Source organism: Zonotrichia leucophrys, chromosome Z, assembly GCF_028769735.1.
Source record: "Zonotrichia leucophrys gambelii isolate GWCS_2022_RI chromosome Z, RI_Zleu_2.0, whole genome shotgun sequence".
In the NCBI taxonomy this organism is placed as follows: domain Eukaryota; kingdom Metazoa; phylum Chordata; class Aves; order Passeriformes; family Passerellidae; genus Zonotrichia; species Zonotrichia leucophrys.
In genome coordinates, this window is record NC_088200.1 from 73,161,046 (window position 1) to 73,233,134 (window position 72,089).

Genomic DNA, 72,089 nt, shown 5'->3' on the forward strand with positions numbered 1-72,089 from the left:
CTGTTTACAGCACAAATCCAAGCTACATCCTCCCACTGTCATCTCTGTCCCAGACAAAACCAGCACACTCACCATAAAGCAAAAAAACAGGGAGAAGAAATGGGACAGAATTCCAGTCTCTTGCAAAATAACACTAATTGCTCCATGCAAGCTATGATGATGATGATGATGATGTGACAGCCACACAGAGCGAGGTTTTTTTTTTTTTTTCCGCTGGAACAAGTAATTTGATGACAGGCTTGCAGCTTCTCCACCTACAGACCACAATCATGCAAATAACATCTTACCATTGAGGCACCTATTTGTGTAAGCACAGGCCTAATCACTCACATCCAAGGCATTCAGAAGGTATTATTAGGGCATGATAAGGCTTATTAGGGAATAACACGGCGTTCTAAAGGCACCACAACCTTCAGCTGTGCAGCAAGGAAACAGAACTGCAGTATCAGTGGCTTCACTTTCAAAATCCAAATATAAAACCAGCAGAATTCTGCACTAGAAGCAGCCACAGCGGGCAAACCTATTTTTCTTGCCACCCTACCTTCCAACAGGGTGTTTGTCTCCTCTAAAAAGACCAGTTTGTATCTGACACCTGACAGCATGAACACCACCATGGCTTCAACTGCCAGCCTCATTTTGCATCAGAATGGTTAAATAACAGGTGCTGATTTTGCTCTTAAATTCATTATCCAGCACCCCATGTTCTATCTGGTGTTGGGTGAATTTTGTGATAAGTGTGCTTAGATAAAGTGCAGTCCAATATTTAAACATTTACAAATAAGATTACTAGATTAGCAACCAGTTTTAACCAGTTTTTTTTAGTATGGGAAGATTATCAACCCTATTTTTTCTTTATGCTATGGAATTTTGTATCAGTGTTGTTAGTAAAGACACTTTACATGTTCCTGTCCTCTTGGGAAGAAAGATACATGCTCAGAAGTAAAGCAATATGTAGTCTATGAATTTTTGTTCTATATGGACACCATTTTCTTAGTTTTACTTCTTGGATGGAAATAAATGCCTTAACCATAAGTTTCATTTATTTTTATTGCACCCAGTGCAATGTGACTTTTGATATAATAAAGACATTTGGTAAATATCTAAATCATGCCAGGGCTTCAGAAAATACTTGACCCAACAGAAGGAAGAATCAAGACACAATGGTGTCCTGAAAGTATGATTGCCAGAATTATTTTTAGTTTTTGTGACTCTTCCCAAGAAATGCTTTGCCCCTTCATTAGGGATCCTGCACTCCCAGCTCCCCTCCCCTTTGAGCAGGGACTCTCAAGTGACAAAGGCCACACTTTGATAAATCTGGAAAGCAACAGCTCGTTTCCAAACAACCCTGGAGCAAAGGGAATTCTGACTGGGATCGCAAAGCTCCCCCCTCTTGCCAAGAGCAGTAGGTGAATTTACAAACCTCTCCCACAGCAAAGAGTTAATTTCAGCAGTGACAGCTCTCCATCCTGCTGCCACTGCCTGGGAGCAAAATCACCCTTGTTCATGGCAAAATGAGTGCTTCAGGAATGACCCTTTGCCACAGGTTTTGAGGGAAACACAGGCACCCTTCAACTAGATTTAGAAAATGGCTTTTTGTGTATTTTGCCTCCTTTGTTTGTGTACCAGAGAGCCACTTACAGCAAATTCTGTGAAATGTGAAAAATACAGCTATGCACACATTTAGAAACAATTTCTTACTGCAGCTGAAAAAGAAATTGCAGCTTTCTTGACTTACAGTCATGTTTAATATATTCCAGTAGCTTCTCATTTTAACCCTGCTGCTCTTCCAAGAATGAGTGTTCCAAGGTTTTTTTCAGCTTTCCACAGGTCACAGCTCAGATTTTAGGACACTCATGGATCACAAATTACATTCATGCTCAAAAGGCTCAATCCCATCAGGAACAGTTGTCCAAATGGACTCTGCAGCTTTGCTCCAACAGGGTCCTGCACAGTCCTGCCCTTTGCAAAAGGGAAATTTGATATTTTAACATGGAGACGGGAAGCAAGCAGCATGTTTGTTAATATGAAAAGCATGCTTTTAGGCAGATAATTTCTATCACTTCAAGCAACACAGAGACTCATGGAAACAAAATTTATTTAAATTACTTTTTTTCCCCTCTCCACCTTTAAGCAGGAGACCTCAGTGCAGTCAGTACTGTATCACATCTGTGAGGTAAATGCCAAGGCACACACTGGTTTCTTTCTTTTTACTGCCTTCTTCATCACCCTCAGAACTGGTTTTAGAACCAAAGCACTACACAAAAAGCTACTGGATAAGCTACAAGAAACAAGTAATTTCTTTGTCTTGGAAGTGTCCCTATAGATAAACATCAGTTCTGCTCCATCCATCTCTTATTTATACATCCAGAGTCCCACCAAAGGTTTGCTCATTCTGACTCCCCATTTGCCCCTGTCACACCACTCTGTTCTTGTATCACTTGTAACTCTCCCTGGCATTTCCTTTCACACACACTGCCAATTCCAGGTCCAGAATCCTCACCTCAACCTCCCTATGGAGATCTCTATCCCAGATGTTCAGCACTTTTATTGTCCTGGTTCATATCCCACCCTGAAGACTATTTCCTGCCCCTTTTCCTATTCTGAAATACTATTCTTCCATCCTCCAACAGAAGCTGGTAGTGCTCCCTTTGGAGCTGGCATGCTTTCTCCAATAATGAAAAGTGAAAAAGAAAAAAGAAAAAGGAAATGTAGAGTAAAAACAAGGCAGTGGGGGTGGGAAGAAACAAGCTTAACTGAAATATATAATTAAAACTACGTGTCTGACTTTGACAAGACTTTGAACAATTCTACAGATACAGCCACACAGACATGTGGGAGACGTTGCCTTTTTTTTTTTTTTTTTTTAATCTTTGGCTGCTGCACATTTAAAGTCAAATGCTTCACATTACAAGGACAGCAACCAGCCCTTCCCCTGGGATGGCAAACAGCTGCCTGCTGGTGTATCTGGTTACTCCTCTGTCTATCACATCTAAAATCTCTTATCTCAGACAACAAGAATTCCAAGGATGCTGCTCCTTGCCCTCAGCCCCACAGAGTACTCACATTTATGTGTGGAGCTGTATAAAAATAGAGAGGACACCTATTTTGAAAGACACTTTGCAGTCCAGGTCTCTGAGGCATAACTGTGGAGCACACACAACACAAAACCTTAAGGACTGTTTTTAGTGCCAGACCTTCAGCAAGTGGAGGCACACAGCAGATAATGCTTTGTAACAGCTCACCAATTTCCATTTGGAAAATGCCAAAGCAAAGGGATGACGTGGAAGGAAGACCTTCAGACTCTACAATCATTAAGTTATTCCAGACTACTACCATTATTGAAGAGCAGGTATTTGTATTTATTAGTTTCACTGCAGTTTGGACAGGAAATGCCAGAGATGCTGGTGTCTTCATGAAAATGTGCTTTGATTACAACTGGAGTTAAATTGTGTGTGTTTAACATTTATTTCTCTTGCACAGAAGGAAAGAAATTGAGTCCTGATAAAAACCCAGGAAGTTTCATGACTTTTTTTTCCTCCCCCTCACAGGTGCTATATTCCATGAAGAAATATATCAATACAAAACTGGCACTTGACAATTACAATCAGCAACATCAGCTGCAGTCTGCAGATACAGGCATCAGCAGCAGTCATGCATTCAGTGGTAACGCAATACTTAAATTTTTCCTATACATCACTTAATCACCACTTAAAGCAGGTGGAATAAGCCTGCTTTTCTGGATGGTTTAGTGAAGATACAAAATTTTGTAAATTGTGGCTTCATAACTACATAGTGGTGGTTGTAGCTGTGTTAAAATAATGTTTTCAAAGGATGGTGTGCTGAACACTGCTAGCATCCCAAATCAGGCAGGGAAAAACTAAAAAGGTTAGTGACAAAGCTGTTCTCCCCACTCCCACCTTATTTTTTCCATTGAACTGGAGAGTATTTTCAAATTCTAGGTTAGTTTTGTGTACAGAGCTGGATTTAAGAGAAATCAGAAAAAAAAAAAGAAAGATGTGGCTACCTCCAGAACTCTATAAAACCAAATGAAATATCCAATGACACCACGGGTGACAAATCTGCATGCAGTATTTGAGGACTTGGCTTTGTGTCTCTGCTTGATTCATTCATGCACGTTCTTGAAGTGAAGCTCAACCCAGCACTCCAAAATCAGTCACAATCTGGCTTCAGGAGTGATTATCTCACATTCCTAAAAAGTTCTGTTAGTGTCGGGTAATAACAGGGCATTTAATCAATAAGATTGCTTGGGTTTTAGCTGGATTCATCAGGCAGCTCTGGACGAGGTAAATGAACCACAGCATCAAAATGCAGCTGTAGAGAGGACTTAAGAACAGACAACTACAGAATTAATATGACTTCAGAGTAACTTTTTAATCCCAATTAAAAGTGCATCATAAATAGCTTTCGTCTAAGCAGATATTCAGAAGTTTTACAACAAAGGTAAGGACTACAGTACCAAAACTTAGGAAGAAATACTTTTATTTTCTCAGCTACTGTTCAGAAAGCCCTGAGGAAACTGATCCCCAAATCCCTAAGAGATCTGCAGCAGAGAAGCTGAGCAGCACTCTGTGCAGACAACTCCCGGTAGTACTTGGTAGAAAACGAGGCACAACATACCTAGGCAGCTTGCTCAGGTCACACCTCCTCAACACCACATGAATTCCATGTATTCTTCCCTTTTGGCAGCTACTACAAAGAGAGACATGATTCTCCCCTGGCAAGTATCCCGCTATTGGACAGGTAACAGTTTTTGCTAGCATGTAAGGTCAGACACCTGTTGTTCATCAGAAGTCACAAAAACACTGTTTCACTGCTGGAGAAAAACGGGAACAGCATGACTAGTAAGGCTTCAAACACAGCAGCCATAAATCCCTCAGTCACTCAGCATACAAAGTTACAAATGAACAAAGCTACTAGCTCTTTTTTTTTTTTTTTTGCCTTTTTTTTTTTTACAAAGAACAAGCTCAACAGACTTTAATTCAAATACATTTATAATAAGTAAACATTTCAAAATCAAAATTGGAGGGAGTGGACTGAAACACCCAGACATTCTTGCTTTACTCTCCACCCTCCTAGAGAAGGAATGGTTATTTCTCAGAGCAGTTTGATCAGTACAGAAGACTCCCACAAACTAAAAGCTTTTGTCTTAGTTAGCTATCAGCTATGTAGTAAAAGTACATTCAAGAAGTCCTTGTATCAATTTGGTGTTTTTCAAGTACCTGGCAGCTGGTCCTTTTACAGATAACAAACAGCCCCTTTTGGCATGCAGTGTTAAACCAAAATCCATCTCTCTCAGTTCACAGACAAACTGAGAATCCTATTTAGATGGTGTTTACTAGCTGACTCAGGTAATTAATGTTAACTTCTCTAAAATGAAAACATTATGAAAGACTTATTTTCTATTTAGCAGAATCACATCTCCTATTGATAGATTTGGGTTGTGCTACTGATCACTTAGACGACATTCACCTAAGAAATTTTAAAAGAATAAAATCTGAATAATTAAAATACACACTATCTGGAAAAATATCACAGATGTATAAGAATAGAAAAAAAAAGTAAAAGGCTTTAATACATTTCATTGTTTTGTGCAGATATTTTTACAGACTATGGCCAATCAATGAAGAAATGAAATACAAATGTTTCAGTCTTTTTAGCTCATTTTTCAAGACACTTGACTTGTACTTTGAGCTTAAGTAGTAGCTAAGTAGTTAATCCACTGATAAACAAACTCAGCAGAAAATAATTTTTTAGTTGTACCACTAAATCATTAAAATCATTAATATCACTAGTAGTACAGGAATTCAGTGCTGTACCACTAATAATATTTTTTCCTGGTTACTGTAGAGGTAAATTTGTAATCCAGGTAATTGGACTACAACAGTAGAAAAAAATCAAACTATCCCCATGTTGTGTTCAGGTAATGTTGCACAGAACAGCTTTAGATTAAATTTACATTTGTTTTTATTCATAGTATTGCAATGATGGGCAAAATTACCTCTAAAAGTAAACATGTATAAAAAAAAAAGATTGTGAACATTTTATGATGACTAAACAACATAAATGATAAGTAGGTACGAAGAAGTAAGATTCAAAACTCTGTAACCAGAGTTTATTTTCAATATAAAGTTTCGAGTGTCAATTCTTTTTACATTGGAATAAATTCATAGTTTGCTTGATATCTCAAGTTTTGAACTTCTCATCCTTAAAAAGTGAATAAATCCCCAAAAGTCCTTACTTAACAGAAATAGCTTGAACACTACATCTAGTCAAGAGCAACAGAACACTTACAGCTGTACTATAAAAGCTGGTTCAACAAAGTTGGGAAGGTAAAATTTGATTTGATAAATTCTCATTGCAGCAGACAAAAATGAAGCTTGCATTTTGTTTGCTGGCAGAAAAAGAATATTCAACTCACTAGAGTGCATATAACAAAACCAAACATGCAATCTATTGCTTTTAAAACTTTTACTGCAAGATAACATTAAAAGAACAGTAATTAGGTATCTATATTTTTTTTCCCAAAGATAAAATATGTAAACAGGATAATAATTTTTTTCTGTATGTATATAGTTTCTCAGATCATTTCAGGGGGACAAAGGAGGGGGTGGTGTTTCTCAATAATCAGGACACTTTTAACTGTAATGGGTTTTCATTGCAAAAAAAAGTAAAAAGCCAACACTGCTCTAATTCAGCATTAGACAAAAATACTGTGTCTCTTGCACTACTTTAACACAGCTGAAGAATAAAAACCCGAATACCTCTATTTTGGCATTCGGGATTACATTTGCTCAGATCTTTTAGATTTCACAAAGCTGCTATCCAGTGTTGCCATGAAATACAGACTGTAAAATCTACGTAGCACAGGCTACTTCCAAAGTCAATACTAAGTGGAAAGGAACATGAAGCAGTGCATTACACTACATTTCTGGAACTAGTACAGTAAGAGTGAAAACCTAGAAAAAGTTAACCTACAGTTTACAGAAGGAACTAATTATCTGCAGAAGCTGATTTTTTGGTTGAATATATATTTTTTGTTTTTTACACTGTGCGATTTTCTGCATCTGCTAATTTAAAACAGACATTGAAAACTTGTTGCTTTCTTTGCTTTGTTTGCTATGTTCTCCCTTCCACCCACCCCCTATATTCCATACATCAAGCATTATGAATGTAAGCCCGAATATCCTAGACAATCCAGTGAACAGAGTTAGTGTAATGCACTGGTGTGAGGTGTGAAATTAAAAAAAAAAAAGAATTCTCTCAGTCTTCATCGAAGTTCTGCTGTAGAAGAAAGTTGGCAGCCAGGTTTTCATTCTTCTCGCATGCGAAATACGCCTGTATCACAAGTCCTTCAGGAAATCCTAATGCCTTTAACTGAAGAAAAGAAACATATTTAGGAAGTGCATTTTGCATGTCAGGCTTCTTTGTATGTCTTTGTGTCTTGAGATGTCGCTTAAGCAATTACTGCCTTCTTGAAAATAACACTGCTGCCTAGCTCAATGCAGATTTTAGCGAGTGAAAAATAAGGTGCTGCTTCTGCCTTTAGTAAAGAGGATCCTCACTTGAAAAAGTGACTGGATTAAGTCTAATGAACCACCATAAAAACTTGTCACTTCTTTAGTGACACAGTAAGCCTAAAACAGACCTGGATCACAGTATTGTCATGAAGTAATGGCACATTGCACTGCTGCAGAAAAAAAAACCAAACAACTTCAAACAATGCTCATTTTAAGCAATTATACAAAGCTCCAAAGGACTTTTAACAAAAAATTGCCTGGAACAAAAGCTCCCAGTCTGTGATCTTTAGTAGGCTGTCCAGCACATCACATTCGGCCATATTTTCAATTGTTTATCTTAAAAAAAATTAACTACACACTGCAGCCAAGACAAGTAAGCTGAGAGCAATCTGGTTTTCAGAAGTCAAGGAATTAATTAACGTCTGGAACACTGCAACAACAGGGCATGAGAACATCAGAGAAGAACTTATTACTGTGCCAAGGGTTTAGCCAGCACTTAGGGGCACTCAGCAAATGAATTCTTGTTTTAGCCGAAGGCAAGCACACTCCACTGTTTGGAGATTTTCTTAAAATCCTCACAGCACCTGCAAGGCATTTCATGTGTGGGGCAGATCAAATGACTATGAGAAAAGCTGTGTCCTATTATCCCTCACAAGCCATTCTTAGATTTTATTTCTAGCCCACAGACAGCATGAAGGCATCAGCTGCAATACTAAGAAATTATATCTTGAGGTTTGTCTTTCATGGAAAGACAAAGAAGGATCTTTGCTGGGTTTCAAAACAGGCAGTAGAGGTAATAAAGTTCTGCTGCATAAAGTTACTTTAAAAGAAAATGCAACAGACTAAAGATGATCTGTGAATAAGTATGTGGACAAATAGTTTTATTAGACTAATTTTATAATTTGCCAATTTCCTCAAGATCTAGAGAACTAACACCTAGATTCAAATAGGTATCTTCTAATGGTCCTTACTTAAACTTTGGTTTTGCCAGATGAAAAAACATTGTCTTTGGGGTACCAAACCACTACCACAGTATGACAAAACTCCTGTAATCTGTCCTGAGAAAAATCTCAGAGGCATTGCCATCTATGCAAAACCACATTTGGTCAGTAACACAGTATTTATGAATGCAATGTACCACCTCAGAGTATATTGTCATGCTTAGCCGTACTTTTAGAAAATGATAATTAACTAATTGTCATGGACAGACAACTGGGCAAAGTTTTGACTTCAACTGATCTACTTAACTATGATTGTTCTTACTTTTCAAGTACTTTGCAAACAGTGCTCAAGCAGCCAGGCCTTTGTACCTGGAGACCTGTCATGGCATGATCTCAAACAGCACTGGCTGAGGCTTTTGCAAGAGAGATTACTTCCTGAATAATTCCTGAATAAAATGGGAAACCCATTTCCATCATCAATTATCACAGGATGGTCTCTGATCACTTAAAATGCTCTGCTTCTTCTCAGTAAGACAAATTTAAGATATTTTAGACTTAACTGCTATAAAGCAAGAGAAGATATGATTTGAAACAAGTATGAAAATACCAAACAAGATGCAAGAACTACTGAGCCAAACAAAGTTTAAGTTAGGTAGGTCTTAAGCATGCACTGGAGTCAATACCCAACAGCCACAAGAATTTCAAAGAAGAAAGGCTCACCCTTTCTATAGCTTCTTTTTCCTGAGGTGTTACTTGAATGTAGTTCATATGAGCATTCCCAGCATCTCCTATTCCTCCAGTGCTGGCACCATCATCACTGCCACTTAAACCCTGGCGCGACTCTAGAACTGGCTCATTCAGCATGTGAATAAAATGTTCCTGGTGCTGGCTTATTTGCTGTGATGCACAGAACAGTAAAAGAAATGTGTATATTTAAGTAATTGGAGTTTAAGTGTGCCAAGAGACAAGTAAAAATGTTTCTTTTCAGAGAATTAAGAAGTCAAAGGGATGTGCAAGAAGTGCACAGAAAAATATTGTTATATTGAACAATAAAAAATGCAATTTTAATGTTTCAATTCAACTGCAGTGATCCCTCCCCCTTCCTCACCCCCCTCTGCACCTCTTATGAAGTCTCAAATTTGTATCCAATGTCACAGAAAATACATTCTGTACAGCAACAACTGCTGAAAAGCCAGCAATAGAATGTTGTAACTGCTAGTAACATATTGTCCCAGACAACATCAACATATGACACTCTTGCAAAAGCTAAATCAGAATTAGTAAGCATTATTTTCTAGTTTTAAGATCCACCTGCAGTAGCTGGGGGTTTTCCCTTCCAATTTGCTGTAGCAATGCTGGCAACAGAGAAGGATTTTGCTGGATAATTTGTCTCATCTGCTGGAACTGAGGCTGATTTCGTAAAAACTCAAGTGGATGTCCTGAAAAAAAGATCAGTGAAATAACATTTTTTTTTTAAAAAGCTATGAGAATCTTAATAAAATGCATACCTACACTGCAATTTTAGACAGAAACAGGACATGAAAGTGGACAACACACCACTCACTGAAGAATAAAAGAATTTGCTTCCTCACTTTAGCTTTAAGGAAAACATCTTTATTCTAAGATTAAACAATGCATTTCCTTTTCACCCAGTCTTCTCTTAAGATCCAACAGCATTGTTCTTATCTCCAACACTTTCCTCTGGATGTCTCAACTCTGGTTCATCTCAAAAAATCAGACACATCTACCCAATCCACTGTCTTGTCGCTTGTATCTTGAGCACCATTTCCAGACAGACCTTTCCTACCCCTTCATTAGCACCTTTCATGTATTTATCTACCTCCCTTTAAGAGGGAGATAAATTCTTGATAAATACCCTTCTCTTCAGCAGGCACCAGCCACTGCCAAAGTGCCGCACTGCTGAGTGAGGAGTCCTCGGTAATTTATAGGTCTCTCCAGTGCTACACTTCATGGCTAAATTTCAGGTTTTTCTCTTGATATCCCAGCTTCTGTGTGGGAAATATATTATATAGTCACAGTGGACAGTCCCCAGCCAGTCACAGAGTAGAAAGTCAGAGTTTAAATGAGAGAAAACACAATCTGTGTTTTCTCATCTGTGGTCTTGCACTTCAGAATCCTCAACACTGAATTAAAGAAATTGTGCAAGTTCACTGCATTTTTTGAAAACTTTGCACACAACATACAACAAGCCACTTGTCTCAAGAAAATACCACACCTGGAATTACCACGTTAACAGCTCTTACCCAATTCCCTCTGAAGAGCTCACAAGCACTTGGAACTTAAAATTGATTTAAAAACAGATTGGTTAAGAGCACATTGTTTATCACATCTTCTCCAATACAGCCTTTCTTACCTCCTAGTGAACTAGTAGTCGTGGGTATGGTTGCTACTGCTGCTGCCACTGCTGAAGACTGAGATGCACCAGTGCTTGGCGGTTGAGGGGGGTCAGCCACAGCCTGATTATCTCCAGGTATCCCCTAAAGCCACAGTTCACATCAGAATTACCCACAGAATGCTGACAGACATGTTTCAACTGCATGCAGTATTTGGGTTTCAGAATGAAGGGGGAAAAATAAAAACCTTAATGCTTTCACTGCAAATACAAGGTAAGATCCTGTGAGTTATGCATTTGTAACTGACAGAGAACACTGTGAAAAGATTAATTTTATTTTTTGCCAGGAAAAATGTGTGGTTTGTATAGAAAGGCAGTAAAGCATGCCCTGCATCACTTTAAAACACACTTTGCCCAATGAAATATACTTGCTTTGAATCCTGTTTAAAGATATTTGAAGTCAATGAAGAAGTTAAACTAAATACACTGTTACATTATGTTATATTGTTGTACAAAAGTGACATTACAGCAACAAAATGCAGTACAAAAAGCTAAGATTAACAATTCCATACAACTGGCAAGGAACTGAGACGAGATACAAGAACACAGCTCTTGGGACCTCTTTCCTCAATGAAAAGGTGTCATTCACAATATCTTAAAGGTGAAAAGGTCACCCAGCTTTAGCAAGTTTTAAAAACATAGTTAACTTTTGCTTTTTGTTTATTTTTTATGTGCAGGCAACTTTATATAGGAACTGACTGCTCAGAGGGCTGAAACGGACAAAGCTAAACCACAATATTACAATAAACTAGAACTCCGGTTATACAACAATGATACCTCACTCTGCTACTTCTCTCCTGCATGGAATTCCTTCCTACCCTAACCCTGCCTTCCTCACTGGCACTGAACTCCTGCACCAAGTCTGTCCTTTGAATCTCCCTTTCTGAAGCCTGGAAACTTACTTATGGGAGAGACACAAAGAATATTATAACAAACCCTGTTGGAACAGGCCAGAGAAGTTACCCAAACAAGGGCCACCCACTTGTGTTGGGGAATCACAAAATGTAAGGAACTGAGTGGGTGAAAATATTACAGAGCTACAGGGTAACCAGACAATGAAGAGGTTTGTCAAGCCTACCATAAAAATCAGATTAAAAGTCCTGCTGTAACATGATCTTCACATGGTATGTTCATCATTACACCTGAACAAAAAGGACAAATATGCAGCTAATATAGAGGGCACATCTAGAAAGGGAGAGTTGGACAGTGCTCTAAGCAATGCTCTTTGCCTTACCTGTTAATTAAGACACACATCAAGGTATAAATAACCTGATCATCAAGTGCACATTTAAGGCACTCAGGGGAATAAAGGCAAGATTTCCCTGTCACACACTTCATTACCTTCACATGGCTCAGTGAGCTCAGTACACATCCCTCCCTCTGCTGAGGGGGAGGAAGATTCCATTCATGGTATAATTCTGATGTAACTCTCCCTTATCAGTGGCTTACAGAGCACTGATTAAATACCTTTCCCATCAAATCAGTCATTTCTGGCAATCCAAGTATAATGTAACAATTTGGGTTAATCTTATGAAATTACTAGTTGATTTCACCTATTCACAGGAACACGTCATCACTGCAATCTGTGTCCAGATCAAACATGTGCTTGTTTAAACTCCTAAGTTTGCTCTTGAATGGAAGGACTGTGTAAACCAGTTCAAACAAATTTACTTAGAAATTATTTGTCATCTTGAACATCATCTTAACTCTTGAACACAAGCTTGAAGTAGCCCTCTCCAAATAACAGAGACTGTGTACAGTTGCAATCAGACAATGCCAGTGAGGTGTATGGACCTTGCTCACACAGCCACACAACAGAATAAAGCATGGTATTAAACCACACACAAGCCACTCTGAATGCAAACACTGCTTGGACAGCAAAAAAAGGCCACTGTTGCCTTATGGAGGATGAAACAATTGTTTACTGTTTAACGGAGCAGTACAGTGGTTTTTAGCTGACATTGCTCTCTGCAGGGCAGTAATCACATCAGATCCAGCTTCTGCACAGAACAGAGAACAAAATAGTTCCAGCTGGGAGGTACTTAAAATGATCATCTAGTCCCACTGACTGACCAATGCGTGGCTGACCAAAAGTTAAAGCCTGTAAAGGGCATTGTCCAAGTGCCTCTGAAACACTGACAGGCACAGGATGCTGACCACCTCTCCAGGAATTATGTTCAGTATTTTACAATACTCACACTAAAAAATGTTCCCTAAAAATATCCAGACAAAGAGGCTGGCTACAGCAGAGATGACAAAACTCCTTCTTAACTAGAGGTTAGGAAATCCTTGGCTGAAAGAGAGATCTGAATGGAAATACCTCCAAAGATGAGTCAGGTGCATAGAAAAATAAAGATCATATTTTGCAACTCCTTCCACAACCACAGGATTACATCTATAATCCTCAATGATCATGCCATGAAAACTGAAGGACTTGCCATCTGAACCATGGACAACAAGTGGCCTCTTGAGGGCTCATTTGAGGAACAGCTGTGCTTTAATTAAGGTTTAAGTCCTTTCCAACACCTTACCCTCGCTGTACCCAGGTTCTTCAAACCTGGACAGTGTTGTTACACTTAATAGATCTCTAATGTCTTGTCTTAATCTGCAGAGTATATAAAAGGTAGTGCTGATGATAGTTTGGACACAAGTATATGTAGAGAGAGGGTCAAAGAACAGTGTCCTCAACAGATCAGATCAATAGTAACTAAAAAAAAACTTCTTCATATGCAGCAGGAAAGTAAGGGACACTTCAGAGCCCAGCAGATCCACAACAGTTATAAAGACCATTTACAGCAAAAGGATTCTTCTAGAAGGACAGCAAAAAGTCTGCCATCTAATATGGTCTCCAAGTGAAAGACCATCCCTCCCTACTCCCTTTTCCAGCGGGAGGAAGAAAAAAGAAAAGGTATTTTCCAGGGAAGGATAACACAACACATAAAGGGACATCTTACATAACAGGACGACCCACTCTAGATACAGGACGTACTGAAGGACTAAAAATTAAGGATTTAATTTTAAGGATATTATAATAAGGATAAAAATGCAAGGACAGCTCATAGCAATCAATGCATTTGGCAGATGTGCCATGTAGCTCCATCATGGGGATACTCTATCTCTATCCTGGAGTTCCTGAACAGAAATAAACTAGAGGAGGGAATACCAGAAACTGAGTGCACAAGAGCTGCACACTGTGTGAGACTGCCACACACACAGCAGGCCAAACACTTAGGGGAGGCACTGAATTCATGGTGTATTTACAGACCAGATGAACAGTAAACCCAACATTTCTACAACATGAAAAACAAATGTTTGAACTTGAGGACTTTTGACAGAGAGTTGAGAGCTATTGCATTCACCCTTGCTTGGCCTAATGCTAGTTGGGAATTAAACTTTTCATATCTTGAACTCAAACCACTTGTTGTCAATTTAAAATCCGAAGATTACAGTCTTGGGAACATTAGTGTAAGTAGGAAGCATGCCAGGGACTTGAAGTTGTAACTACTGAAGGAAAACTTCAATAACAAAATTGAAGTTCTGTAATTGGAGGGTAAAGATGCCAGATTTCTTATCAATCAATCAGAAATTCAATCCACATGTATTTTGCAAGGATTAGGTCAAGATATCTGGTTGCCAGATTTTAATAAAGTTCAGATCTGCTAAAAGGAAAAACCTCATCAGGGGAAAAATGGTGTGCCAGAGCAAAAATTAAATGTACCGGAAATACCGATTAATCAATAAAATTAGACAGATTCTACGTTGTTACAATTCACCTGTCAAATTAAGGCATACAATAAGAAAAAAATCCAAAAAAGCCCAGGGTTTTCATTGAAGTGAAACTACATTTCTATTTCCTCTCATGCCAGTGAAGTTCATTTAACTCTTCAAGCTTTATTTTATCAAATGAAAATGGTTTCTTTTCTAAAACAGTGCTGAAATGAAAACACCAGTTAAATAAAGCAGAGTTTAAAAAAAACCCTCTCAAACCTTTCTGTTTGTGAAGTATATTAAGAACACTGCATTGTTAGCAAAATCAGTGAATGGGAACCTAAGGAATGGTGATGATATGGATACAAAAGTATGACTAATCAATTAATGGTGTCACTAAGAGGTGACACAAAACCATTGGCAGTTAAAGCTATCACTGTAACTGGACATACTTCACAGACATATCCATATCAATTAACAAAAAATGAAAGCAAAGTGGAAGAGGTGGTTAGGGATTACTTCAGTGTTTTCTATAACACACCATGTCTGTCAAAATTTCGATCTCAACTTTCCAGATGGCAAATGTCACCCTCAGCAACTGAGTAACGTTCAAAATAACACCAAAATCAAAGTGAGAGGTATTAAGTGGAAAACAAAGGTTCAGGCAAGGTAAGTGCTCACCATCAGAAGGTATTCCACTGCTCTGTCAGGGTTGTTGAAGCTGGCCCTCAGTGCTGCAATCACCTGCTCCCGCTCGTAGCCCATGGACATGATCTCAGTCACCATGTTCTCATAGGACTGACCGGTCACTACAAGTCACAGGACCATCATTTTAGGGGAATAAGATGAAAATAATCAAACACACACACACACAAAAAGTTTCAATGGGTAAGTGTAATTTCCACCTGAATTTCAGTCATTCATTGAAAAGAGTACTTCATATTAAACATGCTGTGGTTCTGTGGCTTTAATTCCAAATATCTTCAGTGGTTTCATTATGAATTTGATTGGAAATAGTGAAGGGTAATGAAGATAATGTAAACTTCTACTGACAAAAGCAGTACTTGTGATACTTCTGTACTTGTAATTGAAATAATGTTCTCTCTTCAAGTTTTCATTTAAGGTCAAGGGCATCCTCACAGCTAATATTCAACTCCTGATGTAATCAAGAGAAGTCTCCTGCAGCTTACATTTGGAAATGTATTAATTTGAAATCTGCCTGTCAAATTATTAGCCATTGAGGATTTTCCAAATAAAGACATTCTGCTATGCTGTTGTTAGATAGATGACAATTAGTGATTAGATATTGCTATATATTGCTACATGCTGGTGATGATGATCAAAGTAATTTAATCAACTTAATATGGACAAACTCAAATCATGCAGAAGACTTAAAAGTTGTATCTAGGAAACTCACTCAGGACTTCAGTGGGGGTTCAGGAAACCAAATCATCTCATTTAATTTTTAATTTTTATCCCACTCAATTTAACATTTGACTAGACATCCATCACATCAAATCCCCCACCCCTCACAGCAAAAATAGATGAAAACTATCCCACACCTGAAGCAATCAAGACAAAAGGCACACACACATATATGGAACTATTTAAGGGCAACTGTTCATTACATTAATGTCACTGTAAGGACAATTATTATCTCTTTTCATAATCCATTTAATATTCCTACCTCAAATGCAGACAGCAAGTAGTACAATTACAAAACAAAAGTAGCTATTCTACCATACATTGTAATTGGGCAAATCTTCAAGGTTATCTTCCTGGCAGGAAAAAACACCACTAACAAACAAACCTAGGCATTAAAATACCATCTCCTTCCTTGGATAAAGGTATTCCTGATCTCAGTGAAATCCTACTACTGACTGACTGCAACTAGCAAGTTAGTGACAGGACAGCCAAACAATGAACAGCCATCATAAAAAACCAACTAATTAATAATAATATTTTAAAAACCCAGAGGAAACAAATACAAGAGCTACTCTGTTAAGGCAAGTAAGTTGTAAATAAAAGAATCAAAGAAAACATGATGTTTTATTCCCTTAGGGAGAAGGTGTTTAACTCAAGCCAACATTAAAACAGCCCCACTGCCTCTTTCCTAACGTGGGCTTCTAAACAATCAGTGGGTGTATGTCTTAGGGCAGTATGCTCAAGAACAAATAATAAAACAGCCCTAGCCCAAGGGTACTTGTGCATTATCCATAAATAAAGGGTTTAAAAGCCTTGACTAATTCGAGTATTTAGTATTTGGGCTTCAAAGTAATAGTGCCAACCTGAGTTTAAGGATTGGTAAGTTCTTCATGTCTTCATACAGAACTACACGATCATTCATTTCACATCTACCTGCACTTTTTCAAACGTGAAATAAAAAAATCACCTAAGCTTTGCTCTGAAGATATATACTTCTACACTTCAGGGAAGCAAAAGAGCCAAGCCAATAACTGTCCCAACAGTTATGATTTTGCTACTTCTGCTCACATTCTTCCTTACACAGCACTAGTTTACCCCTACTACTCCTAAGAAACTAACCAAGCAGTCAGAACACCTGTTGATGTAATTACTTACTACTTGAACACTTCTGTATTGCTTTTTCAATTTAAGCAAGGTAGAGACTAGAAGATTTAATACAGGAAAAATATGCAAAAAGACTGGCTAACTTCTGCAGCACAGGCTGCTACATAAGGCATAATTAAACACCAAAGGAGGAAAACAGAATTACTGAAAACATAGGTGCATGTACTCCATACAATCTACTTCCTAAGTTGTGCAAAAGTGAGACCAAGAATAATAATTCAGAAGTTGCACACCAGCAATGTCATGATAGACAGCTGGGCCTTTCTGTCCCTAGTGTTAGTGGAAATGTTTGAGGTCAATGCTGAATTGATTCTGCTCTGTGCTTTTATCTTTCAAGCAACATTTTAAAGCTGGATTAGCACTGAAATCCAGTTCATCATACTCCCCACAATAATTCTTGTCCTATGCCCTAAAGAAATCTCAGGCTGCTCCTGTGAAAGATGTGGTTGTTCAAGGACTGCAAGACGTGCAGATTTTCACATAGCACAAAAAGCCACATCACTTTTCAGCAATTTAACTGAAACCAACAGCAAATCATAGAAAACAATCCCTGTTTTTAAAGCAAAGTCAATTCATTTCAGACAATGTAATTGAGAAGCCACAGTTAGAAAATGTGTCTGATCCAACTTAGGATGTGAAAACATACTCCATCAATTTGTGCAAGCAAATACCCTTCAGGACAGTTTTTAAAGAAAAAGAACCACGGAGTTCATGCCTATTGCCCTTGAATATTTATTGGCTGACAACACTTAGAGTATGCTTACCCAGAAAATAATACTCAATACCTCTTATTTCCAAACATGTTAGGGACACAGGGGTTTACCCCATCAGACACCAACCAAAGAACTCCCATACAACATGGATCATGAGGTAATTCTCTCAAAATATTTTGGGTTTTTTTCCCCAATTTTGAAGAGATTTTAATCAAGACCACCAGCTTCATTTAACTTGCTGATCAACACTGTTAACATGAGTGTTGGTGATGACATCATCTTGACCACTAAGATAATATGAATGGTTAAAGAACCACCTTTGGTAACAGCAATCACTTCAGCCAGTTTAGTTTTAATGTTACATTTTTGTCTCCTGCTATCAGTCTCTATCAGCTATTTTGGATTATACAATTTAAAACAGTTTGTCACATTAAGCTGCTGGACAGACTCAACCTATTAGCTACCACAAAGTCATGTAAAATATTACTGCTGCATCTAAATCACTCTGAGCTGCTTAATTACAGCACCTGCCTCCAATATATCCACATGAAAATGTAAGTGAAACTATTTACTTGGTTTCACTCTTTGTACCAAATTGGAGCTTCATATTTAAAGACAAAAGACAGAATAAAAACCCCACCTCCTCCTTATTTCTATACCTGAATTTGTTACACACTCCAAAACAACCCAAAAATTTCAGTAGGAGTAAGGAGTTGTGGGTTTGCCTAATAATTTCCTTGCTACCCAAATCAGCATAAATGACGGGCAGAGCTTCCTGTTGTCTTTATTCTGTCTATTTCACTGAGAAACAAAGATTATTTAAACTGTCAAAATAAGAGTAAGTTGACTGTAAATACATGGAGGCATTCATTTCTCAGCAGCAGATCTGGTGAATTTATGTAATCTTAATGTGTCAAAAAGCAAAGTACTTTCAAAGCTGGAACAAGTGAATAATAAAGGCAGCCATTTTCACCAGCCCTGCACTCTGGGGTGCAAAAGTGAAAAGCACACACATATTTACATCTAGTCTTCTATTCAAGCTACTTCAAAGTGAATAGCTAGAAGAGAAATTAAAGCAAATGGGGAAAAAAGGCAGGAGTGCAAGGATCTTCCTTTCACACAATAAAAATATATAAAGGGAAATATTCTTCAGTAAGGAAGAATACTGAAGCTGGTTGCAAGATATCAACTTCAGGTCTTAGAGAAGAGCACTTTAATTATAACTTTAACAATGACAGATACAGAAGAAATGTCAACATCTGCTAATCCGTCATGTTTCTGCTGCACCAAAATAATGTCTACATTAAAAAAAAAACTCTCCACTTACCAAGTGCACTTATAGCATCCTCAAAAAGATTTGATCGAGATGTATCACCTGTTGTACTGTAAGATGAAGACAAGTGCAATGGTAATTACAAAACTTTGGAAAACTTCCTGTTTTTCAAAAAAAAAAAAAGAAAAAAAAAGCAGCAGCAGCTGTAACTCTAATAGCCCCTTTTGCTTCTAAAAAACCAACAAAGCTTTCCAAAGAGCTCTCTTTTGGATCTATAGTGAGAATAGATTTTACAAACTTACAATGCTAGCATTTTTAAAACAAGGCCAACCTTCCCCCACTACCGCCCAGAAGTTTGGCTCTTGCCCATCTGCTCAGGGATTAGCCATCTGCTTGCTTGAATGCTTTAAAGGGTGGGAGAACAAGGTGGATTTTCAAAAGCACACAGCAGTCTCACTAACTGCTTCCCCACAGCCACCAGCTTGACCTCAATGAGGACCCAAGGAGGCTGGTGGCAAGCACTTATTAAAATCTCAGTATACTGCTTTCCCAGGAATATAAACTGCTAACATTTGCAATTACTCCATCTCAAGTTATCAAAGTTGTTAAATTACAGGATTAAAGGTTCACCTCCATGAACAGCAAGGAACACAGAGGCACAACACAACAGAGGAATACCAGTTTTAATCAGCCACAGCCAAGGCTGCCCAGTTCCCAGGGCTGCAAAATTAAAGCATCAGCCCCCTGGTCTCAGGGGGACACCCAGGGTGGGTCAGCAGGACTCCTTCAAGGGCATTACAGCCCACAGGGCATTGAGCCCAATTCACTGTGGGGTGCCAGGAAAAGTGTTGGGGGAAGAAATCCAGAGGAAGAACCAAAGGCAGGCAAAGGAAAGCTTAAGGCACCACGCAGAAGAAGAGCATGGGTCAAGAGTGCAAAAAGAGGAGAAAAAGGGCCAATCATACTTAAGAAACACTTGCCTGGCCGTGCTCTGCACCTCATCACCCAATCCATCCTGGATTATAATCTGTTTATTAAATTCTACTTCTAAAAATTTTTCATAATGTGGGGGGTGTGTGTCTCTATTCTACACACATGTATTTGGAATTCCAAGTGTTCACAGGGACAGGGAATTGAGAGATAGAGGGATCCAGACACCTGTGGAGCCAGCAACTGCTGAGACCAGTGTGGAGGTGGGAAAGCCAAGGATTGCAGCCAGTTCCTGGGTGAGCCCTCTGTGTGTGTGTGTATGTGCAATGGGAATCTGAGTATCAGGGCCTGGAGCGGGGTAGCAGGGCTCAGACAGTCCCCATGCCCTGGTACCAAGAACCTGGCAAACTCTAAGGGGCCAGCTATCAAAAGAGAAATTCATATTTTTAATTTGTGTTTTGTACATTTTCATTTTGCACTAGTGGGCTTTGCTCTAAACAGCCAGAGGGGAAGTGGATGTGGCTGATCTATCTTGCATGAGTGCAGGGATTCTTCCTGCCTGAGCTGACCTAAGCAGGCAGACATATATTTATAGGTATATCCATATTGTGTGTATATTTTGGGAATACACAGTCTTGATAACATGATAGACTTGAGTACATGGAGCTGTAGAAGCCTCAAATTTATCAGGCTACCAGACTTGGCAACTCCTATCAGCAAGTGAAAGATCATCAGATTGATCTGAATGTTTTCAGAAGATGCCACAAAAAATCCAGCAAGGCACTTACAGAGATCTCTGTAAGATCTATGCAGGAAATAATTTGTTACAATAAGAGTGCTTCACTAGAATCTGTCAGTAGTTAAGATTTACAATCAAAAAAAGATCAAAGACAAAGCAAGATGCCAGCTGGCCTGGCCTTGGGTCAATAAATCTTGCCTTAGTAATTTAGCTTCTAAAGCAAATCAGAAGCAAACAGCATTCACTGAAATCAAGGCAGGTGATGACTTTGAGGTCTATGTTAAATTATTTTGTTTCTCCCTGTCAAGTGTGTACACTGAGGGTCCCTTAGTGCAGTTTTACAAAACTGCAATCTGTACATGAAAAACACTATTTCAGTATGACAGATTGATCTCTGAACCCACTGGACAAACTGAGCAGGGGAAAAAAAAAAAAAGAAAATAACCCCACTTATTAGTATTTTTTAACAACTAAGTTAATTTGACTGATAAATGAAACTCCATTTGCATTCCATTTCTAAGAAATACTCATTTCTCAGAACAGCAAAATTAAAACATCAATTTGCGCATTTAGTGCAAGAAATTTGTGATGAGTTTTTCAAGATATTAGGCAATTGCAAGTTTTGCTTTGTTATCATCAAATCAGTATTCAACAGTGTTTAAATACAATCACTTAAAAAATACTGTTTTGCGCACCAGTATTCCCAGAAATAACACACAAATAATTTAAACCCAGAGCACAAAAAATTAAGATTTGATGCTATGCAGCACTTCAGGGGTCATTAAATTCCTGTTAACAACATTTTAATCCCATGCAGTACTTCAGCAACTTAAGCAAAAAAAGGCAACAGCATACAACAGGGATGAAACCTCTAACTTCCACTTGATTTTCTCAACTGTAGAAAATTGGGGTGAAAAGTTTTCCCAGGTTTCAGAATTAATTACCTGCAGATAGGTCAAAGAACATTCAAGGGAAAAAAAAACAACCCAACCTTGTAGCTTTAACGCATTACATGATTAAGAACAATACCGCATCCTACATTTTAGAAGTAAAAGCTCTTTGCAAAAATTAAGAGACTCATACAGCAATAAGGAATTTATGGTTTGAATCTGACCAACATTATCAAAAGCACAATCAGAGGGTTATGAGCAGGACAGGACACATTCCTCTTCAGACTTCAAGAGCTTTGTCAGCAGTAGATCCCCACTGCAGGTGAATATTCTCAGTCTGAAAAGAAACTTGCAGGATAGCAACTCTGAAATGCCTAACAGGAGCTCAAATCTTGTGTCATTTAACTCTCCCCTCCACAGGTTTGTTCCCAAGATCACACTTCCCACAGGAGAAGGCATAAAAAAGGAGAGGTGCTTCTTACAATCAGTAATATCATACTTGAGTCTGAGACTGAAATTACAGTCAAGAAAGAAGAAAAATTAAATAGAATGGAGAGAGTGATTGGCCTAACACCGTAATAAAAACTTAAAATCAAAACCAGAAGCAACAGAAACAGGAACCCATTCTTGGAGGCTTATCCATACCTGTCAATTGATGATGGACTGACAGCAGCTGGTGCCTCAGGTGGTTTTTCTTCAGGCTTCTCCTCTTTCGGAGCACTCACAGGTGCTGGCTCACAAGCCACTGCATCTGGTGCTGGTGGTGGAGGGACAGGAGCTGGCACAGGGGCAGGAACAGGGATTGGTGCAGCAACTGCTGTGGGAGCTGCAGTTGTTGAGCCAACAGTGGAAGTGGCATTTGACGGCTGAGTCGCTCCAGCTGCTGCTTTGGGCTACAGGAGGACAAAAGAGTTCAGGCACGGAACAAAGATCATAAATCCACGGCTCTCTGAGTTCTGTTAAGACCATTTGTGTTTGCTCTCGCTGCCTCAACATAAGCACAACATTAAAATGTTGCAAGACATTAGTTCTCTCTTGCCCTTCACTGTGTTTAAACAAGCAACTGAGGGCGTCACTGAGGTACTCACACACCTGAGCGCTCACACTCTGAAGTGAAATTCAAAGATCTAAATATTTACAGACCACAATATTCTAAATATGAAAACAATCCTGAGTTTTACAGAGGCACATTTTCCAGAAGAAGCCAAGACAGTTGCCAAAAACTATCTGCAGAACAAGCATAAGCTTTTCTCACTTTTTTCAGATGTGGAAAAAAGTGATTAAGACAGACATCACATTTCATTACAAAATGCTGTTTGCTGGAACACAAGATGAGAAAAAAATTAAACTTCACCTGCAACATGTTTCAGTTATGCAATCTATGCATTCAGAGCACTAAAATAACATCTCTTCAGTTCATGAAGTAAGCACCAAGGATAAAGCAGAATGAAGGACTACCAAACTTACAGCAGAATATTTAGAGTGAATAATACTTGTATGCAATTGTGAAATAATCTTCACATCTCTAATGGAAACCTGAATTTTTCTTGGATGCAGTATTAATCCCATTATATAAAAATAGCCCCAAGGGCTGACAAAGCTGACCCCAATCTTTGCCTTTCCAAGAGAAATGGTGAACTTCAGCAAAACTACTTATTCAAGGTGCACCACTTTCAGACATTGCCTGCTTGAAGAAGAAAACATTTACTTCCTCCTTTTGTCTGCAAGGAGAGGTAAAAGCTTAAGAATGAATAGCTTCCAACATGATGGGCACAGCAAATAACATTTTAATAAGCACTCAGCGAAGAACACTGACACAGTAGGAATGCAAGGGGAGGTTATTTTCTGCTGGATTCCTAAACCTTAATGCAACAACGTCTGAGCATCAGACAAAGTTAGCAATCTGTGTCTACATGACTGGGCATGTCTTACCCACAACAGAATCAGGAAAGGGCAATTGAGCTCCAAGAGCAGCAAAAAGATTGCAAGACTGAAGAAATGCCCAAAGTACAGGTCCTTTATTATCAGAATATACTGAATTTAGCAGTTCTTCACAGAGATCTGCCTTTAGAATCATAGAATTGTTGAGAAGACCTCTAAAATGATTGAATCTAACCCAGCACTGCCACACACACCACGAAACAGTGTCCCTAAGTACCTCAGCCACACATTTCTTGAACATTTCCAGGAGTGGCAGTTGCACAACTTCTCTGGAGCCTTCTGCCATCAACAACATGAAAAACTGGACTCTGACATCTCATCTGCACCTGTTTTCTTGTACTGATAAATGCCCCTGTGGCAAACCACAGACTAGCAAGCTGTTCATTCAGGAAGAGAGCAACAACAGTTATCTTTAACAAGCCCACTGGTTTAATTATGTTTACTATCACCAGAGATAAATAAGGGGCATCAGAATATATTGTTTTCTTTGTCAGGAGGAGGAACTCGAGCTTCAAAATTAATTTAATATTGAAAACACAAATGAAGCCAGTTTGATTCAGATCGCCTGGAATGCCTGGAAAATCAGTGGCTTGATTCCTGGAAGCAGCCTGACAAGTGGTTCAGAGAAGAAATACTTCAAACACATGTCACAGTCATTCCCTATAAATTGCACTTGCAGGCTTTCAAAACCCACAGGTTTGTTTACTGCCAGATGTATCCTGTCTCTACTGGTTTATGCTCTTGAGTTTGACAGGAGAAAAAGCCATGAACTATGAAAAGCAACATGGCAAGGCTAGAAGAGATCCATACAGAGGATTTAACCACAAACTACCTAGGTTGCCTTCTTCCTTTTAATAATAAAAGGGAAAAAATAACAGAGAGACATGAAAGAGCAAACAGTAAAATCAGCCATTAACAATTTTTTTTCTTTAATACATATATTCAGCACAGAGCAAAAGCAAAAATCAGCCCAGGCAAACCAAGACTATGAAGCAATATTTTTTATCTATTCACACAAGCTTTTTACTGTTGATCTGAATTTGCTTATGATGAAATTCCACTGGTTTTAAGAATGGATATATACACCTACTAATCACAAGAAGAAATAGAATTAAATCAATGAAGCTTCCTACTCAAAAGAAACCATTACTCACCTTTGTCACCATAACCACCACAAAGTTCTTCTCATCTATCTTGTATTCTTTAAGAGCAGTTTCATCATTAAGGATTTTACCTGAGAAATTAAACAGGCAAAAATTAAAAAGCTGTTTAACAAATCAATAAATGGTCTTGGGATTTCCTCAAGAAAACATGTTTTATGCAGATTATAAATAAATGTTAATTCAACAAAAAGCAGTTTGGCCATTAAGCTTTGGAAGCAGAGCCACACTTTTTCTCATGTGATGTACAGAATAATGGATAGCTTGAGGGCTGCTGCCCTAAGTGTTGCAGATGCTTTAAAACCATTTAAAATAAAAGCATGAAATCTGGAAAGAGTCACTGGAATCTGGAAAGATCCTTAACAAAGATATATGTAATACAGAGGAAAGGCATTAACACACAAAAAGCTTAACCGAGTAACTTATGTCTGCTTACACAGTAAGGGAAATTCCTTTCTACTTATCTTCCATTTGTTCTTCAGATAAGAGCATTGCCTGCAATAACAAGTGTGTGACCTTGCAACTTTAACAATTTGCAAGGCTAAAACATTAGAAAAAGCTAGAACTATTCCATAATTTGCCATCTTGACAGAAGGATGAAAAAGCTATCAGACAAACCCAGAAACATCTGTTATACTACAACTTTTGATGTTTCACAAGCAGAGGTGGTACTGTGACAAAATAGATTTGCATCACTTCTACAAGAACTTAGGAACACAGTAAATCACATACTCTTTGCCTTTTCTTAGAATAAGCTGACTTGGAGGTAGCACCACAAATCAGAAAAACAAGTCTGCATTCCAGTGAGTTTTATAGCACTGATTTCCACTACAGAATTTTCAGGGAATATTTTACAATTTAAACTGATTAATTTTCTGAACATGTGCCACAGACTACTTCCATTTCATAACATCTCCAGTGGTCTGCAACAAGAAGGACACATCCTTATCCTGATGATTGCAAGGAAATCAAGCAACACATACACTCTGTGGGCACTCAGAACACAAATGACTGGTTCCACCAGTCTTGCAGGTCAAACACTCAAGGAAGTATTACATGTTGTGCAGTAATAGCAATACCTGTAGCATCTGACTCAGAACCTTCAAGGGTTTACTCACAAATTTTTATAGGCACTTCGGGGAAGGCTTTAATGAATGTGTTTGCAATATAATATATATACTTTATGAAAGTATACATACAGACATCCTGTCTTCTCAGAACTCGTCACTCTCAGGGTTTCTAGAGCTCACCCAAATTCAGATGTCAACACAATGGACAATCAGAGCCTCTCTAATCAAAGTCAGCTGGGGGTGTCACTTTGCTTTACCAAACTACAAAAATTCCACAGTTTAATAATTTTAATAATAATTCATTTTAATAAAAGTAAAAACATCATCAATATACCCTCATATCTCTTGTCCAAGAAAAAGAAAAAAAAGATAATCCGTCTTTGTACAATATTATATTATCAATTTATTTCCTACATTTCCTACTGCTTGTGAGGGTTATTCAATATTGCAGATACATTCTGACTTCACAAAACACTCCAGTCATGTCACAGAATCTTATGCAATCTTTGATTTTTGCAATCACAGAAACACAATATTAAGAGTGCCACGCACTCTTAATACACACATTGCACAAAACCTTCTGCCTGGTTCACATTTCTTCGTTGTGCAAGAGACTTCCACCTTCATGTTCTTGACGTGCAGTCCCCCCAGTGAAGTACCAGGGACATAAAACTTGCTATGGGATGTTGTCCAGAGGAGCTGTACAAACACAGAGACTCACAGCTTCTCTCCCATCAGCATCTCTCCACTGTTAACAGTGGCTTTGGCTTATCACAAGTAAAAGCTTTGTACTGGTTACAAAGCAGTACATGACAAAAGTGAAAAGTCCACCAAAGTTTCTTTCAGACCCAGTTTTAGAGAAAATAAAACACTAGAGGGAGTACTGGAATAGCACCAAAGTTCTGAGATGAAGTGAAAACAAAAAAATGGATTTCTGTATTAGCACCAGAATGAACAAGACAAGTAAAATAAACCTGAAATAAGTTAATTTCATGTTTTTAACTAACATTAGTCTGCTTTTTGCTAGTACATAATGCACAAGCTCTGACAGAGCTGAAAAGTATTGAAAGGACCTTTGTACAGCAAGGATTTGGTGGTGAGTTTCTTTTGTCAATCCAAAAGAAATAATCTAGCTTTTAATTCTTTGTGGTATATACCGCAGTGCTTCAGCTATACACAGCATAAATTGAAAAAGAAAAGAATTAAGCCAGAACAGCAGCTTTGACCTGCTTAAATTCTGAATTCTTGTAAAAAAAAGCTATTTCTTCTTCACCCAGCATATTCCTAAGACATCATGTTACAAGAGAAAAGATGTCAGACACACATGCATTAAAACCTAAAAAATTCTAATTCAAAATTAAGAGTTCCCTTTGACATTGTGTTAATTTTTCTGTTTGTGGAGGTTTTTATCCTGTCTCTACTTCAGTACTCAGAATTCTTAGAAGACTTAACATTCACATCCAAGTCAAACAACAACATAAAATAAAGCATGTTCAGATAAGTTATCTTCAGAATATCCATTACCTGCATAAATTAGTTTTTGGCCAGCTACTGGAAAGGCATCTTTCCCCCTTTCTGATTCAATCTTCTCTTTCAGAGCCTTCACCTGAAGCACAAAAACAGTCTTAATGAAAACAAAGTTCACAGTACAAACCTCATTAAGTATACTTCAAGTTTTAAATGCTGAAGAGTAGTTTCAATCATGCCTTGATTATGTCAAGTTTATCAGCCTTCAGAATATGTCACTGTAGCCACTTTGCAGAGCAACATGCCCCTTTCCCTTTCTGTGCTGAATCAAATCAGGTAATTAATTCTTCCATGAGAAGTTATTTGTATGAGTGCACAACACAGTGAAAAAGTAAATTAAGAAACTTGGGGAGGAAAAACGTTTTCATCTCTTGACCCATTTGCCCTGGTCTTTCCCTGAATGCAGAGGGTACAGCTGCTATAAACAGAGAGGAAGGTTTTCATCATCATAACCACTTTTCAGGGAATTCCTGGTGGGTTTTTTTGGCAAGATCACCATGACATCCAACCTTGAAGTCCCCGCATGCAAAGACTTGTGCAAAATGTTCAGATGCTTATCTTACATAAATTGTTTTCAACTCCTCCCTCTCCACCACAATTTCTGGAGCTCCACACAGCAATTCAAAGCCTATGCATTTACTGGCTTGCACTGATGCATCACCCACACTCTCGCAGCACCAACAGCTCAAGTGGCACTGCTAGCTGCTGTCATGTATGAGAACGGACTCAGTTCTCCAGGAAAACTCTGTAATGCTACCCTGAGGAGGAAAAGGAAGCTCCTGTAAAAGCATTCCTGCACTGACACATCTGCAGTCATGTTTTAAGACAAACTGCCTGCACACAGAGTCAATACTTCTTGCATTTTTGCAGACACTCCCAGCATAGAGAAAACAAAGACAACCAATCTGCTATGAGCTTATTACTACAAGCTAACATCACCCTCTAAAGGTTGGGTTTTTTTTTTTATCCTGAATGTTCAAAAAATCTATTTCATAAAGCTCTGCAAGGATACAGAACGCAACATATTGCTTCCCTCTATGGAACTAAACAAAAATAGGGAGCCAGCTCTTTTTCCCCAGCAGATGAAGAAAGGATGTTTTTGGTATTTTGTACCATACATGCCATCCCAGCACCTGCCAAATGCTTTGGAATTAGTCTCCAACCAGGCAGTTGCTCTCCCACAGCAAAACTAAGAGCAGTTCACTGCCACCCGTAAGTCCTGAGGATAATCAAATTTGACAGTAGTTTGCTGAAAGCATCATCATTCTCACGCACTTACTTTACAGCAATCTGTCCTATACTTGGATTTACATTTATTTTTAAAGCATATTTTCTTGAAAATTAAAAATATGAACTTGTTAATTCCTCCCCAGTTTTAAGGATGGAAGTGACTCATGTTGCTGCTGAACAATCTCCTTCACCACAGATAAGCCATCAAGGATTTTTTTCCTAAATTTTAATAATAATACTGTCTAATACTTCACACAACTTCATTTAAAGTCCTGCATGCACTAGGGCAAATCCCTTGAATCATGTTAAAAGTGTGTTAAGTTTGCAAATGTCTACTTTTTAACACCCTCCTTATATATTCTTATGCTCTTGTACCAATCAAAGATAATGACTCCAGACTACTTCTTTTGTACCCAGGTACCATGTTTGTCGTAGATTTGTAAGAAATATTGCAATGTGACTAATGTGCACAATCTATTTTCAGGGAGAAAATTAAAGTTTGTTTCATGTCCACTGCATAAATCAAGGTACTGGCTTCAAATGTCAACTTAGTCTCCCTTATTTTCTATTGTTTTATTCCAGACAACAGTCTTTTTCCCACAGGGAACAAAACCAAGATGTGTTCCTTCAAACATAAATGTTTGAACAGCTAACAGTCCAGGTCAGGACACACTGAACACACATGTTGATTTACTGCACAATAATTGGATCCATGAGAAGGAGTTAAGATATTTACTGCAGGAGGATCCAACAATTCATTTGCCTTTGCTGACCACCTGTGTGTAGCATTTCCCCTTGTTATTACTGTGCTGTGATTGATGTACTGCAAGCGACCCGAGGCACTGCTGCCTTCCAAAACCTCCCAAAATAAGTCTGCAAACTCCCCTCCATAAGCCTGCAACAAACAGGACTATGCTTTCATCCCTTTGGCAGGTGGCATTCATCTCCAGACGTAGGCAAACTTCCATTTACACCACGGAGCCAAAGGAAATTAAAAAAAATTTTTTCTGGGAATCTGTTCCAGTATTTCACCACCCTCACTGCACAAAATCCCTTCCTTACATCTACTCTTAACAGGCCTGCTAGGAGTAGATGTATCTTATATACATCTTTCTTATAAAGAACCTTCTGTTTGGCACTGGAAGGTTCTCCAAGATCTCCCCAGAGCCTTCTCTTCTCCAACCTGGACAAGCCCAGCTCTCTCAGCCTGTCTCCACAGGAGCATCCCACCCTTTGAACATCTTCATGGCCTCCTCTGGACCAGCTCCAAACAGTCCACATCCTTCATGTGCTGAGCACCACCAAGAGCACACAGTCCCATAATATCCCGCAGGATTACACCTAGGAAAACTAACTCAGCAGCCACAGGCAGTTTCAGCCTTGTGGGGCATTCAGGTGGCTGTGCTTCAGCTGTACTGGCCCCCTCCACAATCCAAAAACCCTCTCTGCATGCTAATACTGACATAATTTTTATTATTGTGGTGGTTTAGGCCAGGACAGACTAAAGACATGTACTAATTACTATGCAGTAACTGGATCCACCTGAAGCAGTTTGGTATTTATTGCCTCAGTGAAATGGTTATCAATGCAAATAACACATGAGGTTACAGAACCATGTGGTCTTCTGAACATAAAGACAAACTACAGGTTTTCTCCTAGAGAATAGAGATAATCTTTGGCTAAAGCTTGCCAGTACAGGGGCCACCATTAACTTCTTAATTCTTGAAAAGACTGGAAATCCTGAGGAGAAAAGGCCGTTACAGTTTTCAGTGCTGGTCTTTATTCTCTGTCTGTATTCTTGCCACATACATCAATCAGTTTAAGAACAGATTATATACTAAACTGGAACACAAATTACTTCTGTTCTCTGGCTGACAGCTTACAAAAATCTAAAAGGAATTTAAGCTTAACATAACTGTGCCAATTTACAGTATTTTGCTACCTATGCCCAGGGACACTGCCATTTGCAAAGGGGAAGATCATTTACATGGGTCTCTCATTTAATTGGGCATTCACTCTACTGTGACCTTTTGCCAGCCAAAGATACTCAATATCTTATGGTGACTGACAGTAATCCACCATGGGCTCCTAATCACAAATTAAAAATTTAAAATTCTGTCATGTCATTCAAGTTGCTCCTTTAAAACTGAAAATACATCAAATAGTCGAGTAATTTCAAGATTACATTCAAAAACATTTCAGAGCATTGCTTAACTGCTTTATAAAGAATAGTGATTTAGATAAGAGAATCTGTCCTATCCCAAATGGATACAATGAACGGACTGGATCACACCTATTCAAAGGAACAAACAAAAGGACTTAAACCAACTCTTAACTACTAGAGCTTGAACCTGCAAGAAAATGCAGTCAGCTGCAGACCACATCACTCTCCTATCAGAGACAGAAGTTCAAGAAAACACTCGGGCTAAAATAAAAAGTGCTTTCCTATCTTCTGGCTTTCATCACTGCCTAGTCTAGGAGGCCAGAAACACATCATTTGCAGAGGATCAATATTAATTCTCAGGAAAAAAAAAAAGGAATAGATAAGATCAGATACATCAATTTCCTCTTGCAGTTCTAACTGGAGTGATGAAGACACAGTAAGAAATAACTGTGCCATTAATTCTGTGTAAGAGGGGAAAATGCAAAACAACCGGCATGTCAGACAATAGTATAATCCACCTTCATTTAGATTTAAACCATAGATGTTCCATTTTCAAGGAGGAACTAAAAAAACAGAGAGAAAGATAAATATATATATATAGAGAGAGAGAGAGGCTCTCTCAATGCTTTTCAGAAAATACAACTGCATCTTCCAGCTGCTGGTGCAGTGAAAGGCTGAAAAAAGCAACATCCTAAACTTTGCCTCTAGCAAATTAGGTGGCTGAGAACCTGACTTCAGCACCATTATTGGTTATTAAGTGAAAATTAATTTTGGGGAAGCACACCCAGCACATTGATCCATCAAACTGAGAAATCATTCACAGATTATGATTTATTTTACTCATAAATACAGATCCATAAACCAAACCTTCAGGCTTCCTAGCTTTATTCAACCTGATTAGGGTTCAAAATGTATTTCAGACCTCACCAAATCCCATTTTTCCTCTACCCTTATAAAATTTCACAGCACAATAAACAGAGCCTGTACTTTATGGCAATAACTTTAGGAATGAGCATCAATTCATCTACAAACACTTTACCCTAAAGATTCAGAAACAGCACACTAACAAGCCAAGATGACTTTCTTCTGTCCCCTATAAACTCAGATGTGAAACTCTCCCAACTACTCAGAAACTAAATGCAATGTCCTCGAGAATATATTATGCCATGCAGTCTGTTTAATAAAGAGCTAGAGCTGACTGACTCCTAACTGAAAAACTGAGGTCTTCCAAAGAAATACCAGTCATCAACTGCATCCCAGACAGGCATCTAAAAATGGGTTTCATGAAATCACCAGTGCTGAGTTTCCCAGTTGTTCCTTGCAGTCACTTTTTGCCAGCTAAGCGAGCAGGGCATGCTGGGTTCCATCCAGGCAAGCAGTTCCCATTGATCACACACCCCTCTCCCTTTCCCTCTCACACACCAATTTTCATTGCTCCCACCTCATATAAATGCTAACACAGAAGAGGCAAGAATCATCAGTTAATTCAGAGACTCATTTCATAAATCCCAATGAAAAGGTGAATAGTGTACTTTCATCAGCTTTAATCTATAATTACACAGGCAAGGCAAATTGCTGAATTTCTTGAGATGCTGGGAGAAACTGAACACAAAGCTGGAAAGGGTCTCTTCTGACATCAAGCCACAAACCCATCTCCCACACCATGATCTCCATCAGGGATCTGATGCACCCACAGACAAGGTTCTTTGCTACCTCTACCACGAGGCTGCTACAAAGTTTACTCTGATATTGGAAGTCTTTTCCTAGATTCCACCCCAAGTTAATTCACAGACTATTAATACTGATTTGTTCTTGTGCTGATGTTATCATTCAAGCATGAGCAGCCTTCCCACATCCAGCGGTGCTTGCCAGTGTGAAACATTTACATAATTTCACCAAAACTTTGAGCTAAACCAAGCAGGTCTCTTTAGTTTCCTTTCATGTCAGAGTCACAGTTTCCCACAGGCTCCAGGCACCTCTTTCCAAAGGCAGAAATTCACTGCCCTTGGGAACAGCTGGCCAGCACACTTAAAGCAGATCAGCATCACTACTCTCCCTGGTTGTTTTAGGATCAATGATCTTCAGGGCTTCACCTGTTAATGAACCCAATTCCAATTAATCCATGCTGCTCATTTGAGAGCTGTTTACCAAAGTCTGACCCTCAATTAGGCAGACAGGTACTAATACTAAACCTTGTATTTCTCAATGACATCATGCTTCTGTTGATTTGTAATGAAAATCTTATCAAATGAATTAAAGGACTCTGAAGAGATGGATCCCAAGACCAACCGTGAAAGACCCTCACTACCAATCTAGCTCTGCTGAACTGCTTCTCTTGGAGGATAAATGCTGCACAGAGGGTTTTTTTAAAAATCTACATTATAATTCTGTACCACTCTTCATCTTTTTCTGTAGTAAGCTGACGTGTTTCTCCCAGACTTTGAGAAAAGTCATAGTTAGACAAGCACAAAAGATTTTACTCCAACGGGCTTTGCTCTTTTCCTCCTCCCTGAGGGAGGGCATCATACTCTGAAAATTCGTTTAGAATTTAGGCTTAATATTCCCGAGTTTTCTCCTCCTACTGCCCTTGTAAATATATTTACCACATGTTGTACTGCTACACAGCTACTGCTCAAAGTCAGGCGAGGACAATGCAGCTGTACCAGACAATAAACCTGCTAATGAAGCAACAAAATGACCAGTGCAACAGGTTTTACTACCCTTAATCAAACTCCGTGATCAGCAACTGATTAATGACAAATACTGTGCCTACTACTGAAAACATGCAGAGGATAAGAAATTACTAAGCTCATAAGCCAAGGCTTCACAGTTCTTTTACTGGTAAAAATCTATTTGGTTCCAGCTACTTCTTTCTACAAATCATAAAAGCAGGCTTTTCTGGAACAAAACTCCATTTACAGCGTTCTCTTATATTTTCTTTCTAAACAGGACAGTCATATTTGGTCAGAAGGCAATAATAATGGTGGTTACATGAACAGATCACTGCCCTACTTCAGGCCCCAAAGGCATAACAGATACAGTAATTGGGAAGAACCACAGGAGAGGAAGAGCCTTGTGAATCCAGGCAGGCTTACGAGCTTAGTAAGTGCCTGGGAAAAAAACCAAAACAGTTGTACTCCAATAAACAAGGCATCTAGAATTACTCCAGCATTTAAAAACAGACAGGATAAAGCATTCATAAGCTCCTCTATTTACTTGCTGTATTTACAGCTGCTGAATTTTGCATATAAAGAAAGAAGCAGCATCCTCTGAAGAAAAATAATCTGGAATTGTCAAGGTAAAAATCTAAATTCAGCCCCGACATTTACTTTCTCTGCAATTACCTCTACCTGACATTTACTTTCTCTGCAATTACCTCTACCTTTCTACTTTCCTCTATAAAATGTATCTCATCTACACACAAGTGAAATTTATAAGTCTAGTAATCGTTGTGCACTGGCCAGAGATCAAGAGAAATAATTTCTGATCTCAAAGCTGGCCTCCAGGCCTCCACACACTTCTGCCCTGCATTTCAAATTTGATGTATGCCCTGTCTGAAAGAGGAGACACCGGGGCCAGTTCTCTACTGCAAAAAGGTGACTAAAAGCAGCTTTGTACTAACAGAGGAACACAAATGTCAACCTAAAGCAGAGCTTCCAGCTATCTGCAGCTTGAAGAAAATCAGCAAGATGGACAGTCCTGCCTCTGAAGCCACAAAAGCTTGTTTTAGTAAGAAAGCTTACATTCTGAGTGGTGACTCTTGCAATGGTCTTGTTAATTAGCACGAAAAATCCTCCTGTACATTTGGGCAGACAGTTTTTACAGAAGGCACATTCCCCACAAAGTGATTTACAAGTATATAAGTGACACAGTTGAATATGAAGAAAACTGGCGAGACATTTCAATCAATGCTAAAAAGATACTTTAAAAAACCTTCTTGCAACATGCCTCTGCCACAAAAACACAGGGAAAGACAAGGAGAGGGAGAACCAGGGTCGGTGTGCAGACAGCTCTGTGTGCTCACAGCCACGACGAGCCCTTCCCTCTCCTTTTCCCGTTCCTTTGGTGCTCCCTGCAGGGCAGCACGCAGAGGACAGCCATCCTCACAGGCTCTAGGTAAGACATGCTGCACATCCCCACGGCCTGAGAAATAAAGAGAGGTTTGTGTCACTGAGCCCACTCCACCCACGGGAACCTTGACCAAAGACACAAACCCTGGTGGGAGAAAACACTGCCAGCCCTACCCCTCAGTGCTGTAAATTTACACCCCCCTACCTCACACCTACAGATAACCTTTTCCGTGTTTCAGGAATTCACAGAAAATGCTTTCAAAAGGTTTGTCAGTAAATACCCACATTTACAAACAAGGGCAGCAATGGGACTCCAGACAGCGGCAGGGTCATCTACTCATATTAATTATTTTTAATTAAAATGTACTCTCCTTTTTCACCAACTTTCAAAGGGAACACCTTCCAGCCTGTTGTTATCCATATCAAGGACAGATACCCTTGCTTTCCAGTCATAACTGCAAAACAGACCTTAAATATATGTACAGAACCATCTTTAAGTGTGTACAATCTCTATATTTAACTTCTCAGTGTACTGGCCACCTTGGGAAGTTTATATTTTGATAAATACAGCACATAATACTGCCAAATCATTAAAAGTACAAAGCTAACTGTTCTTACCTAGTTTAGCTGTCAGCAAAGAAAATTCTCAATAAATCAGTTGAAAAATTATGGACAGAGCCACAGCATTTTAAAAATGGGCAACAGGTAAAAACATATTCCAATATGGATAAAATAATTTTAGTTGTATGAAGTAATTTATGCTATCCTATCCTTTCCTTTATTAAATTTAAAAAAAAAAAAGTGTCATCCTGCCTTAAGTTCTTTGGAAATGATATTTAAAACACTCACTAGAATTTCAGGAAAATATTCCTGAACTTGTGAAAGCCTAGCCTTCTTCAGCCAAGAATCAGAACAACATCCTTGCTTGAAAATCCTAACTCTAATCAGGAAAAAGAAAAGGACTATGTACCAAAGAAAAGCAGTAGCAAAAAGCCCCTAGAGAGTTAATTAAACAAATATAAATTTTAACAGACCAAAATTCCAAAATGCTACAGGCTGTGAAGAAAAATGAAAACAATGGGTGGAAAATTGATCTATTTTTATTCTAGTGATCTCTGAAGTTACAATTTTGCAGAGTCATGTATCAAACCACAAGCAGCAAGTACAAGCCCTTCAAATTCGCACCTCCTCTGCCCATGCAAGCACACACATACACACACAATAATAAAATCCTAAAGGGAGGCAAGAACAACAAAACAATCCTCCAGAAGAGGAGAAAGATATCTACTGTACAACCCAAAGAGTAATTAAAAATCAATACCAAGGCCTGAAAAACATCTTTAACCTAGAAGGGTACTTCTGGATTTTGAACTGAGCACTTTTGCTCTAACCATAAAATGATAAAACTCCCAGAGAAATACAAAAACAATCCCCTTACCCACAACTGCTTTAGGATTAACTGAAACACATGTAGGAAGGAGGTTTTTAAGGGTATTTTCACACTCATTCACAAGTCCAGGAGCCAGCTTTCACCCCTTCATTCAACAGCAGTTCCTGATTTTTTTCCAGAACTGCTACAAAGTTAATTCTTCTGACACAGTAACGCTAGCATCCCGAAACCTCCACACAAAGCACACAGACACACACTAAGGACACGCCAGAACACGGCAGAAACCCAGACTTGCACAGCTGAGTGTTCTGCTGACACGGTGTTTTAAACAAGCTGGCTTTGCCTGGGTGTTCAAGGGCTGGGGTGGAACAGCGAAATGTGAAAGCCCAGATTATGTGACACACAGACTGCAGCCAAAGGACTGCTGACATCCTGAATATTCCTTGCACTTCTCTGCATTTTGACAATCAGGTTTTTAGGTTAACAGCGCAGGGGGGAGCTGAAAACAAAACAGGACAGACGTAACTTTTGCCTGGTGTTTCGATTTCCAAGTTAAGAATGTTTGTTGGAGATTTTTAAAACCCTGCTTCGTGTCTACACAGTGATAACTACAAGAGAAGTGCCACATTTAAAAGCCTACAGTGTCACCTCAGACAAGAGATGTGGCCACACAGGTCTGCACCAGTCAGACAGCAGTTTATTATTTGCCCCTAACACAATGTTTAACATGTTTACTTTCTCACAGAGAGCCAACAAAAAGAAGCGGCAGCTTGTGCAGATGGATACATGCTTTCATTTACTTGGTTAAATCTAAATTATCAAGCCCCACTTGGAACACCAGAGAGGCCACAATGGGTAAATCCCCCCCTGTGTGGAGCTTGATGGGCCCACCATAAAATTTAAAGAAAAAACAGCCAGGTTTGCAAAAATTTAATTTGATAACAGGCCTTTCCCAATAACAAGGCCTGAGGCTAAATATTTTCATCCTCTTTAGTCAGTCAGGGTACCTGAGAGTATCTCTGTCAAGCAAGGTAATAGCTTCAAGTAGAGTTTTCACTCACCCAAAATACTCAGTTGGCCAATGTTTTAAAACACAACCAAACCAAAACTAGTCACTCTGTTGAAGGCAAGTTTAAAATTCAACTGTGTGATTTAACAGGGGAAAAAAAAAAGACCATTTGCTTGTGCAGAGAGCTAATTAGCAAGGCTAATTAGTTATTGGGAAGTATGTTGCTTCAAATTATTACTGGAGGTTGGTTTAAATATTCCTATCAACGACAGCTCTCAGCTAGAGGCATTAAATCTTGCTGCCTTGCACAGCAACATCAAGTCCCTCCAGATTAACTGGGTATTGAGATTAAGGGAACACAAAAGCAATTTTACAGAACCAGAGCCCAGCTTGGGAGCAACAGGTTTCCCGTGCCTATCGCAACCACATGAATTTTGGCCTTGTCACAGCGCAGGGCAGAAATCCAAGTAAACAAGCCTACCTCTGAGAAACACACACATGGTCCAAAGACTAAAAGTAATGTTTCCCAAACTCCATGAAACACGTTTCAAGGTTTCAGGAAATTAATCTAAGAAAGCTGCAAACTTTCAGCTAAAATCTGTGTATTCCAAAAAAAATCTGACTGAGGACTTCAAAACACACACTTGTGAGGCACTTGTTCAACATAGCATATTTCAAAGTGTTTTCTGATTTTAAGACTCAGTTTGTAACTGAAGGCTGAAAGCTGTACTTCTCTTTACTAAGTTCTATGATTTTTAGTATTTCCAAAAGTAATTTCTTAGTAATTTTCTAAAAAGTGTGCCACGGAAATTTAAACACATTTTTCACTTCTACAGCTAATAATAAGATCAAGTCTCTATCCTGCTCTTTTTAAAACAAAGTTCCCCTCAAATTCTACCAGATTTCCTCTGTCTTACCACCCATTCCTGGTCAAATCCTGAAATTATGCTCATGAGGAGCATTTTTATTTTGAGCTACTGTAGCAGCTACATTTATAAACAGAGGGTGCAGTCTCATTTTCCCACAATCCAACTTCCAGTCATTGCATTCTGCTGTCTCATAAACTGGTGAGGGCTTTGACTGGCAACATTCCTTCAGTCCTCTCCTTGATTTTACTTCCCAGGACCTTACTGAATGCAGAGAGCAAGAGGGGGAAAAAAAGGAAAAAAAAAAGAAAATAAAAGAGAATTTTCTCAGTAATAGCAAAGACTTGTGTTTTAAATATTTGAAGGTTTCTGACCCCTGCTTCTCCAAGAGCATTTGCCATGTCCCTCAGTCACAATGGCAACCCAAATGAGGTCTTAGTCCAACTTTGAGCTGTCATCCTTTATTTTTCTTAAGATGGAAGAGAGTGAACCAGCAGCCTTTATAAAGGCAGATACAATGCCCCATGGTTTCTAGAGCTTCACTGCCCACCTGTCACAGGAACGGTGGATGGAAAGGAAAGCTGCCAGCCTCCCCAGATCTTTCAAACCAAGACCACGAGAGTGTCTGGGCTTGGCTACCAAAACAGCCACCTCTGCTCAGGCAAGTGACAAGGCAACTTCAACCCTGCCAACTCACTTAGGGCCCTTCCTACTGCATTTCCCTGAGGATTTTCCAGCGGGCTCCTGTGTGCCAGAAGAAAACATTCACCTGGAAGCAAAACACGTCTCCTCCTCGCTCACAGCATCCAAAGATGCCAGGGAGGGGGAAGGAGGTTGCTGTGAACCCCATCACACACACCCCAGCACCGAGGTCAGCAGAGTCTCTGCTGCGCTCCCTCCCCTCCAAGTGCAGACTGATTAATCACTGCAGCTCGCCCCGTGAGGCCAAACAATAAATAAACCCTCCCAGCTCCACACACCTGCCCGGGCACACAGCGATGCACCTGGCAGCAAACCCCAGAATCACGCTCCTGCCCTGGCAGAAAAGCCCCACCACCCTCCCAGCCTCTCCATGGAAGGATGGAAAGGACCACCACCTCTTCCATCTGCTGGACCCCCCCCCCTCGGGAGAGGGATGCTCCCGCAATATTCCCTCTCTCAGTGCTCCCATTACAAACCTGCGCCCCACTGGCTGCTAACCCACGGCATCCCGCTTCCCGAAAGGAAAAACTTTCCTTTCCTACAGAGCTCCTCTCCTCCCCAGAACTACGTGAGATATTTATTCCCCCTCCCACCTCCCGGGCTGTTTCCCCTTTCCAACTCCGGGGCTATTCCCCTTTTCCATCTCCCGAGCTATTCCCCCTCCCACCTCCGGGGCGTTCTCCTCAAAAACAAGGGGGGAAAAAGTCCTTCCGCCGGAGGTTTGGCCACGGCAGCCCCTTTCCTTCGGCGATGGGAAGTCACTCCTACCCACCAGCATCCCGAAGAAAAGGGGATCCCTCATCACCCCCGCCTGAGCTCACCCCGCTCCCCGCGGCCCTAAATCCCCCAAAATCATCCCGGGCGGACACCGCACCACCCCCGCGGCCCTGACCCCTCACTGAATCTCCAGACACCTCCACAGGAGGAGTCCTTCCCTCTCTTTTCCCGGGGGGCGAGGGCACATTTCCCCGCATCCCTGTCCACGGCCGCGTCCCGGGAATGGTGGCTGGGGGGGGGGACGGTGTGGGGGAGAGAAATGGCGGGGGCGGGGAGGGAGCCCGGGAATGGCCGCACCGTCTCCTCGGGGTCGATGTCGATGCGGAAGGTTTGCTGCTGCAGCGTCTTCAGCGTGATCTGCATGGCGGCGGGTACGTGCCGCGCTCCGGCCGCCCTCGTCCCTTCCCCGGGAAGAGGTGGCGGGGAAGAGGCCGGGAAAGGGAGGAGGAGGAGGGAGGCGGCGCCGGGCTCGGCGGGAGGGCGGGACGCGCATGCGCCGCCTCGGGCGCCCGGCACAGCGCAGGCGCGGGCGCGCCTGAGGGCGGGGAGAGCGGGAGGAGGGGTGCGGGCAGAGACGCAGAAATACAAAAATATATATTTATATGTAAATAGAGAGAGAAGGAACGGAGTGATTGCGGGCGGAAAAGGTCTGCCAGTCCGGCCTGTGAGCGGACAGCAGCGTCTCAGCCCGGCCGTGGCGCTGAGTGACGCGTCCAGTCGTTGCTTGAGCACCTCCGGGGCAGTGACTCTGCAGTCTCCCTGGGCATCCCGTTCCAATGCCCAGTCACGCTTTCTGTGAAGAAATTTTTCCTCATATCCAGCTAAATCTCCCCTAGACCGGCCAGGGGAGATTACTCCATCACCTCCCCGGACAGCCTGTTCAAATGCTTTTCACCATTTCTGTGAAAATATTCTTCCTAATATTATTCTTCCTAATAATCTAAATTAACCCCCCTCTGCCCCAGCCTGAGGCCTCTGGTGAGAAGCTTTTTGAGGCTTTTCTTCTCCTCAGAATGTGGAATTTCTGTGGTGATGTGGTGGGAATGTTAAAGGCTTGCCCAGACTGAGCAACAAGGTGAATTATGTTGCTGAAATGCAAATCTTCCAAATTGCATCTTTCAGTGCACGCAGCAGCTGGGAGAAATCCTTGTCTTGCTAACTTCTTTATATTTAATTGCAATTCCTGGGGTATCAAGGACTCAGCAACTAGAAGTCACTAGGTTCAGGAGTTTTTTGGAATTCATGAGAAATTTCAGGGAATCATGGAATCATTTAGGTTGGAAAAGTCGTTTGAGATCAGTGAGCCCAACCATTAACCCAGCACTAAACCACGTCCCCAGGAGCCACATCTACGCATCTTTTAAATCCCTCTAAGGATGGTGACTCCACCACCTCCCTGGACAGCCTTTTCCAATGCTTTTCACCATTCCTGTGAAAAAATTCTTCCAAATATCCAAATTAAACCCTCCCTGTCTCAGCCTGAGGCCATTCCCTCTGTTCCTGTCCTTCCCAGCCCCTTCCCAGCTCCCTCAGCCTCTCCTGGGGCTCCATGCCCTTCCCAGCTCCGTTCCCTTCCCTGGACACACTCCAGCTTCTCAATGTCCTTCTGGAAATGAGAGGCACAAGACACACCACTTGTAAGTTGTTACACAAGTTTATTAATACACACTTGCTGGTTTATAGCGCCTCAGTTCTACCAGTTCTGGTTTTGTAGAATATTAAAGACCGTCTACTCCCAACCCCTCTGCCATGGGCAGGGACACCTCCCACTAAACCAGATCATTCCAGGTTGCTTTATCCAACCTGTCCTTGAACATCACCAAGTGATGGGGCATCCACAACTTCCCCAGGTAACCTGTTCCAGTGTCTGACCATCCTCACAGTAAGGAATATCTTCCCTATATCCAACATAAATTTGGAAAAAATAGAGGTCATTCCCCTAAAAAGAGGAGATTCCCCAAATCTTTCAGTTTGTACCTGTCCCTCCTTGTCCTACAACTACACTTCCCAACAAAGTCTCCCTCTCTGGCTTCCCTGCAGGCTCCTTCAGATACTGGAAACTTCTCCAGGATGAACAGCCCCAACTTTCTCAACCTGACTTCACAGGGAAGGTTCTCCTGATGAACTTGGTGGCCTCCTCTAGACTTGCTCCAGCATTTCCATGTCCTTCTAACACTGAGGCCCAAGAGCTGGATGCAGCACTGCAGGTGAGGGTCTCACAGGAGGAGGAGAGAGTCAGAATTGCCTCCTTTGACCCACTGCCCACGCTGCTTTGGATGCAGCCCAGGATTCATTTGGCTTTCTGGGCTCTGAGTGCACGCTGCTGGCTCATGGTGAGTTCAGTAGTTTGCAGTTCAGTGTTTGAGTGGTTGGTGCGTGCCTTTGATGGGTTACTAACCTGTGTTTGCCCTGGTGCTCCTTAGGTAATACAGGAGGAGAGCTGCCACAAATAAACTTTAAAGTTGAGCCAGCTGTGTTGGTAAAAGAGACCCTTTCCCCTGCACCTTGTAACCTCTTCCATCTGCAGGTGTGGGATTTCCCGGGGCATTTTCTTTGTATGAAGGCTGTCTTTCTGCAGAAGGGGATACTTATGTCAGGCTGACTTCATGGCAGTTAAACTCCAAATTTTCTAGCGTTGTGTAATGGCCAGAGAATTTCTAGCCTGCCACATTGTCAGCTTGATGTTTGTAATAAGAACCATCTTTTAACTCTATTTTTTTTATACAGTAGTCTTGGCTTCCTCACTGTTTCCTCCCAGCAGCACGGCCAGCAGACAGCATTGCCAGGCAGAGGGAAAGAGGGAGACCTCTTTCCCTGCAGGAATGAGGGAATGGGGACGTGCTACACGTACACACAGGGCTGGAGGTGCTGCTTCTGCCAGCGTCCTGCTCATCATGCTCTGACACACAGGCAGCCAGAGCCTCCTGCAGCTTTCACAATTAGAAAGAAACCGCTGACTGTTGCTAGTAGGAATCCAGCATTCTTGACAGCACGGAGTAACTTGCTTGCTCTCCGTGGAGAGCCATTAAAAAGAAAAAAAAGAGAGAGAAAAAAATTTCACTTGCTATTTTTTTGCTTAGGTGGTTACAACTTAAAATATGCTGCTTGTTCAGGTTCACTCCTGCCTGATACCTAAGTCTATACTTTGAAGATAAAAGGGATTTTTTTTGTTTTTAAACTTTTCATTCAGCAGTTCAGATATATGTAAGTGCTGAGCTTCACATGCAAACTGCAGTACCTCATGCTGAGGGGTTGTGTCGGTTTCACTACTCTTTTCTGCTCAGATTGTGTTAAACTACTCATTCTGACTTCTGTGTTTGCTGGTTAGTTTGTGAAGCAGTTCTGCCCAGGGCTAAGGGCTCATTTGCACAGTGGCTGTTTTGCTCTGCTTCTAAAAGCCCCACAATAACTGGGAAACAACTCCAGAGGCTGTGAATGGCTAAGGATGAAGGGTTTCTCCCTCTCCATTTATTTGAATTTTGAAATAGAATTAGGGAAAAAAAAAAAAAAAAAGAAGCTGTGATTTTTCTTTTCCTCTGAGTGGTTCAAGAACTTATGGCAACTCACTATATGAGGAATATAATAAATAAACAGATTCTTGGTATTTCCTCTAGCTCAGCCCATTCAGCTCCATAAAATCTGGCAGGGCTTGGCTCTCCAGTTCTTTCTTGCAGTTGCAAGAATTGAGGGCTGGAATTTCTTCCCCAGAGTGCTCTCATCATTTAGTTTCATAGTGCTTCTCCTTGACAGCCAGTGCTTGGTGATTTTTTTTTCATTCTGTGTCTGAAGTATTTTGGGTAATTGCCCTGTGTACAGACTGAAGCATCACAGTTAGCTAACTTCATTTACAACAGTTTATATGCTGAGTCAGTCCGCATACAAACCTCTCCTATGCAAAGAGAAAAAAATTTGGATTGATTTGAGAGAGATGTGAAATGAAGCCAAAGACTTAGAAAGATGTTTTGGTGGCAAATGCGTATGATGATTACTTTTGGATTCTTGCTTGCAAGTAACTTGATTTCCATGGTGCACTCCAGCTGTGTGCTGCCATGGCTTTGCCCCTCTCAGCTCTTTTTGGTTGTCCACGATTTCCCAGGAACTGCTTGCTGTTCACACTCCTGCGTTCAAGGACTCTGATTGTTACAGAACCTGTTGTAACGGTATCAGTCCACTGTGTTGTCACCTCAGGTTATGTGCGTGTCACCTCTCCAGCCACAGAACAAGTCCCTGTGGCATGATACTCAGGTTTGTCTGCTTATCTTGGGAAGACTTTCTGTGGTTTTCATGGCAAGGACTGAGGCAAAGACTCGAGTCAGTGCTCTTGGTAAGTCAATTCAACCTCTGTACTAACATGCAGTGAGTACACACATCCTCCTTGTTACCTGGGTCATCCCACTGTCTTAGAAATCCATGTGCAATTCAGGCTGCCTTCTCCTTGCCATAATTTTTACAAGTCCTACCCAGATTCTAGGACTGATGGCAGATAAACGATGTGAAGGTGAATCTCACCCCAAAGAACTGTTTAGGGAAGCAGGGGGTGAAATGGTGCTTGCAAGAAAGCAGCGCATTCTATTCAGACCTTTTGAGGTGGGTGCAGGCTTTTCAAAAACAAGAGAGCACTGACAGAAATGGCCTGAACAAGGCCTTGAAGGTGTAAAAAGCAACTTTTTTAGTCTGTGTTAACTGGGAGGAGGCATGCAGAGGGCAGTACTCTAGGCAGATGCTTGTCAGTCTGGATAACAGAGGTGATGGAAGGTTGAGGAAAGCTTTTTAGCTGCTGGTAGGGGTTAGGAAGAGTTGTTACACAGGTAGCAGAGCTCCAGAAGGGCAGCACAGCCTGGAGGGGCTTGGGATCAAATAGAGCACATGCAGGTAATGGAGAGGTGAGGGAAGTTAGCACCATGACTGACAGGCAGTAACATGACCTTACCCTTAATGAAAGGCAGCATGTCACACTTAATTCACAATAAGTGACCTATCCCCGAAAAATGCTTCAAAAGCAGTCTTTTCCCACTGGTTGTGGACATGAAATACAAATTATTTAATGGGAGGCGTCCTAGGCTGTAATGTTTATTTGCCATTAGGGTGAGATTTTCCTTTGAGTTGACTTCTCCATGCAGATCTCCCGCTGGCTTTCCCTGTACCACAAATTAGTTGAGAACACCAGTGCACCTTTTGTGAAGGCTGAACCAGCTGCAGGCACGCCTCTGGAGCAGATGAACCTCTACTTAGATTCCAGTTTGCTGTAACTCATTAATTCACCCTCAATCTTATTCCACAGGCATTCTGGAGCTGTATCTGCCTGTTGGCAGCATTGTTTCTTCTGGTACAGAAATAATTTGGGGGTTTACTTGTGCTGTGAAACTGCTACCACGCTTCCTCATTGTGCAGGACTAACACTGAAGCGGGTTCACACTGTTTGTCATTATGGTAAAGAGCAGCTGTGCAGGTTAATCAGCTGCTAATTAGACAGTGAGATATCAGGCAGTGAGCATGGAGGCAGTGGTTACATGCAGCAAGGTGGTTGTAACCACTTTAGCCCCTACCAGCTGCAGGATAAGAGGGTCTGGAACCTGCTTTTCTTTGGATTTATCTATTATCTTTTATGTTGGCATGCGTCATGGTCTGAAAGAAAAGGTCAGCAAAAGGTGCTGGATCCTTCAGATTTGGAGACATCTCACTTTGAAACAGTGGTACTGCCTTGGATGAGGGAAATAATTTTCAGTAGCACTCAGAAGCGTGGAAATTCCCATTGGAGTTCCGATCAGCCTTCGGACACCGTGGATGTTAGCACTGGAGTCTGCAAAGAAGAACCTACAGTTCAATTCTATTGCACGCACTGATGGAAAGTTATTATGAGATCAAAATGAAACCCAGTGGTTACTGATAAAAGGGACTAAAATTTCTTTTATGCAGGGTTCATACTTGAGAGCAATTTTTATTTTTTATTTTGAGAGCAATTGCTTTTCTGTTGCTAGTTTTTTAGGCCTGATTGACACTCAAACAGCTGCCAAGAATACTTGGAATTCACTATAAAATAACAGCGTGGCAAGTGCATTAGACTATCGTCTTGACAGGCTTATATATTTATTATGCTAATTATGTGGGTGTAGTAATTGTATTAGGAATATCTAGATATTTTCCATCAGTAAAATCAGTACCAAGTATGGGTAAACCCGCAAAAGATTTCTCAGCTGACTCTAATCTGCAAATTTTCCTTAAACATATAATGAAAGTTCTCATTCAGCTGCAAAGCCTTTTACTTTAATTTATTTCCTCTATACAGAGATTTAGGAGCAGTAGCTATAATAAGTATATGGACTTCTTAATTTGAAATAAGTATTAATTTATTTTATACCATTTATTAAGGAAGTAAGGGATGAGGAGTGTGGAGGGGCATCTCAGTCCAGGGTGTGTCTGCAAGGCACACTGCCATACTGCCTCCAGGAACTATTCCTACAGCACAGTCCAGCTTCACAACAGCACTGGGCTTGCAGTTGGAATCTAATCCCTTTATGTATCTGTTTTATTTGTATCTGTTTGTTTGGTTTTTTATAGGCTTCCCTTGCCGTCAGGTCAGTGTCATTTTGCAACTGCAGGAAATGAGGTTTGCTAAGAGAGGCCAAGTGGGACTTGAAGTTGAGTACGGGGCTGCATAGTGCTTCATGCCCCAAGCATTTCAGAGAAGAGGTCATCTTCCAGGCTTATAACAGCCATGGATAGTGACTCTGGAAGCTTATCCCAGCAGTGTCAGTGCCCTGACTGGCATTGGAATCAAACTCTTTAAATTCCTGTGTGCAGAAATGGCCTAGGAGAGGGAGGTATTAAATTCTGTATGCTTCAAGAGAATTTATCTGGGAATAAAAAAATATTTTTGCTCATGTAAAGTTTCCTTATTTAATCACTGGTTTATTTGGAGTGCCAGACAGCTAAAAGGGAAGGGAATAAAAATGACTGGGATTTGACAAATGCCTCTGAAGACAGTTATCTGATGTCTGTGTCTATTAGCAGGAAGGGCTGCTGGGGGGGCTCTAGGGGGGGTTTACAGTGTTTCAGAATGCAGACTCTTTGCCAACTCTTCTAATATTTAGGCTTTGTTTGAGCTTCTGTCCTGTCTGTGTCCCTGCCTGTCCTGTAATAACAAGGACAAACGGGAGGCGGAAGCTGCGCATTGTCCTCTTGTCGTTCTGCAGAGCTGCTGTGGAAAGGCCAGACATCTGAATATTCCAAAGCAAGGCCAATAATTGCATGAGCCACTAGAGTGGCAAATACTGCAGCCAGCCCATTTCTATTGACTGTTGTGACAGGGTGAGTCTTCCCAGCTTCAGGACGGGACCGAGCAGTTCCAGAGTGGATTGCTGAGTGCTCTATAAAAAGCTTCTAGGAAAATGACGTCAGGAATCGTCAGCAATTAATCTGGAACATCGATTCCAAGAATAATATTTATCTGAAAAATAGTGAATCAAATCCTGCAGGTCTAGCTGGGCCTACTACGAGTAAATGAGATCAGTTTATTTTTGTATGAGTCATTAATCATATTGCAATCATCACTGTGGTTATCTGAAAATATTTTAATTTAATCAAAATGCAGTTAAAACTCATGTAAACAAACTTGGCCTAAGCTGAACAGCCACATACACAGACCAATCTTTTCCAATGTGGTGTAAGGAATTAAACACCAAAACAGATCTTTCTACAGAGACCTGACTATGTATTTTTACATTACATGATTTTCAGCATGCACTTTCCAACACGTTTCTTTCTGCACTGACTGCCAGATAAAAGAGAACAATACACTATGCTCTGAAGCTTTTGTCACAGTGTTTGTAGCTTGTACAGGCCATCTGCTGTGGAGTAATGTTGCTGCTACAGTACATTGCTTTCCTAGCATATGTGTAACCTGACAGCTGGGGAGTGTGAACCCTCTGGATTCAACAGGAATTCACTTGGATGTGTAGTTATTCTGTCTACATAAAGCCTTGTGTAAAACAATACCAACTCCTAGGTCACAGACCAAGAAAGCATAGTAGTTGACACAGATTTGGGTAGCTTCTTCCCCAAACTTTTACTTGGAGGGGAAGAATGGATTCTGGAATGAGTTCAGATCCTGAAGCTCAGAGCTTTGTCCAGCCAGCCTTTGAAAACCTCCCAAGATCCCACAGCCTCCTCTGGCTCCTGCTATAGTGCATAATTATTCTCATTTTTTCCTCTTCTAACCATATGCTGAATTTCTCTAGGTTCTGCTGATCTCTCTACCAGGGAGTGTTCTTCACTGGGAAGACCCTGGCCCCATGCACTTGATCTCTTCCCCACAGGCACAAGGAGCTGTGACCCACTCCACACCATTCTCTGTTCCACGTTGATCCAGCCCTAGCCCCACGGACCCGGCTCTCAGGGTGATTATTGCAGTCCTACAGTTCCAGTGGCCTCCCCTGAGCCCGTCTGTTCTGCCTGGGACCCCAAACAGGACACAGTGCCCCAGTGAAGCCTGGTGGGTGCTGAGCACAGGAGATCCTCCCTGCACCATGGATAGAAGAGAAAATACATGCAAGTCTGTGGGGATAGATCCCAGAATCCTGAGGGAATTGGCTGATGTTGCCAAGCCACTCTCCATCACATCTGAAAAGTCATGGCAGTCAAAGGAATTTTCTTGCCTGGAAAAAAGGAAGCATCACTCCTGTTTTTAAAACCGGGAGAAAGGAAGGCACAAGGAGCTACAGACCAGTGAGCCTCACCTCTGTGCCTGGGAAAATCATGGACCAGGTCCTTTTGAAGGAATGCTAGGGCACATGGAAGACAAGGAGGTGTTCTAAGATGTCCAGCATGGCTTCCCTAAGGGAAAATTGTCCCTGCCCATCTGGTGGCCCTCTGTGATGGAGTGACTGCAATGGTCAGCAAGGGAAGACTGACCAACATCATCCACCTGGATTTCTGTGAGGCCTTTGGAGACACCTGGGTTTGAGGGGTGCAGGATTGAGTAGAGGAGGAGCTGGATGGATGGACACAGCCAGGGAGTTGTGGTCAGTGATTCCATGTCCAGCTGGAGCCTGGTGATGAGTGGTCTCCCTCAGGGCTTTGTTCTGGGACTGGGGATCTTCAATACCTTCCTGAGTGACACAGACAGGGAGAGCAGCTGGCACCAAGCTGCAGGTACAGTGACACACCTGAAGGATGGGGCCAGCCAGGGGCACCTGGACAAGCTCAAGAATGGGAACCAAAGAACCCAATGAGGTTCAGCAAGTCCAAGTGCCAGGTGCTGCACCTGGGGCAATCCCAGACACGAGCGCAGACTGGAAGAAGAACTCATTGAGAGAAGGACTTTGGAGTTCTTCTGGTGGAATATAAAGGTGAACATGAGCCCTGAAGGCCAGCTACACCCTGGGCTGCACCAAAAGTAAGGGGGAAGACATGTCAAGGGAAGTGATTGTTCCTCTCTATCCTGCCCTCGAGAGACTCTACCTGGAGAGCTGCATCCAGCTCTGGATTCCTCAGAACAAGAAAGATGTGGACCACTTAGAGCTGGTCCAGAGGAGGCCACAAAGACGCTCAGAAGGCTGGAGCACCTGTATTAAGGAGAGACAAGCTGAGAGAGTTGAGGTTGCTCAGCCTGGAGAGGTGAAGGCAAACCTTAGAGCGCTTTCCAGTACCTAAAAGGGCTACAAGAGACCTGGAGAGAGATTTTTTTACAAGAACATGTAGGGATAAAACAAGGGGGAATAGCTTTAAGCTGAAAGAGGGCAGATATTTGGAGGAAAATCTTAATTCAGGTTGTAGGGAGGCCCTGACACAGACATGACCAGGGAATCTGTGAGTGCTCTGGAAGTGTTCAAGGCCAGGCCATATGGGGCCCAGGGCTACCTGATCCAGTGGATGGCATCCCTGCTCTTGGGGATGGAGGGGAGGGATGGAATTAGGTTATCTTAGGGATCTCTTCCAACCTAAACCTTTCCAAGATTCTCTGAAAATCTCCTTGTGGGAGGAATGAGGGGAGCCCAGAGGGCTGGCCAGAAGTGCTGAGATGTGGGAAAAGCCTGTGGGACTTTGCCCTGCAGCCTCCCAGGGAGACAGGAGGTACTACCCAATGAACCTTCTTACCTCACGTGCCCGGAGTTCACTGCCCCAGACAGAGTGACCTGGTGGAGCCCTGGGAATCACAGGATCATTAGGTGCCTTCTGGGTGCACGTAAAATCATCAGGGACCTCTCCCAGGCTCAAAAATGTCCTGAGAGTGGCCTGACACTGTCATCAGCCACCTCACTCAACCCCCTTCGGACAAATCCCGCCCAGGCCAATGGAATTGCATAAGACAAGATTTTCTAGCACACCCCTGAGCTGAATATCCTCTACTCCTGGAATTCCCCTGCTTCTTCATCCCTGCCTTTGGGCTAAAACTCCTGGTAACAGTGTCAGTGGAAACTGACAGGAAGAACGCACCAAGTACTTCATTTTTGCCTGCATTTGCTGTCAATGTACTGCTGAACCCATTTGTCATAATTTCTTTACCTGATTTACTTCTTACATAGCAGCAGGAGCACTTCTTGAACCCCGGCTTAGCTTCAGTTCTTCTGATCACACCTCTGCACACCTCAGCAGAAATAATAATATAATCTCTGCCATAACCTCTCCTAATTCCTACTGTGCTTATAATTTTTTTTTCCATTGCTCTGCCATTAATTCTCTTTTTAGCCAAGCCAGCCTCCTAAAATATCTGTTATGTTTTTTCCTTGAGCATCAGCAAGGACTTTTTTTTGAGCTTCTTTGCCCTTCAAACCCCACAAGAGCTGGCTCCCATAAGAGCTACCTCACACCTACCTCTTTCCTGAGTAAGCCACAACTTTCTGTAGTGAGGGTCAGGGCTATTGCCCTTCCTGGTCCCCACCCTGGTCCAGGATCTTGAACTCCCCTGGGTCTGGATCATTGCAGTTGTGCCCTGACCAGTTCTTCCTTATTTTTAAGTAGCATTTTAAGTAACATATCCAGACCAGCATAATCCCAGTCAGTATATCTAACATCTGTGTTATCCCTGACATCCTCTAGGAATCTCCCTAATGGCCTTTCCCTTGCTGCAGGTGCCAGGGATGATGAATCCCTCCAGGAGAACCAATTCTAGGGGCCAGAAACTCGACCATGGCAGGAGCACTGTAGGGCTCTCTCCCACACTGTGCTCTATCTCAAATGTAGAATGCAGGAGTATGAGACAGGGCTAGCATACCAAATATGAGTCCCTAGTTTCCTAGAAATATCTTAAAACATAATAAAATCAGGCATTTTGCTGTAGGCTTTGTGTTGTTGTTCTGTTCAGGGTATTTTACTCCATACAACTCTCCTAATTAATTATGATGAGTCAGAAATTGCTTCTCCTGTAACTGAATGTCTTCCTGTCTGCTGTATAATGTGTTTGTGATCAGTTTAAACCTGTTTAGTCTTGGGCCAGCACGACCACTTAGGTTTTCAGCATTCATTTGTATTCAGGTACAGTAATTGTACTACTCTCCGCTTGCATTTTGTGAGACTAAATATGCCAAACTTCCGTAGTTTTGCCTTCTTTCTCATGAATATTTTAGTTGTTATTCTCTGCAGTTGTTCTGAGTTGTTTCAATGTTTCTTGAACTTGAGCTGGAGCCTCTGCAGCATCTCACTGGTGTGGTTTGTGCTTCTGGATCTTGCTTTGCACCTGCCCTGTGGAACTGCTTGAGTTTCTCACAGCTTTCTTCTTAGTGACATGTTGATACATTTAGGACACAGATACACACACTTTCCTGTCTCTTTCAGCAGTTTTCAACCACTGATCTCACAGAAATTCTTACTATTGTTACCAAACAAGGGTCTGGAATTTATGCTGCTTGCATTTATACACTTTCTTCCAGTTTTCAGAGGAACATCTTTTTCCACATGGACAGTGTCTGTAAACTGTGAGCTAATACTCCTAAGTTTCTGCAAGGTGTTTCCACATTTTGCAAGGAAGGAAACTCACAGTGAATGCCCAGGGAATTTCTCAAAGATCTCATTCCTGAAATAAGGTCCTCTCTCTGCACCTCTTTTCCTACTCTTCCTGGAGTCAGCTCCTTACCTGTTGGACCTTGATTGCCATTCATGCCAGTAATGCTAATTATTTCTCAGATGACCTTGAGTTACGTGGATAATGTTTTGTCTGTGCAAAGGGCATCAGCAGAATATCCAGTATTTTTTGATGGCTCTTGGTACTCAAGGCTATTTTTATGTTTAGAATTGCTTCAGATGGCTTGGGCTGAATGATACTGCTGTGCCTAGACACTCTTAACACCCAAGTGGATACAAATACACATATCCCTGTTCTGTTGTCTTCTGTTGTCTGTTGTCTTCCCTTTTACATTGTCAATGTAATTTTTTAGGAAGGCATCCACAGACATTTGCACACAACAGCCACAGCAAGTGCTTGAATGCAAATGGGGCAGCAGCAGGCTCACAGGGAGCAGTGCCTTGCTTCATTAGGTGGCTGAGGAACGTGCTGGGTGCTATCTTTAAGAGAGATCTGCACAGATTCTTAGTTGGCTGCAGTGCACATTCCAGTTGAGCACTACTTACCAGCCAAATTTCAAGGTTCAGCAAGCAATTGAGCTAGGGCAGACGGAATAATTACAGAGTTGTGAAAAGGCTGAAATGTAAAATAGATGAACAGATTGTTCCCTCTACCTGTCAACCTTGGTGGGGGGAAAAATGTTCAGCTTCTAGGTAGTGGCAGGCTCTTAGCTCAGGGGGGCCTTCCCTCTCTCCCACAGCCCAGAATCATGCTTCAGACTGCACTGCACACAGCAGTCTCTCATCTTTAGTTAGTGTATTTTGTGTTCTGACACCAGCTTATCACCAGGACTCGTGTGCCCAGGTCCCTGCAATATACCATGCCCAAGGGTGCTGTTCCCAAGCAGAGTCTCTCAAGTCCACCTGGCCATTTCATATTTAGGGTTTGGTTGTCGCAGACATCTTTTCATTAAAATCCTTTCATTAGGATTTTTCCTGCTGAAGCTGAGGAGTTTCAGCAACCAAATGTAAACAATGGTTATCTGCTGCTGTGGAACGCAACAGGTGGATCCGTGCTTGGTCTCCTGTGGATGTTTGGATTTACTGACCTGCTCTCACTCTCTGCCGAGAGACACATCTTTGTTATCCTTCTTCTCTATTCTTAGCTTAGCTAGCCTTCTGAGAACTTTTCTTTCTATTCTTTTTAGTATAGTCATAATGTTATATATATATCATAAAATAATAACTCAAGCCTTCTGAACACGGAGTCAACATTTTTGTCTCTCTCTCATCCTGAAAACCCCTGTGACCACGGTCACACTTGATCCCTACTGATCCAACCTTTTCTAGTGCTAGCTGAGCCACCTTTAGCTGATATGCCCTTCCCCATTGCAGCTCTTCTGCCTCTGTCTGCACTGTAGTGAGGGATTGCAGTACACAAGAGGGTACCAGGTTTGGCTCCAGTTTCCCATGGTTACCACTGAAATCAAACATGAATAAAACAGAGGGCTGATTTCCTTGGGATTTAGTAGCTTTTTTTTTTTTTTCTCCTCTTTGCTCCCAACTGGTTAAAATCTTTCCTTCTTTTCTTTTTCTGCAGTTTCCAACTGCAAGTTTAAGAAGTGGTTCAGAGGAGTGGGGAGGATGCTTGACTGGGGCTAAAGATGCCTGCCTGCTAATCCTGCCCAAAGTAAATGGTCAGCTAATGGTTTTGATTTTAGCTGTATGTGGCTAAATCCTCTCCCATTGAGCACACTCTGCAAAATGCAACTACTTGAAAATTAGCTTCACAATTTTTTTTTTAATTAAAATGAAAGAGGAAATTAAATTACTGCCAGTGAGAACAGAAGTAACAGTCATTCACTAATTGTTTGTCAGAAAACAGGTTCAGTGAAGGGGAAAATCAAACTTGATCGGTATTGCTGGGTTTGTCTTCATACTTTCTTGGCTAAATGGTGTTTTCTGAGATCAAGGAGAGAGCCAAACAACAGCAATTCTGTTTCAAGATTTATGCAGAGTTTGCTTGCATGTCAGGTTACAAATATTGGTAGTTACAGTGGCACTTCATTTCTGCTACAATTGTCACATACAAATAAGATTATTGAAAGTGCAAGAGGCATGAAAGGGATAATTTGCTTGAGGTAAGAACTTTAAAAAAGCTGAGCATAAAGTCATTCAAGTTGGGTTTAAAGGGCAAACATCAGATCAGGCAAAACAGGCAGACTTTAACCAAGCTTTAGTGAGACTCAGTGGAGACGTCATGTTGTCCAAGTTAACTGGCACTGAGGAGAGAAATTAGAGTTATCAGGATTATAAATTTATCAGTTATAAATTTTTATAAATCAGTTATAAATTTTTCTTTCTCCTGAGCACTGCTGCTGCATGGTTGCTGTAAGAGAAAAGCCTGAAGGGACCTGCTTCCACAGAAGTGCACACTTCAAAAAGGAGCAGAAGAGAAGTAATGGGGAAAACAGAAACAGCCTGGCAGTGGAGCAACAATAGTACATGTTCAACAGCACTTCACATTGAGAGGCAAAAGACCCAAATAACCACAACCCTCAGCAGTGTGCTGCTTCTTATAAGGGATGGGGCTTTCACGTTTCCAGCTGGAGCACAAGAGACAGGCAGCTCATGTGAATTACATGTTCATCCATGTACAAATGCCACCCAATGCACTCAGGGTGGATTAAACCTCTTCCACCTGCTGAGAACAGGACAGAGGACGTGTCCTGTGCATGGAAACCCCAGTGATACCAGCCCCAGCTGTTCAGCACAGCAGCCATGCACGATTGCTGCAGCTGGTTGCCATGGCTCAGGCCGTTCTGGGATCTCATCAGAGACCTCCAGCTTTGCAGAAGACACTCTCAGTGTCCTGGAGAAAAAAGAAGACAGGGAAAAGGACCCTCCAAAAAAGCAGCAAGCTCCACAGCCAAGACTGCAGTGGGGATTATTTGGCTTAGCATGAAGATTCGGGTCTCCATTCCCCAAGGAAAACAATTATGTTGTTCACCCCTATAGTAAAAACTTAATTGTAATATGATAAGTGCTGTTTCATCCAATATGCACATATTGACTGTTTTGGGTTGGGAAAAATAGTTAGCTCATGCCTCAAGATGCACTTCTCAAGTGTCTGATTGCTGCTTCAGGTAGGAGATTCCCAAATCTTACTGCTCACTTACTGCACTGCCTCATTTTTCTCTGCCAAGTGATGTTGCCACTTGCTCTCTGAAGTGGGAGCGCCACAGAAACCTTACTGCTTTGTGAATGTCATGGAATTTGTCAGTGTAACAGTCCAAACTTGCACAGCAGAAATCTGGAGTCGCGTAAAATAAACTAGAAATCTCACTTTTGTGGGCCTTCAAAGGACATAAAGTCCTTTGGAATCTTTTATCCCTGGAGTTTTATTTCTCAGTGTCCTGCCATTTACAACTAAGATGTAAATCTTAGACCATCTGTACTTGCAGGTTTGTTGTAGCTTCTTCTCATGTCTCTCATCTTTGAAGCGTAAGTCTTGTTTAAAGATAAGACTCCTGTCCTAACTTTGGGACCCAAGCAGAGGGGTTACTGTCTTCAAAGGAATCTTGCTGGAGAAACTTTTTCAAAAGCTGTGAAGCTGGTGCCCAACTCCCTCTTTCTTGAAATAGGTATTCCCTCTTTGCATGGAATTGAGATGTCAATTTACTGTTTTACATCCTTCTTTTATCCATCTTGTTTTTTTTCCCCATTCCCTGGAGAGCTGCCCAGTCCCAAGAAGCTTTGGGGGATGGTTTTTTCCCAATTCTTCTGTCACTTTGTTAGGAATCGGCAGTTGTGGGGCCAGGCCGCAGTCAGTTTTCCATGCGGGAATGGAGAAGTGCTGTGCGGATGTCGGGATCACTGCACTCTTTTTACCCGGACAGCAGATGGCACCGAAGCTCCAGAAACGCCCCGCTCTCCCGGACCATGACCAGGTTCTTTTTGGCTTCGACATCTTGCTGCAAACATTATTATTTCAATAGGCTTCCACTTGGCCTGCTGTTAACGTAAAAGAACCTTTTGACAGTAGTATATGTACACATTTCTAAAATTTTGTGATCTTTCTCCTGAAGCTTAACTTACTTTTCTCCTTCGGGGTACTTAGAAGAAATTTAAGAATTTCTCTTATAATGCTTTTAAGTGAGGATTCATTTTTTATCTCATTTTAAGTCTGATTTCTCAAGTTCATTTTTTAGACTAATATTTGTTCTCCAGAAGTTTGGTTATTATGAATGCTGACTTAGATGAAAGAGCAGATGTTAATCAAATGTATTAAAGTAATATTATTTCTAAATTGTATTGCTTCCTGATGTTAGACTTCACAGTTTATGTATAGCATTCAATAACCTATGAATACTCAGCACAGAACTGCTGCTTACATGTCTTAAAAAAACTAATACAAAAAGCCCATAGTGGATATATAAGATCTAATGAATTCCATTGCAAAGTTGACTCTGATTTCTATACTTTGTCAGAAGAAAGGAATTTGTAATTATCACTTCAGTTCTTACGAAAAGTAAAGTATAACCTATTTGCTTTTTCATTTCCAGGATGGCAAGAGGCAGCTGACTGTCTGTGTCCAATCCCACACACACCAGTCTTCATGGGAAGTGCCTTGTGCCAGTTTTTTTCCTAGGAAGCACTTTTCATAGGTGCAAACAGAACAAGAAAAAGTATTCAATTAGTAGGTTTTTTTCCTGCTGATCTTCTTTTTAACAAAACCATTTTAGCACTGCCAACAACAGGAATATTAAATTACACATTATGGGCGAGTCAAAATAATTCTCTTAGTTCAACAGAATGTATGGTAGAATATTTTTCTTCAGAAATGCAGAAAATAGTCCTTTAGGGGGGAAAAAAGTGTTGAACCATTTATCTGATTAAAATATTTATGGATGAAATAATTGTAGTTCATCCCTCATAATTTGTGGTACTCAAATATCTTTCTGTGTCTCTCTGATATGAAAAATAAAATAGATAAGAGAAGTTTAAAAAGTGAAGTCCATTTGGCCTTAAATAAAATAGGAGGCTAACATTTTCTGGCAATGGGATTTCTTCTGACTTTCAGAATCACAGATTGCTCAAGATGTATGTAGACATTGGATGAGTAATTTTTGCCTGTTCCCAGTTTACCCACTGTAAATTCAGTTACTGATGGTGAGAAAACAGCAACATCTGGATCAACAACTTTTTACATCCCTCAGTGGCATGGATTCTGTGATAAAGGTATTTGTTAAGGATTTCCTGAAGTGTTACTTAGGTTTTGGGTGGTAGATTTTTTAGGTTATACAGGACATTCAAGTGTCTTCCTCTGTGATTGTTTTCCATATCATTAAAAATTGCAGCTCATATTAATTCTAATTCTATTGTTGTTGACTCTACTCTTAAAAACTCTGCTAATTCTGTTTCTGAGGTTACCCATGCTGGTTAATGATAGTTGTTTTTCAGATATGTAATATGACATAATTTATCACATTCTTAGTAAATAAATAATATGTTTGTTGTTAATAATATTAATTTAATGCATATCTGTATGATTGCATACTTGCATAACATTTCCAATAAGACAAATAATATTCCTTCTTGAATGATGCTTCAAAATAGCTATTTTATTTATTTAATCACTTAACAGACATAATAACTTAATTGCTACTACACCATTGCAGTAAACAAAGGTAACAACAGTAGAAAAGAGGTGAAATTATGCTTGTTAAATATTGAATAAGTTCTGAGGACTGCCAGGTTAAGTGATCACGTGCCTGACTCAGTACTCTGCTACCAGAAGCCAAAGTTTGCTCTCAGAACAAAATGCAGGTGTGAAAAATAAAGAATGGCAGGTGGGGGGAATCTGTCCATGCTGATTCAGGCTGCTAGGCAAAGTCTCACTGCTTGGATTCACTGCCAGTGGCAGAGGTATGGGGAGAAAATTGGGAGAAAAGTGTGAGAAATAGGGAGAAAAGTGGCCAGTGATCTGTGTGAGACCTTGGAGCTCCCAGTGCTGTGTGACCCTGGCTGGGCAGCCCCTGAGCTCTCTGCTTTTCCAGGACACAGCTGCTTTTCCAGGACACAGCTGCTTTTCCAGCTTCCACCAGCTGGCAATGGCCAGACAGTGTGGTGGTGCTCACAAGGGTCCCAGGATGAGGGAAGAGATGAGGATCTGACTCCATGCTTCAGAAGGCTTGATTTATTATTTTATGATATATATTAGAATAAAATGATACTAAAAGAATAGAAGAAAGGATTTCATCAGAAGGCTTGAAATTAAAGGAATGAATTATAATAAAATCTTGTGACTGACCAGAGAGTCTGAGCCAGCTGACTGTGATTGGCCATTAGTTAGAAACAACCACGTGAGACCAATCACAGACCCACCTGTTGCATCCCACAGCAGCAGATAATCAATGTTTACATTTTGTTTCTGAGCCTTCTCAGCTTCCCAGGAGGAAAAATCCTAAGGAAAGGACTTTTAATAAAAGATGTCTGTGACAAGACAGCTCCATCCTGTTGGAGCCCAGGGCACAGGGAATGTCTCCCTGCCTGTCCTGAGAAGTCCTGATCCCAAGGAGAACACTGCTTTTAACCTTCATCCATGGAGAAAACTTCCAAGGCTTTGGGGTGAATTGGAATCTACGAGTGTGTGAAATAGATAGTGGTGTAGTTTATCACAGGGTGAAAAACTTAGAGTTTTGGGTTTTTAGTCTGGAGGTAGATAGAAGACAAGATTGAAGATTTTGGGTGTTGTCTGATCTGCTTCTTGTTCTTCATCTGTTCAATTTTCTGCAGTGTTTGGGGCACAGAATGATTGGTTAGAAAAAGTCACAATGCAAATATTGCATGAACAGACAAATAATTAGTTATTGGTAGAAAGGTAGAAATAAAATACGTTCCCTAGACCCTAAATTCCAACACCATCTGAACCCCCAGTGCTGCTGCAGTATAAAACTGACAAAGAGTTGTCTATCGTTCCAGCAGAATTCCTGCTCAGATGAATCTCTGCAGAGCTTCGATTTTTTAGGAAATTGAGGTTGGTAATATCCAGACTGCCTGTTCTGCTGGCAGGAGAAAAAAACTGGGTTTGTGAGCACATTTTGTCTGCAGGCTCTTTCTCTGCAATCATCAAAGTCAATGGAACGGTGGGGAGGGTCAAACAGAGGTGAGGATCACTTGAACTGGTGTCCTCAGGTTCTTTCTTTGTGGCGGAGGCAGTGAGCAGGATGTAACTGTGCTCAGGAGGCAAGATTCAGTCAGCTGTCATCGTCTCTATGCCCACTGCAGACAGTCAATGAAATTAAAAGGCCTCCTCTGTTCCCTCAGCAGCTAGCTCAGGTTCTGTTAATTCTATCAGGTTCTAATAATTCTATTTCTCCCTAATGACCTGTGAAAAGGATCTTTTTCTCTGCATGTTTTGAAGCCTCAGGTGCTCACCCCCAGCCATAAATTCGCCTTATGCCTGTCTTACGTATGACCAGCTCTCAGAAGCACCTCTCTGATTCTTTGTTTCTTGGTCTCAACTTATTTCAGAAAGGGTGTACAGGCTCACAGCAAATCCTGCACAGGCAGGACAGGCTCTCTTCTCTTGCCTTTGTGCAAGAAAACCACCCCTTTGTCAAAAGCAGCTTCATCTGATTATCAGCAACTCACTCAAATGGCACATGCAAGCTGCTGTCCATCCTCCAGCTAACTCAGTATTTGCTGGGGAAACAAAACACCAACCTTTCTGTGCCCCTTGGAGGGCAAAGGAGCTCAGGAGGACTGGAATATTTTGACTTTCAAGGCATAAAATTGGCCTACACTCTTCATCAGAAAAAGGAACCATCGTAACAGGAAAACATCCTGTAAACACTGAGTTACTGAAGGAGCTCCAATGCAAAAGAGAGATACGAGAGAGATGGAAAAGGTGAGAATACCACAAAGAAATACAGAAGCAGTGCTCCTGCATGCAGTGATGTAGTTAGCCAAGGAAAAACTCAGGCACAGCTCAAATTGGCAGATGATGTCAAACACAGCAAATAAAGGCTGTTATTGCTCTGTAACAGAGTGGAAGCACGACGAAGCTGCAGGTGTGCTGCTGAATGAGGATGGAAGGTTAATTAAAAATGCCCACAGAAAAGACAGAAGTACTCAGTGCCCTCCTCACGTCAGTCAACATGGGTGAGATCAGCCCCCAGGTCTCCGTGCTGAGAAGCAATGACAAACAATTGTATCACAGAGTTCATTTAAGGACCATCTCCACAAATTGGACATCCATAGATACCTGCCCCAGCTTCAGGGGGAAAAAAATCACCATGAGAGTGATTAGCCATGGGAGCCAAGAAAATGGTGGAGTTTTCTTGATTAAAGTATTCAAGAGACAGTTTGACAGAGAATGGAGAACTTAATCTAAGGCACTGCTTTCCATGGAAGTTTGAAGTGCTGTTCAAATCTGGACCTTTATGTCATTTTTATGATCACTTCTGGTTTCTGCAGAAGAATTACAGTGAATAAAAGAAGTAAGTAGTCAGATTACAAACCTATTGTACATTTCTAGTGGTGACTTTAATAAATACTTGTACATAGCTCATCCCTTCAGTTTAAACTTTATTTCTCTTTTTCTTGCATGTCTGGCAGTCCTGTCCCCCTGCACTAATATCACAGAAGCAGCTGCAGAGAGAGGTTTTATTCCCCAAAACACTGAATTTTTTCTTCTGAATTATTAGCTCATAATGTTTGAGCTTTGGCTTCTGTCATTAGCTCTTAACTTCTGTTTAAGGGTCAGTGGAAAAGCACTTTTTCTTAATGATAAAATTTTGCTGTAATTTCTGGTATTTGCAGCTACTCACCAGGTTATGCCTTGCAGAGCAAGATGTGATAATTTCTTCACAGCTCCCACTTGACTAATTTCCACTTTGTTGCTCTGTTGCTTTGGTACACCCTGCTCTGCTTTTTGGAAAGCTTTTGTGCTACCACACAGAAAGAAGGAGGCACAATTTTGTACCTCCATTCTAGGAAACTCTGTCCTCAAAATTATACCTCCAACATTTTGGGAGGTCTGATTTTTTGAGGCCTTAGTGAGGAGCATCTGAATTTCCACCCTGCACCAGAACAATATCCAGCTGACCACTGTGTTTTTTCCAGGAGTGAATAATGTTTATTCCCCTAGGGTGTCCTGGAGCCTTTTAGGGCCTCACCAGACAGCAGTGGTGCGAAGACGAAGCGGCTGTGCTGTCACAAACCTGCAAATACTCACCCAGATATTGCCTTTTGAGTTCCACTGGGCTGAGTCAACACTGCTGCAACTTGAGGCTCTGTCTCTTGGACACTCCACAGCCCTGGTAGCTGGGATTTCACAGGCCAGCTTCCCAGCCCTGGTGCTGACATCCAGAGTGCTCTGGCTAATTCCTTTCCCCAAGCTGCAGGTCCAAGAGCTCTCTGAGCTTGCCACATGGTTTCCCCAGGACACGTATGATTGCCAGCAAGCCTAATTGCTTTTTGGCTGATGCAAGACATTCAGAGGGGAGAAAAAAATCATCAAAGAAAAAAAAGAAAGGGCACATTGTACACATTAGCCTGCCTCTGTGCCCCCATGGCCATGCAACCTTAAGGTTTGGATTAAAGGCTTTTAAAGAGCCCACCCTTCCTTGTCTCCCTTTTTCCTTCTGAAAGTGGTCTTTTCCTCTCCTTCCAGCAGATGTTTTTCTGCTCTCAGTCTTCCCTCATTTTTTGGCATGACAGAAGAGAGAACACTTCCTGGGTTGTCATTAGTCTCCTTGTCAAGAGCCTCACAGATCAGGCCTGTCAGATGTGCAAAATCTATCACCACCTCATCCACAGTTTACTTGTTACCCTGCCGAGTTTCAGATTGGAATAATTAGTTTTCCTTGAGCCATTGCCAATTATTTTGCTGCTGTATGATTAAATGGACTGTAACTGAATAGCTGGTCACCAAGATTTAATGACTCTCCACTGTTACATCTAGCCAGGTTGAAGGGGTTTTTTTTTCCCCTTTCTGTCACCTCCCAGAGGACTTCAGCTGAATCTGAAGGCAAAAGGTCACAGGCATGCACAACAATGAGAGCAGAATTTGCAATGTAGAATAGAATAACACAGAGGGTCCCTAGCATCAGACAGAGTTTATGAGCAGGGTGGTTAACAGGTTGTTTTGCATACACACAGAGACAGAGACAGACACAAATAAGAAAAGTGAAAAATGAGCTTACTTATAAGAGCTATATCTTTTTTCCTGATTAAGAAAAATATTTTCCTGATTAAGAAAAACACTCTTCTTTAGTATGCAACCCAGCTGGATCAAAGTATACTTTTAAATAGAAAGTTATATGCTGAAGAAAATTGATTCCTCATCTGTGACTAACATTCTTGCAATAAATTAGTGTTTGTTTCCCCAAATTGATCTCCTGGAAATTAGACATTTGTTCTCTAGTTGTAAATTGCCACCTTACTAGAAGAAAAAGGCATAGCCTGTTTTTAATGTATCTATGCCAAGTTTTGATAACTATTATGTAACTCAGCTGTTGAAACTGTAAATCTATTAAAATGAAAGGATTTTGTCCGAGTCTTGGACTGAAACATTGTGAGCAATTCATCTACAGTCTGGACCAGCACATTTGAGCACATCAGCAAAAAGATGTTGATTGTTCTGTGTCTTGCTCAGAAGAGAAATCACAATGTCCTATGGTACAATCTGTTAAGCAAATGTGGGTTTGTGGGTGATCAGCAAAAGCACTGATGTGATTTTTGTAGTTGGATGTAGATGTGTAGATCTGATCTATTAATTCGATCATGTACGTGCAAAGCAGTGCCTGCCACATCCCCTGGTGCTGCAAACAGCCAAGCAATGATTTATCAGACCAACATCCTCTTGATGAGAAAACTGAATCATTGAAGGCTTCCTGTGCTCTCATCAATGACAAAAAAGACACTGCCATTCATTCACATTCTTCTGGCGACTGCAATATGCAGGTACTGCCCCAAATATAACAGGCTTTTCCTGGTCCTGGAATGTTCCTGCTGCTCAGCACCACCACCACCACCACAGACAGTGAGCTGGCAGCTCTGCATCCCCAGGAGACTTTGGCTGCCTGAACCCCTCTTCTTCCCCCCTTTTCCAGCCGGGACAAAATGCTGAGTGCCTCTGTGACCTGGACAAGGCCAGCTGGCACGGTCTGGTGGCACACATTGGTTCAGTGAGGGAAGAGGGCACTTATTCCTGTCTAGCCAGCCATAGTTCCTGCTGTGGGGGAGAAGCTGGCATTTCTGCCAGGAGCATCTGCCTGGGCTGCACCACAGGGTGATAAGAACAGTCCCTGATAGAAGGAGCAGTGGGAGAGCCTTTGGGTGCAAGCATGGGCGGGCAGTGGGGTGCAATGCCTGCAGGACCCTAGCAGCAGGCAGGGATCCTTAGGGATTCCAGGGTTTAGCCACAGAAATGTCTTTGAATTCAAAACCATATTCTGGCTATCTGGAGGCTTGGGGCAGGTTGGAAGAAGAGGCAGGGACAGGCAGGATATGCAGAAGGAGCAGCATGTCACAACAACCATCTGAATTGTTGGTGACAAAATTTGGGGCTGGAGCAAAGCCCAGCCCCAGAAATCCAACAAGGACAGATTTCTCAGATGATTACACTGTGAAAGTCCTGGACCAGTGAGGTAAGCCCAAGACATGCATTTTCAGATTAATGCTGATTTTTGTTGGTTCATAATAACTTTGACAGGATTGTTTCTGGACTTCAGACTTTAACCAAAGCTTCAGGATAAGATGCAAGGAAGAAAAAGAGTATCTATCAAAAATAACTCCTCACAGTCAATGCATATATAACAAAAAAAACCTCCAAATTTGGTTTATTCACCATTCAATCCTACTGCTGTTAAAGAGAAGAAAAGTATGTGAGGGAGTGTTAAAATAAGATACAATAAGTGCATTTACAACCAAGTTGTGCAATGGACAAAAGAAACTTCAATTCCAAGTACATTTGTCTGCATAGAACCTTCAATATCCAGTGGAATAAGGCTGTGCAGCAGCAGAGATACTATCACTGTTTCTGTCTTCAATAACAACCCACAGATTTTCACAGATTTTCACAGTTCTTATGGGGAAACTAATTGCCAAGTTTGGATGAAACTTGCAAGCGATTTTGGAGGTCATACAAACTGTTTTCACAGAAGCTAAATCCTAACTAGACCTTAACTAACCTTAAGCAAGTCCACTACACCTGCAGGTACTGCTGTGTACGAGCACTAATTAATTTTTGCTAATTAAAATTATTCAGAGGCAGGTACAGCTATCTCTGGTTTTAATGTAATCACTAGGTAAGCCTGGGTGGAAATCAGAAACCCTTGTTTTGCATCTTCAGAAGTTGACTGTGGGCACATCCATCTGTGCAAAAAGAAATATGATTCTCTCCCGCAGACAGCAGATAAATATCATGTCAGCCCTCCTCTGCTGCTGAATCCCTGGATGATGCTGTTATCTTCCTTTCATTGTTGTTCTCCCTGGCAGCAGGAGCCCTTCAGCAGCCCTTGCTCTGTGCCCAGAGAGGGAGGTGGGGTGTGAGGCACTCAGCCACAGCACCCCCAGGCAAATCCTCAGCTCCGTTTCACCAGGGACCAGCACTGGGAACCTGAGCACAACACTTCATTTGTGGTCTGCTGGCTTCTTCTCCACATTTTTTTGTTTCTCTTGTCTATTCAGCCCGTAATCTTTTCAAAGGCTGGGACTGTCTCTGGCTGTCTAGACACACAGGACCTATTACAATGGGACATTGATTTCTGATGGGGTCTCCATCTGCTTGTTGTATTGCAAATGATCGCTGCTAACTTTGAAAGAGCTATGTTTCAGCATCAGGGTTCAGCAGTAATAAGGACATTTGGACTTTATTGCAAAGGTAAATAATGCCTCTGCTAATGTACTAATGAACAGAGAAATAATCTATTTCAAAATCACAGAAGTTTATAGGTTAAAGGTGGATTATGTGGTTTTCATGCTTGGCCAGTGATGTATGCTCTTGCTTTCTTTCTCTGCTATCTGCTGAAGCCAACTGAAATGTCTGACAAGTGGCTTAGTTTTTCTGTGCAGTATCTGTAATATATACTGCTATTTCTTAGCACTTTTTTGTTGTTGTTCTTATCACTACAGCTCAAGATTTTATTTGTAATACACAAATGTTATTGTACCCATTTCACAGAGTGAAATATAAGGGCATGAAGTGATACATAGACACGTAAAAATTATCTTCCAAGGAAGAGAAATCCAGATGCCCTGTCTAATGCTTTAATCATGGGTCCAGCCTTGCTACAGTACTTTATTGGAAAGCCTCAAGGAAATCTCTCCTTGACACATGAAAAATAATAAGTGTGATTCCTGCCAAGAATTTTTTTCCTTTCTTGTTTTTGAATTGACAAAACCGTTGCCATGTCAAAACAGTTCTCAGAATTGCATCTTTTGTCTGATTCTCACATCCTTTTCCTCCGCTTATGTAGGCAACCAAGAAGATTCTGGGAAGCTGCAGCTTCCTTTAGAAATATTCCTTTTTTTCCCCCCAAAGATGTGACCACCTAAGGGAGCAGAGGGGAGGCGCAGGGCAGGGAGGATGTTTGGCATAGGGATGGATGAGCAGCAAGAGACATCCCTCTGTCCCTTTGTGGGATAACAGCTGCAGCACCGCCACGGGCCCCTCTGAGAAGACAGAAATAATGTGTTTGTGGCCAATTGTTCAGCCTTGGCAAGTGACCCTGGAGAGTCAGTGTTAGCAGCTATTGATACCAGGAGCAACCGGCCTCTTCCTGCTTTTGTGAGAGCACACTTTGGATTACCCAGGGCGCTCTGCAATCCTGCTTTTTGAAACATGCCCAGCTCACCAGGCATCCCAAACTAATGGGGGAAAAAAAATTATAATTAAAAAAAAAAACCAAAAAACCCAGCAAAGGCTGCTATGCAGAGCAGCATTTGAATAGACAGCAGCCAATTTGCCAGTACAACAATTCCACATTGAGCTGATTCCTAGATATGAATATCCCTTTCAGGGAGAGCTTCCCAAATGAGGGGAATCCAGAAGCTGGCTTTTGAGAGTGAAATTCCCTGGGAATTCAGCATACAGCTTTGCCTGGCAGCATTCCCACCAAAGAACCAACAAAAAGCAACTGGCTCTAATCCTTCTCCTTATGTATTTTGGCAGCTTTCTTCCATATAAAAGGAAAATAAAAATAAAAGTCCATCTTGCTCCCACACTGGAAGAAGTCCAAGATACACACACTGGGAGTACAGGAACTGGCATTTAAGGTCCTCCTGACACTTTTTATGCTGGGTCTTTGATCACACAGAAAAAGGCAGTTTATTTTTGCCTTCTATGGTCTTAAAACAAAAAGTTGCTCTTGGAAGCTGTCTGCAATACAATTTGGTGTTCAGCCTTCCTGATAAAACTGTTCCAAATAGTGCCATAAAACAACAAACACCCCAATAATCCTGGTTGGGCCTCCCGTGTATCTCTTCTGAACCATGAATTTTGTGAAGATTAAAATAAATGTGAGACCAAAACTGCACCTTTGTTTTGTTTTGTCATTTGTGTGAACACTTTTTTTTAAAAAGCAGCAAATGTTTGGGAGCTTAAGGCTGCACTAAGACACAAACACACACGCTTTTTAGTGTCACAAGCCTTCATGATTTTTGGATAAGGTCTGAGATAAAGTTGTGGGGAAGATAAAGTGTGAGATGATGGCAAAAAGCCATTTGTGTTGCTTCTGCTGCCTTTCAGGCATGCTGTCCTCAGACAGGCACATCAGAAAGTCTGATCCAGGGTTTTTATAAACTCTGCTGCTCCGTCCAGGTCAGCTCTAAGTGATGTGTTTTCTCTGTCAAGCATTTAGTCATGCAGGGTATTAGCTCCTAGTATTTGTACAGAACTTCTGTTCACTACGACACTTTGACCTTTATATGGGAACAAAAACAAGACATTGCAGTTGTCCAAGTGATTTTTAGTAAAGATGTTATGAATTGGCATTTAAAATAGGTATTGTTCTCATGTAGCAAGCATCAGGCCTTGTATTTCATCAGCTATAACATCTTAATTTGGCTGTTAAGGAAAAGTCATATCTTACCCACATGAAACAATCTTGTTTATGTCAGGAGTGGTTTGGAGAGGGCAGAATTCCCAAACTGGAAATAAATTATCTGCTTTTATTCAGACAGACCTAGAAGGGCAAATATGGTCAGCTTAAAATGTCAGATCCTCAGATGTTGTGATGTCCTAGAATCAGTGGAAAATCTGATTTGCACCTACAGAGTGCCTAGCAAGTGTCTAATTTGAATACTCTGGAATTTAACAAATTCTAACTCACCTGAAGAGAAAGGTGTGCACTGCCACATATACCAGGCAAGAATGAGCAGAATGAAAGTCAGTGCTCCTTTTAAATGGAAACTGATAGCATGTGAGGCATGAGATCTTGTCTAGCAGGTTTTAATACTCAGGCAGGGAAGGCTAAACTGGATGGATAAAGCATGGTTGTTTCTAGCAGCATCTCTGACTGAGTGGTGATGGTTTTCCATGCTGGTGCATCCTCACCAGTGGAGATGGAATGCCTAAGACAGAAGAGGGCCCCATTTTGACATGTTGCTGTGTTGTTTTTAGGGGCATAATGTTTGTCCAGATGAAGGACATTTGGGCACATAAAAAAATGAAGCTGCAACTGGCAGAGGTTGTTGGTGGGAATTACAACACGACAACCAAGGCTGTCTGTAGGGTACAGCAGAGCCTCAGTTCATGCCTCTCCATACCTTGGCTGACAGCAGCATTTCAGACCTGTCGTGGAGACCTCACCAGGGGATAATTCTGCTGTTTCATTTTCCTGATCATAGAATCAAATGTGTGTGTGTGTGTGTGTGTGTGTGTGTGTGTGTGTGCTGACAGCTGCAAGCAGTGGGGACAGCTCTGGGGGATGCCTGCAATGCAGAGTGCAGTGCAAAAATGAGTCTGACCTCAGCAGCATCCCTCTCTGATTGAACTGAGAAGGAAAACAAAGCCTGCAGTGTGCACAAAGGTAAGGAATGGCATGGGACACACAACAGCCTGGCAGGTAATTCCAGTCCTGGATAACAGGTTGGGGTGAACCACTGAGGGGACACTGCTTTCAGAGAGCACTGTGCTGAAGAACAGCCCAGAGAAAATTGCCCCAGAATTCCCACCTGGGATTCTTGACAGCATCCCTTATTTGCTCTGTATGTGCAGATTTCCTTTGTGGTTTCCTCTTCCTCTTCATCAACGTGTTGGGGCCAGTCCAGAGGAGACCACCAGGATGAGCAGAGGGATGGAGCAGCTCCAGGGTGAGGAAAGACTGAGAGAATTGGGCTTGTTCAGCCTTGGGAAGAGGAGGCTTCAGGATGACCTAACTGCCCCTTCCAGTGCCTGAGGGAGACAACAAAAAAGATGGAGAGAAACTATTTATGAGGGCTTGGAGTGACAGGACAAAGGGGAATGGCTTCAAACTGAAAGAGAGTAGGTTGTTTTGGTGGCAATTCTGACCCCAATCTTGCTGACTTCTCTGCTATACTACTGCTATGTAGTTTTTTGTACAATACTTTTAATAAAATAGCACAGGGGGAAAGGTGTTTTCTGATATTTGATGCTGTCATGCCCCATTTGGATCGTGCTGGCTTTCATACCCTGCAGCAGGTGGAAATGCACTGAAATTTTGGGTTCACCATACAGCAAGTGCAGGTCTAACTGCACAGCACAGCTCATTCAGTGACTGACTGAACTCTGGTTTCACTTCTGCAGCTGCAAATCTGGCAGTTGCATCTGTCTGACAAGTTGTGGCTGCAGATTTAGCTGGATGGATTGTGGGGTATTTCCTCCTAACCACATGTCAGTGGTAATGAAATCATGTTTCACAATACCTCACTGTCAAAGGAACACCATTCAGCAGAACTTTTCACAGGCATCACAAATTGTCTATTTAGAGCAAAAGGGTTCTTGAGCAGCAGACAGTGGTAAGGATTCAGCTGTTTTTTCACAAGTACAAAACAACCATGAGGGAAGTCAGGTGGGTCTCCAAGGCTTCAGTACACTGCTAAACTGGCAGTATCCAGGCAATCCAACCATTTCTTCTCTGGTCCTCTGCACTGTTCTTGCCTGACACTTCACTCTTATTCAGAAACTGTTTGTTCTGGATCTGACTGCTTCCCCCTCTTCTTCCTTCCTGGACAGGTGCTGAGGTGCTGCTCACTTTCCTTCTCCTGCTACCAAAGGTTTTCCGCTCCTGTGGAAAGGGGCAGCAGGAAGGGGCATGAACCTTTGTATCAGCCAGCACTGTTCACTGCCCAGCACATTTACTGACAGGCAGAAATAAAACCCTGAGCAAGAAGAGAGCAGCAGAGGTGCAGAGACATGATCTGTGGGTGGTAGCCTCCTGCAGAGGAATCAGATTTTGGCCCTTTCAGTCATGAAGAAATTCTCAGAGACACAAAAGGCCTAAAAAAGTTAATCAACACAACAATGCCTGCTTCATCTACCACAACTCCCAAGACAGGGAATCTAGATAAATTTCCATTTACTCAGTGTGTGGGTGTGGTAGCCCAAACCTACCATTTCCCAAAGGGTCACAGGTGGCCATGCTCTGTGCTGATGGGCTGTTTGGATGCTTTCACCTGGAGTAAATCAAAAGTAGTACTCAGTATCCTATGCCAGAAAAAGAATGAGAAATTTCATTTACTGCAGAATGCCATGGAAAGAGCACATTTAAGGACAGGTGGAGCAGAGAACACCTGTGATATCCAGTGTATGGCAATCACTTTGTGCTGCTTTTGGCTGGAACACAATTAATTTCCTTCACACAGGAGTGTGGCCGTGCTTTGGACCCATGCTGGGAGCTGTGCTGGTGACACAGGGATGTGCTGGCTGTGGAAGCTCAGAGTTTGCCCATCAAGGACCTGGGAGGGGACAGGGCCAGGACAGCTGAGCCCAGCTGGCCCAAGGGATGCTCCCAACCATGTGGGATTTGGCTCAGCACACAGAAGGAACGCGGGACATCTGGAGGGATGGCCTTTGTCTTCCCAAGCCACCTGTGATGGAGCCTGGCTCTCCTGGGCACTGCCTGCTCTTGGGGAGCAGGGAATGAGCTCCTTGTCTTGCTTGGCTAGTGTGTGCAGCTTTTCCTATTTAAACTGTCTTTGTCCCAACCCAGGAGTTTTTCTCATTTTTGCTATTCCATTTTTGCCCCTACTGCACTGCTGGGGGAGTGAGCAAGCAGTTGTGTGGTAATCACTCACTGTCAGTTCTTTTTGGCACCCAAAAATGGGGCATGAAGGGCTTGAGAAAATGACAGATTTGACTGGAATGTGCCTTTTAGACCTGCCACTGGATTAGGTTTTGGTATGCAGCACAGTTGCCTGGCCATAAAGAAAGATGTGCCCTGTTTTAGACAGCTACAGTTGAAGGTGTGGATGAAGATGGAGTACAAGAGAATTGCCCATTATCCAGGTTAGCCCCATGCTATCACATGTGTGATTCCTGCATGCTCCCCTTCCAGAAGGACAAGCAGAAATCTGGTACAGTCTTTCTCTAGAAAAAAGATGATAAGGAATGGAAATAAAAATGCTGTGCCACACACAATCCTCTTTCTCTGCTTCAGTAAGAGCTCCACTCTTTCCCCACCCCACACATGAGAACCTGTGCTTTACACCCTGGTGATTCTGATGTCTTCAAGTCAGAACTGAAGCCCCCAGGCCTCAGATTTCTGGAGTCTTGGCCTGTTAGTCATGAAAGGATAGGGGTGTTCATGAATCAGCACATGTTTTAGGTTGGAAATAGGGTATTCTATTCCTATCTGTTAGAGGAGGAGCAGGTAACTACCTGCTGTTAATTGGGCAGCTTTTTCTTTATCTCTTCCACAACCAATCCTCCCTCCAGGAGATCTCTTCTCGTAATGGGCCATTAATTATTAATTACTGTTGTAGTGTGTTGTTAAGTTTCTTGTGTTATTCCCCCAATTTATGTATTGTTCTCCCCTATTATGTGTAAAATGGTTTTGTTCCCCCAGTTTTTCCCGCCACTGCTACCCTGTCAGCTAAGTTGCTATGGTAACCGCTATTCATAGTTGCCGATATGTAATTGCTCCTCCCCTGGTTTCCCTTATAAGTGAAAGTTGTCTCCTCCCTGGGCCCAGTCAATCACCCCCCTCTCCTCCCAGGTTTCGAGAACCTTCTCCTCTCTGGAGATGGTGGCTGGCTGGGTTCCCAGGACGCCTCCTTTACCTTTTGATTATTGGTCTCCATGGAGTGTCAGTTCTGTGAAGTTCATCCCCTCAACTTTCCCGATTGGTTCCGCCTGTACCCACCCCCCTCCTTTAAAATCCTGTTTCACCCCCTATGGTTGGTTTCCCAGCGTTTGGATCCCGCAACACCTTCAATAAACCGATGTTTAACCCCCGAGAAATAGTCAGCTCCGTTCCTCGCCAATACCAGCGGTGTAAGCCAGTCCGCAGCCAGCACAGCCCGAGGCCCTCAGACGCCGAAGGGTGCTGGCCAGGAATTGCAGAGGGGCGTCGGCCTTTCGCCCTCAGCTAGTCGGACTCTAAACTTCGGGCCACGTACGCCCCCCTCTGCAAATTATCTTCTGTTCATGGCCAGTGAGTGTCCCTGCATGACTGATAAAACTCCATCATCCCATTGTGAGAAGCCAAACACTCCTACCTGGATACAATCTGAGGTTTGGAACACCAGAGCAATCTTTTTCCAGTGCATTCCCAGAGGAAGACCAGGCACATCTAGAGTACCCATGTACCTTCAGAGGAAAACCCCACCCTTGTACAGGATCCCTGCTCCAACAGAACCATATCTGCCACTCCAAGAAGGCTACAGCCACTATTTAATGGGATTGCCACCAACACCCTGACCCACAGGGGGTCAGGTCCTATTCTGACTCTGTCACTAGTTTGTTGGTTTTTTTACTATTGCATTTGTAATTTTAGTTTTCCTGAAGAAGAATTGTTATTCCTGCTCCCACATCTTTGTCTGAGAGACTTTTAATTTCAAAATTATAATAATTTGGAGGGAGGGGTTTAACATTTTCCATTTCAAGGGAGGCTCCTGCCTTCCTTAGCAGACACTTGTCTTTCCAAACCAAGACAACATGGGACCATTTAACTGTCCCCTCTGCCAGTCCTAATTGTCTACTTTTTCCGCAAAATGCTGTTCAGTTCTTAACCTGAAGTAAGAATTGATTGTCTGCCATGTCTGAGAGAGCCACACTCAGTGTGGAAATGCTTGGATGTGTCTTACTCAGCTGCTGTAAATTTTGTGGGAGTTTCATTCTCTGCTAACTCTGCTGCAGAGGGGGAGCAGAGCACTGGACACTGCTGCTTGAAGGGAGATGGCAGCCTCCAGCTCAGGAGTGATATCTCCCATCTGTTCTTACAGCCATTGCAGCTTGCTCAAAACCTTCTGATAAAACATC

At 41.6% G+C, this 72,089-nt stretch overlaps 1 protein-coding gene across 1 annotated transcript; it reads right to left on the reverse strand.

Moving 5' to 3' along the window:
* Positions 1-6,106: 6,106 nt before the first annotated feature.
* Positions 6,107-40,124, reverse strand: RAD23B (RAD23 homolog B, nucleotide excision repair protein). The gene is made up of 10 exons (XM_064735800.1): positions 39,938-40,124; positions 27,430-27,511; positions 24,830-24,909; positions 22,380-22,627; positions 19,230-19,285; positions 15,282-15,409; positions 10,854-10,977; positions 9,791-9,918; positions 9,200-9,376; positions 6,107-7,395 (listed from the first exon to the last, which is right to left on the reverse strand). Exons 1-10 carry the CDS (start codon positions 40,001-40,003, stop codon positions 7,282-7,284), a joined length of 1,203 nt encoding a protein of 400 aa, XP_064591870.1. The 5' UTR covers positions 40,004-40,124; the 3' UTR covers positions 6,107-7,281.
* Between the last annotated feature and the right edge of the window lie 31,965 nt (positions 40,125-72,089).

What these genes read in the sequence shown, in the direction of transcription:
- RAD23B (XM_064735800.1), bottom strand. Translation starts at nt 40,003, where the DNA reads ATGCAGATCACGCTGAAGACGCTGCAGCAGCAAACCTTCCGCATCGAC. An exon ending in CAGTGGAATACCTTCTGATG is followed by an intron (nt 10,978 to 15,281) that starts GTGAGCACTTAC and finishes CTGTGGCTTTAG; the next exon opens with GGGATACCTGGAGATAATCA. An exon ending in AAAAAGAAGCTATAGAAAGG is followed by an intron (nt 7,396 to 9,199) that starts GTGAGCCTTTCT and finishes TCTTTTCTTCAG; the next exon opens with TTAAAGGCATTAGGATTTCC.